We start from the raw sequence: 72,089 nt of genomic DNA on the forward strand, positions 1-72,089 counted from the left end.
GAAGAATATACATTGGTGAAATGTTCTGTAGATGCTTTTATTCCGCATACGAAATATCTAGACTTCAGTATTTAAGGAAAGAAAACATAGCAGGGAAAACATTGTGCAATTGATGTTCTGTGGGTATAATAACTTGTACGACACATTGGTGTTTTATAGTCAAGCGGGCAGAGAACGCATAGTAACTTAGCTAACCTAATAAGTCTGTTAGAGATGGTGAGTGTTACTTTCTACCGACTCCCAGATGTAACTGGGTGAAAGAACTGCAGTGAGTACAAGACTATTACAGTCTTACCTCGTCATCCATCCATTTACACGCAATATTGAAGTTTACTACTTTATGATACATTGGGCTTTATGTTAGTGGTAAAATTTGGTCGATATATTCAGTGTTTATTGGTGAAAAATTGCAAAATTGAGAGAAAAGTTTTTTAAAAATAGAATTTTTCAGAATTTAAATGCATCTGCTTGTAAAACAGACGGTTATACCACCCAAAATAGTTACTAGTTCACATTTCCCATATGTCTACTTTAGATTGGCATCTTTTTTGAACATTCTTTTATTTTTCTTGGACGTTACAAGGCATAGAACATAAACGGAAATGTCTCCTATTTTTACGAAAATTTCAAAAGCCTTTTTTTAGGTATCTCTTCAGTTCTGATGTGGCTTTGAGGGGCCTATGTATTAGAAACCCTGATAAAACACCCCATTTTAAAAACTAGACCCCTCAAAGTATTCAAAACAGCATTTAGAAAGTGTTTTAACCCTTCAGGCATTTCACAGGAATTAAAGCAAAGTGGAGGTGAAATTTGCAAATTTCATTTTTCTTGCTGAATTTCAATTTTATTCAATTTTTTTTTCTGTAACACAGAAGGTTTTACCAGAGAAACACTACTAAATATGTATTGTCCAGATTATTCAGTTTTTAGAAATGTCCCACATGTGGCTGTACTGCAGTCGTGGAATAAAACACAAGCCCTAGAAGCAAAGAAGCACCTAGTGCATTTTGAGGCCTCTTTTTTATTAGAATATATTTTAGGCAGCATGCCAGGTTTGAAAAGGTGTTGAGGTGCCAAAACAGTAGGAATCCCCCAATAGTGACCCCATTTTGGAAACTACACCCCTCAAGGAATTCATTTATGGTTGTTGTTACCATTTTGACCGCACAATTTTTTCACAGCACCTATTTGAATTGGGCTGTGAAATAAAAATAAAAAAATCATTTTTTCCAATAAGATGTCAATTGTGATCAAAATGTCTTATTTTCACAGGGAACAAAATACCCAATTTTGTTGCCCAATTTCTCCTGAGTGCGGCAATACCCCATTTGTGGTGATAAATTGTCGTTTGGGCCCATGGGAGGCCTCAGAAGGGAAGGAGCGCTGTGTGTTCTTTGGAGTACAGATTTTGCTGGTTTGGTTTTCGGGTGCCATGTCGCATTTGCAGAGCCCCAGAGGTATCAAAGCAATGAAAACCCACCAGAAGTGACCCCATTTTGGAAACTACACCCCTCAAGGAATTCATTTATGGGTGTTGTAACCATTTTGACCCCATAGTTTTTTCACAGAACCTATTTGAATTGGGCTGGGAATTAAAACAAAATAAATTTTTTCCAATAATATGTCGTTTTGGCTGAAAATTTCTTATTTTCACAAGAAACAAAATACCTCATTCTGTTGCGCAATTTGTTCTGAGTGCCACAATACCCCATTTGTGATGATAAACTGTGGTTTGGGCCCATGGGAGGGCTCAGAAGGAAAGGACCACCATTTGGCCTACTGGGGATTTTCTGGTGCAAAGTCCTGTATGCAGAAGCCCCTGAGGTACCAGTACAGTTGAAACCCACAAGAAGTGACCCTGTTTTAAAAACTACACCCCTTAAGGCATTCATCTAGAGGTGTAGTGAGCATTTTGACCGGACACGTACACACCATAAACTGTAATGTGGGTTCTCCTGGGTATGGCAATACCCTCAATGTGGCTGTTATCAGCTGCCTGTGCACGCAGCAGGGCCCAGAGGGGAAACATCAGGGTAAGTAAAATTGGGGTAAATTATAAACCAAGGGATGTAAGATAAATTTTAAAACACTTTCATACAGGGCTCTGGTTTTTCGGGACACGTGTCACATTGATATATTGTGTCCTCCCTTATCCCCCTCTTATAGCAGACTTTGCACCTCTTTTGACTTTTTCCCCTCTTGACAGTTTGGGGAACTTCTCCTGGAAAGTGTTGCCGTGGTGTGATGCGTGTGGCCTCGCATCCAGAAATACTGGGTGCCCCCCCCTTCTTGGTCCCTAAAGATTAGGTTCTTGATAATCACCTCTTGAAATTCCTGGAAAGTTCCCCTCTGGCCTGCACATTGACGTAGCACGTACACATTGTACAAAGCCATCGGTATGTTGTGCACGGCCAACTTCTTAAACCAAACCGCATGGCGCTGTAGGGCTTCAGGATTTGATCTGACAAGTCCACCCCTCCCATGTACCTATTGTAGTCCAGGATGCAGTCTGGTTTGGGGGTCTCTGTACTGGTACCTCGTACTGGTACATGGGTACTGGTGCGGCCATCTATTGTTGTCAATACAAGGACATCTCTATTGTCCTTGTACTTGACACACAATATGTTGCTGCTAGATTGTGCCCTGCTCTCACTCCTTCTTGTTTGCTCAAGCAGAGTCTTAGGGAGGCCTCTCAGGTTTCTTCTAGCAGCGCTGCATGCCGCAGGACTTCTGGAAGCGAGGCAGTTGAAGAGTGGGACGCTGGTATAAAAATTATCCAGGTAGAGGTGGTGACCCTGGTCCAGCAGTGGGTGCACCAAATCCCACCAATGTTTTGCATTAACTCACAGTAAGGTGGGGCATTCTGGGGACTGAATACTGGTGTCCTTCCCTTCATATATCTTGTGGTGCCAAAACAGTGGAAACCCCCCAAAAGTGACCCCATTTTGGAAACTAGACCCCTTGATGAATTCATTGTAGTTTTTATGGGGTGCATGCGGCTTTTTGATCAGTTTTTATTCTATTTTTAAGTGGTGCGGTGACTAAAAAACAGCAATTCTACTATTGTTTTTTTTTATAGCGTTCACCGTGCGCTATAAATGACCTATTCACTTTATTCTGCGGGGCGATACGATTATGGCGATACCATATGTTTATAGTTTTTTTTATGTCTTATGGTGTTTGCACAATAAAATAAGTTTTGTAAAAAATCATTTACTTTTTGTGTTACCTTATTCTAAGAGCCATAACTTTTTTATGTTTCCATCAATAAAGCCGTGCGAGGACTTTTTTTTAGCGTAACGAACTGTAGTTTCGATCAGTAGGTGAAGTGACCAAACAATTGTGATTGTGGTACGGTTTATTATTATTTTCTTTTACGGTGTTCACCGTGCGGGATAAATAACGAAATAATTTTGTAGTTCAGGCCGTTACGGACGCGGTGATACCAATTATGTATAGTTTATTTGTTTGTTTATATATTTTTTTAATAATAAAGGACTGATAAGGGAAAAGGGGGGATTTTTACTTTTATTACTTTTAAATCTTTTATTTTCTTATTTTTACACATCTTTTTTGAACTTTTTGTTAACTTTATTACTTTGTCCCATTAGGGGACGTGAGGGCAGGAGGCCCTGATCGCTATTCTAATACACTGCACTACATGCGTAGTGCAGTGTATCAGAGCTGTCAGCTACTCACTGACAGCAAGGACCCAACTAGGCTTCCGTCTATGGCATAGCCGGACGCCATTGTTTGGTGTCCGGTTGCCATAGTCACCATCGCCGGCCGCTATCGTGTAGCAGTCCGGCGATGGCAGCTTAACCCTTAAAAAACCGTGATCGCTATTGAACACAGCTTTTCAGAGGTTAATCAGCGGGGACACAGCGATCGGTCCCCGCTGTAGGAGCTGCGGCAGCTGCTGTACGAGACAGCTGTCACAGCTCCTGTATGTGTCGGGAGGACGGCCGAAATGGCCGTTACTCCCGAGACGTACTATTAGGTCATGGAGCGCGAACGCTATGGTTACCATGGCCTAATAATACGTCCAGGAGCGGGAAGGGGTTAACTTTGGTCATTTACCATTTATACATAATATTGTCACTGGAATGTATACGATTTGAATAGCCTATTCAATTTGTGTATTTTTTATGATTTTGGACTGTTTCTTCTTTATTTTTGTTGTTTTTACTATATACAAAAGCCAATAAAAATGTTTAAAAAAAAATACAGGCCGGTGTTTTTACTTTCCAAATCTTTGAGAGGGGTTACCTTAACCAGACTGATTTTAGTGCCAACTATTGAAATGACTGAGTAAAGCAGAAAGTTACTAATGCAGTGAGCGCTATTTATAGAAGATTACATTCACTATATATCCCAATTTTGCATTTGAATGAAAGTACGGGTCATTTCTCATCTTCGTCATCCACATCATGGGTAATGGAAGTGTACACATCACTAACTGACACCATTTTCTTTTTATAGTGTTCCTTTATAATATAATACCTTTGAAACGTTGCCATCTCAATGTAGACCTTACTAAACTCCTGCAGAACTGTAATTATATTAATTTTACATAAGAATATTTTGCTCACTACTTATAGCTCTTGTCTGTACAAATTTAAATATGGTAATGAAAGATCTTTCTGTATAGCTATTAGTTTTTATGATTACAGTATCCTTGTCTGTGTGTTTTGCTAACGCTGCTCCAGATTCCTCCCAATGTAAAAGCATTCCGACAGGTTATTTGATCTATTAAATTACACTTTAGTGTGCATTATCATATGTCTCTGGTAGTAAAATTAGAGTGAGTTCCACTAGGGACAGATAGTTATGTAATTCAGAAATGTATCTGTTCCTTTTGGAGTTTTAATACAACCAGGGCACCAACTGTATGCAGTGTGTATGTACTCCTTATGTCTGACTGTAAATAAAGAGGCTGAACGAAAGTTGATATAGGGTTAGCACTTGATCTAATCACACTCTGTATGATACTTTTTTTATTATTATTGTGCTGAGCAAATTTTAAATGGCATGCTGCTGCTAATGGTTTGGTCCTATACTCCCTTCAGAATAAAATTCAAACTTATTACTCTTACCCACAAAGCTCTCCACAGTGCTGCACCTCCTTACATCTCCTCCCTCATCTCTGTCTACCACCCTACTCGGGCTCTCCGTTCTACTAACAACCTTACATTAAAATCCTCCATAATCTGAACCTCCCACTCCCGTCTCCAAGATTTTTCTCGTTCTGCACCAGTCCTCTGGAATGTGCTACCCCAGACAATCAGATTAATTCCCAATATCCACAGTTTTAAACGTACCCTGAAAACACATCTATTTAGACAGGCCTATAACATTCCCTAATCTGACTCCTTTCCATGGCCCTCCTTTTAGATTAGTCATCAGAATAAGATTCCCTCACACTCCTTCTCTTCATGTCAGTCATACACGGAGACTGGCAGGTGACCGGCTCATGCAGCTTTATGTGTACCACCCCATGTGTATAAAAATGGCCGGACTATTGTACAGAACAAACACACTTACACTTTGTGTCTCCTTTATTTCCTCATAGATTGTAAGCTCTTGCGAGCAGGGTCCTCACTTCTCATGTTTGAATTGTAAATTAACTTTGTCACTATTTAATGTCTGATGTTGTTTGTTTCATGTTCCCTCTAAATTGTAAAGTGCTGCGTAATATGTGTGCGCTATATAAATAGATTATTATTATACTCCATTCTATAAACACACCTGCTACATAAACTTTTATGTCAGTAGCAACATGTTTGCAGCTATAAGTGCAGAACTGCCAAAGTGACTAAGTGTATTTAATACTACATAGACAAGAGAACAGTTTTTCTCATACCATAAGGCCCTGTTAACATAACTTTGATGTGATGAACAGTTAGCGTGTTAGCCAGGAAAGCCCCCCAGCATACACGCTAAATGTCCATAGTGTTACATTAGCCCAAAAGATGACGGATGATATGTTGCAGCCTCCTTATCCCGGCGTATACGCTAAACATTTGGCCAAACACATGATGTAAATGGGGCCGAAGTTTGTCATTTTTTGCTTTTGTTTGTATAATGTCTGTCATGATGTAAACATCATTTTATTGTTGTACTTTGTTTAAATCCAAAATCAGCAGTGTAGAGGTATACGTTTAAATTTCTAAAGTACAAATATTCTGCCTGTATAAACGTTTAAAATAAGTATTTATTGACAAAATGTATTATTAAAAATGGTAATGCACAGAGTGCCAAAAAATCCAGGTACAGGCGTTGGCAACCAGATCAGAGACGCACAATGAAGCCTGTGTGATATAGACAGTCCGCATGCACCCATTCAAAAGTGCCTGAGATTTCAGATGCTATTTGTCACATTGCCTAACTCCATGTGCTGGCAAATATTAGTTTAGTCTGATTGCCACAGATTAACAGGCACACTTCCCAACGCGTTTCTGCACCACATAGGGGAGCGTCCTCAGGGCCACATCCAGACAGAAATGTATAGGAAAATCACTGCCACGAATAGCCTTCTCAGATGGGATAGCTGTCATCCTAGACCTCTGAATATGGGCATACCAAAGGGCCAATATATTAGAGCCAGGCGTAATTGCACCACGCTGTCAGACTTTAAAGTGTCAGCCAATAATCTGAGAAAGAGGTTTGAACATAAGGGATACCCAAGTGGTGTTTTGAAATCAGCGTACCAACACGCCATGGCAGCAGATAGGGAGTCTTTATTAAATCCGAAGACACGCCTAGAGGAGGACAATGTCATGAGAATAATAGGTACCTATGATGCTGCACATTATGAGGTTAGAAAAATACTTCCCTCATATTGGGACATCCTCAAAGCGGATCCTGATGTAGGCAGTCTGGTTGGGGACTGGCCTCAGATCACTTTTCGTAGAGGCCGTAATCTTAAGGATCGACTGGTGCACAGTCATTTGGAGGTTGTTGGTGCCACTACATAGCTATCCACCAACGTCACTGGGTCGCACCAGTGTGGGAGATGTAAAGCATGTACTTCTGTTCTAAAAAGCAAAACCTTCAAGAGTACGGTCACAGGAGCTTTGTTTCATAATAGGTCATTCATCAACTGCCTCACCAAGGGGGTGGTGTACTTTATTACGTGCCAATGCGGGATGCAGTATGTTGGAAAAACGAAAAGAGAGTTTAGACGTAGAATTCGGAACCATATATGTGACATCAATAATAGAGCTGATACCTCCGTCTCTAGGCATGTGTGGGATTGTCATCTGGGGGATTCCTCCGTTATTAAATTCCAAGGGATGGAACATGTCAAATTGCCTGTCAGGGGAGGGGATTGGGATAGGCGTATTTTGCAGGAGGAGGCCCAGTGGATTTTCAGGATGCAAACCATCAAACCACTGGGCCTTAATGAGTCTCTATCCTATCTTCCCTTCTTGTAATGTTCCATGCTACCTAGTCTATCCCTCTCATTTTGCCTCGTCTGACATCCATGTATACTCAGGAATGGCCCTAACTGGCTTACTGCCTCATTGCGGCAGAGCCTTCCGTTCCATTCTTACACTTTCGATGTGCTGCATTTTTTACAACGGGCCATCGGTACTGTACTCTTTAACTGTGGCCTGGTCAACTTTGGATTCTTACTCCCTGTTTCTCCTTTCATACACACAGCGTCTGTTCTGATGTTGTTATCGGCTTTGTATGTTCGGCCGCCTTTAGCTCCCCCCCTGTTACTAGGGATGCTCTATGCATCCATCCCATTGGCTGCGTGGTTACTACGGAGCCGCCTGTCTGGGTGGGCGTCAGTTAAGACGTTGTACTCTCCCATTGGGTCGGGTCGGCATAACGCAATGCATGCGAGGTGGGGCCTGGGCTGTTAAAGCTTCTGAGTTTTCCCGGCGCGCGCCAGACCGCTATCAGTGTCTCGTGCTCGCCGTTACACTAAATGAATAGCTGAATATCGGTTGACCGGCACTTTATTAACACTAATCAGGCAACTCGTACCCCTGAGGACGCTCCCCTATGTGGTGCAGAAACGCGTTGGGAAGTGTGCCTGTTAATCTGTGGCAATCAGACTAAACTAATATTTGCCAGCACATGGAGTTAGGCAATGTGACAAATAGCATCTGACATCTCAGGCACTTTTGAATGGGTGCATGCTGACTGTCTATATCACACAGTCTTCATTGTGCGTCTCTGATCTGGTTGCCAATGCCTGTACCTGGATCTTTTGGCACACTCTGCCCTACCATTTTTAATAATTAATTTTGTCAATAAATACTTATTTTAAACGTTTATACAGGCAGAATATTTGTACTTTGTTAAAATGTTCCAAATATTCTATTCATATTCCATTTGAAAAAGACTAAACCTCATATTACTGTTCTCATCTGCCCAGCCCCACACCATCACATTAAGGTCACCTTTACAAGTATTTTAATAATGCAAATTTGAAATATTCATACTGACTCTTTCAGAGGAAAGCAGAACGGTGCCTTCCAAGAATCACTGATAGTGATCATGGAGATGAAACAATCATTCTACCCATTACTGTGAGAAGTGATTGCTTTTACCTGGACATTAAATATTCAACTGTTAGATGTCATTTAACTTTTAATACATTGCTTATCCAATATCTGCTGTAAGTTGAATACCAATAGTCATACACAATCTAATTATGTATGTTGCTTTATTTATTTCTAGACTCTTTAATTCACTTATGCCGTATGCAGATTGTTTTGCCGCTATATAAGCAACACCTAATAATGTCACTATCATAAAAAAATCATATAAGTTTCATTTTATTTATATAAGTTTTATTTTATTTAACTCCTTAGCACACCAGTACGTCCTGAATTGCAGTACTTTAAGGCGCCGAGATGTACGGGTGCGTCCTGTCAAAGGACAAGGTGACAGAACTGTGCCATCAGCTGTTTATGACAGTTGATCGGCACAGTAAGACGGCAGGGGGCCAATCATAGTTGTCCCCTGCCGGCGATTGCTGTGAGTGGTCAGTCACAGCAGACTGACCAATCACAGCTCCTTGACAATGCAATTGTACACTACCGTTCAAAAGCTTGGGGTCACCCAGACAATTTTGTGTTTCCATGAAAACTCACACTTATATTTATGAAATGAATTGCAAAATGACTAGAAAATATAGTCTAGACATTGACAAGATTAGAAATAATGATTTTTATTTGAAATAATAATTTTCTCCTTCAAACTTTGCTTTCGTCAAAGAATGCTCCATTTGCAGCAATTACAGCATTGCAGACCTTTGGCATTCTAGCTGTTAATTTGCTGAGGTAATCGGGAGAAATTTCACCCCATGCTTCCAGAAGCCCCTCCCACAAGTTGGATTGGCTTGATGGGCACTTCTTGCGTACCATACGGTCAAGCTGCTCCCACAACAGCTCTATGGGGTTGAGGTCTAGTGACTGTGCTGGCCACTCCATTACAGATAGAATACCAGCTGCCTGCTTCTTCCCTAAATAGTTCTTGCATAATTTGGAGGTGTGCTTTGGGTCATTTTCCTGTTGTAGGATGAAATTGGCTCCAATCAAGCGTTGTCCACAGGGTATGGCATGGCATTGCAAAATCGAGTGATAGCTTTCCTTATTCAAAATCCCTTTTACCTTGTACAAATCTCCCACTTTACCAGCACCAAAGCAACCCCAGACCATCACATTACCTCCACCATGCTTGACAGATGGCGTCAGGCACTCTTGCAGCATCTTTTCAGTTGCTCTGCGTCTCACAAATGTTCTTCTGTGTGATCCAAACACCTCAAACTTTGATTTGTCTGTCCATAACACTTTTTTCCAATCTTCCTCTGTCCAATGTCTGTGTGCTTTTGCCCATATTAAGTATGAAATTCGTTTACTTTCACTAGGGAAAGTGCTGTCCCTTCTCTCTATCCTGCACTGATAGGGAGAAGGGAAGCACTTTTCCCGCAGTCCGCAGCAGCTAGTCCGCATCAATTTACTGCACATTTTGTGCAGATCCGCAGCAGAATCTGCAACGCAGATTCTGTGCGGCATTGATGCGGACAGTTGCGGAGGAAATCCGCCACGTGTGGTCATGCCCTAATAAGTCTATTATAGAAATAAAACTGAAAACATTAAAAAAGTACACATATGTGGTATCACCGCTTCAGTAACGACCCGAACTATAAAAACATGACACTATTTTACCCGCATGGTGAACACCGTAAAAAAATAAAATAAAAAACTATTCCAGAATCGCTGTTTTTTTTGGACACTACCCCTCCCAAAAAAGGATAAACTGATTTAAAAGTTTCATGTACCCCAAAATTATACCACTAAAAACTACAACCCGTCCCGCAAAAACAAGCCTTTCCACAGCTTTTTTGAAAGAAAAATAAAGAAGTTATGGCTCTCAGAATATGGTGACTCAGAATATAAATTTATTAAACAAAAGTAATTGTATTGTGCAGACGCTGCAAAACATAAAAAAAACCATAGAAATATGGTATCGCCGTAATCGTATCGACCTGCAGAATAAAGTAAAATTGTCATATATAGTCCACGGTGAACGCCATAAAAAACGTTATCAGATTTACTTGTCTTTCATCACCTTGCTTGTCAAAAAGTGATAAAAAAAAAAAATGTGCCCCAAAATGGTACGAATGAAAACTATAGCTTTTCCGCAACAGATAATCCCACAGCTCCGGTGGAGAAAAAATAAAAAAGTTCTGACTCTCAGAATATGGTGATGCAAAATGTGCAGTGTTCCAAAAGCGTATAAGATTTGGCACCAGTTATCAGTTCGACACTGGCCACATATTTATGAATTGTTATTTATTTACCCTGTTATTATACCCTTTTGTTATGCCCTGATGTTTTCCGCACTGCTTACATATTCCCCCACATTAAAAAACTGAAATTCCAGTAAAACCCCACACAGAACTACCACCAAGATAAATCTGCGCTCCAAAAGCCAAATGGCGCTCCCTCCCTCCCTTCTGAACCCAAAAATCTGCCCAAACCACAGTTTATATCAACATACATGGCATCACCAAAACCCGGGAGAACCTGCTTAACAGTTTGAGGTATTTGTCTTCAGTGGCACGAACTGGGCACAACATATTGTGCACTAAAATGGCATATCCGTGAAAAATTGTAATTTTCACTTTGCATCATCCACTGAGCGTTAATTTGTAATAAAAAACCTGTGTTGTCAAAATGCTCACTGCACGCCTTATAAAAATGCTTTGAGGGGTGCAGTTTCTAAACTGGGGGTCAATACTTGGGGTTTGTTTTACTATTTGACCCAAGAGCCCTGGCATTGTGGGCCAATGCTGCAAAATTTACCAAAATAGGCCTCAAATGCGCATTTCATCTTTCACCCCTAAGCCTTCTCATATGTTAAGGCAAATGGTAAATGCCTTGAGGGGTGGTGTTTACAAAATGGGGTCACTTCTCAGGGTGTTCTACTGTACTCAGGGGCTCTGCAAATGCGACATTTCACCCAAAAACCAATCAAGCAAAATCTGCATGCCAAGTAGCACTCCTGACATTTTGAGCCCTGGGGTGTGTCCAAACAGCAGTTTATGACCATGTATGGGCAAAGCCGTACTCGGGAGAAATTGCTTTACAAGTTTTGGGGTGCTTTTTCTCCTTTATTCCTTGTAAAAATTTGAAAATAAAATTGTGGATAAAATATAGATTTTTGTTTTCACTGCCTAATTCCAATAAATAAAGCAAAAAAACTGTGGGGTCAAAATGCTCACTATACCGCTAGATAAATTCCTTAGGGGTGTAGTTTCCCAAATGGGGTCACTTTCGTATGCGAACAAAAAAGAAATAGCAGCAAATAAAGCTGCAGTTATGCTCACCCAGTAATTTTTCCTGGGATCTGTAGTTCTTCAAATGAAGTGCAGTCAGAGAGGGGGGCTTGCAGGCAGGCAAGGATCCAATGAAATGAAGAAATGTAGAAAAAAATTCTCAGCACATCCACATTAGAAAAAATATAAAAAGAGCTTTATTTCAACATAAAGTTAAAAGTCCATAGGACACAGTTAGAACGTGTTACCTCTAACGTGTTTCGAATGGTTTTCACTGTTTCAGCCCCTCAGGGATTTGCAAATGTGACATGGTCCTGCAAACCATTCCAGCAAAATTTGAGCTCCAAAAGTCAAATGGTGATCCTTCCTTCCTAAGCCCTGCCCAGTCTCCAAACAGCAGTTTATTACCACATATGCGGTATTTGCTTTATAAATGTTGGAGTGCTCTTTCTCCTTTTATATATTCTGAAAATGAAAATATCTGAGCTAAAACTAAATTTAAATTTAAATTCTCAATTTCACGGCCTAATTGCAATAAATTCTGCAAAAAACCTGTGGGTCAAAATGCTAACTATACCCCTAGAAAAATTCCACAAGGGGTGTAGTTTCCAAAATCGTGTCACTTTTGGGGGATTTGCACTGTTTTGTAATCGGGAGAAATTGCTTCACAAATGTTGAGGTGCTTTTTCTTCTTTGTTCCTTGTAAAAATTTTAAAATTTCTAATTTTTTTCAGAAAAAAAATTTATTTTCATTTTTACAGACTAATTCCAATAAGTTTAGCAAAACATCTTTGCAGTCAAAATGCTAGCTATATCCCTAGATACAGTTCTTGAGGGGTATATTTTCCAACATGGGGTCACTTTTATGGGGTTCCACTGTTTTGGCATCAGATGACCTCTTCAAACCTGACATGGTGCCTAAAATGTATTCTAAAAAAAAAAAGAGGCCCCAAAATCCACTGGGTGCCACATATGGGATATTTCTAAAAACTGAAGAATCTGGGCAATACATATTGAGTTTCTCTGGTCAAACCTTCTGTATTACAGAGAAAAATTTATTACTAATGAATTTCACTTCTACTTTGCTTTAATTCCTGTGAAACACCTAAGGGGTTAAGAAACTTTCTGAATGCTGATTTGACTAGTTTGAGGGGTGTAGTTTTTAAAATCGGGTGATTTATGGGGGTCTATCTAGTACATAAGGCCCTCAAAGCCACTTCCGCACTGAACTGGTCTCTGAAAAAATAGCCTTTTGACATTTTCTTGAAAATGTGAGAAATTGCTCCTAAAGTTATAAGCCTTGTAACCGCCTAGAAAAATAAGAGTACTTTTAAAAAAATGATGCCAACATAAAGTAGACATATGGTAAATGTTAACTAGTAACTATTTTGTGTGGTATTACTATCTTTCTTACAAGCAAATACAATTCAATTTAAAAAAATGCACATTTTTGCAAATTTTCGCAGAATTTTGGTGTTTTTCACATATAAACACTGAATATATCGACCACATTTTATCACTAACATAAAGTACAATGTGTCATGAGAAATTCTCTGAATCGCTTGGATACATAAAACCATTCCAAAGTTATTACTGCATAAAGTGACACATCTCAGATTTGAAAACATTGGCTGTGTCCAGGGAATGTGTTGCCAGAAAAACATGTTTTTTTTTTAAAAATTAAACATTTAGTGTGTGGGTGATTAAACATTGTTCAAATTTTTTTATTTTTTTTCGCGAGTCAGGAAATATTATAAATTTTTTCTAATTTATAATACTACCCATTTTTGGTCACTAGATGGAGCTAGTTCCCAAAATTGCAGCATTGCAACATTGGGTTAAAAGCCCTCGCTCTAGTGAGCTCTCAGCATCCCCCCTCCTTTATCCTGGCTAGTGCCGGGATAAACGAGGGGTTTGAAAGGTTTAACCTCCTACACTGTGTGTCGCCATTTTTTGAGGTAACCCACAGTGTAGTAGGTTTACATACAGTAGTAAACACACACAAACACTAACATACATTGAAATCTCTTACCTGCTCCTGCCGCCGCGGCTCCCTCCGGCCCGTCCGCTCCGTTTGCTGCCGCTGTTCCATGTGCACAAGTCCGGAAGCCGCGACCGGAAGTAGTAATATTACTGTCCGGCCGCGACTTCCGGTCCACAGGAAAATGGCGCCGGACGGCGCCAATTTCGAATAGGACTGTGTGGGAGCGGCGCATGCGCAGTTCCCACACAGACGCCGTACACGGCAGTCAATGGGACGGGAGCCGTTCGCAGTCCCTATGGGACTGTGGCTGCCGTATTCCATGTCTGTGTGTGTCGTTAATCGACACACACAGAAATGGAACAAAAAATGGCAGCCCCCATAGGGAAGAAAAAGTGTAAAAATAAGAAACAGTAAAACACAAACACACAAATGAATATAAACGTTTTTATTAAAGCACTAACATCTTTAACATATAAAAAAATTATTTGTGATGACACTGTTCCTTTAAGGGGTTAATATTGTCTTGTAAATAGATTCACTACTTAGTAACTATCAGAGATTGCTTCTATGTTTGCACAGATTTGTTAAATACATTTCTGAAGGACATGGTTGCCATATGGGTGGGGAGGCTTGAGGGGATGGGTGTAAACTGAACCGATTAACCCCTTTGCGCTTGGTGACGTACTATTCTGTCATGGTAACCACATCGTTCGCGCTCCATGACTGAATAGTACGTCACGGGAGGAACGGCCATTTCGGCCGTCTTCCCGACACATACAGGAGCTGTGACAGCCGCTGTCTCGCACAGCGGTTGCCGCAGCTCCTATAGCGGGGACCGATCGCTGAGTCCCTGCTGATTAACCCCTTAGAAGCTGTGTTCAATAGCGAGTGTGGCTTCTTAAGGGTTAAACCACCATCGATGGCCCGCTACGTAATAACGGGTAGCGATGGTTGCTATGGCAACCGGACGCCTAATATTGGCGTCCGGCTATGCCATCTATGGAAGCCTAGTGGGTCCTGACAAAGTCAGGATCCACTATGCTTGCTGTCAGCGAGTAGCTGACAGCTGTAATACACTGCACTATGCACGTAGTGCAGTGTATTAGAATTGCGATCAGGGCCTCCTGCCCTCAAGTCCCCTAGTGGGACAAAGTAACAAAGTAAAAAAAATTGCGTAAAATTAAGAAAATAAAAGTTTTAAAAGTAAAAATCCCCCTTTTTCCCTTATCAGCCCTTTATTATTAATAAAATAAATAAACAAACTATACATAATTGGTATCACCGCGTCCGTAACGGCCTGAACTACAAAATAATTTTGTTATTTACCCCGTGTGGTGAACGCCATAAAAGAAAATAATACACCATACCAGAATCACAATTGTTTGGTCACTTCACCTCCCAAAAAATGGAATAAAAAGAGATCAAAGAGTCGCATGTACCTTAAAATCATATTGATCGAACCTACAGTTCGTTACGCAACAAACAAGTCCTCACGTGACTTTCTTGATGGAAAAATAAAAAGTTATGGCAACACAAAAAGTAAATGATTTTTTACAAAAAGTATTATATTGTGCAAACGCCATAAAACATAAAAAACCTATAAACATCTGGTATCGCCGTAATCGTATCGCCCCGCAGAATAAATTGAATGTAATTTATAGCGCCCGGTGAACGCTGTAAAAAAAAAAATAGAATAAAAAATAATAGTAGAATTGCTGTTTTTTAGTCACCACGCCTCTTAAAAATAGAATAAAAACAGATCAAAAAGTTGCATGCACCCCATGAAAACTACAATGAATTTCTCAAGGGGTCTAGTTTCCAAAATAGGGTCACTTTTGGGCGGTTTCCACTGTTTTGGCACCACAAGACCTCTTCAAACTGGACATGGTGCCTAATAATAAGGAGGCCCCAAAATCCACTACGTGCTACCACACTAGGGCCACATGTGGGATATTTCTCAAAACGGAAGAATCTGGGCAATAAGTATTGAGTTGTGTTTTTTCTGTTTTACAGAAAAAAAAGGAATAAAAAGGATTTTCTGACAAAAAAAAGAAATATGTAAATTTCACCTCTACTATGCTTTAAATTCCTGTGAAACACCTAAAGGGTTCATAAACTTTCTAAATGCTGTTGTGAATAATTTGAGGGGTCTAGTTTCTAAAATGGGGTGTTTGATAGGGGTTTCTGATATATAGGCCCCTCAAAGCAACTTCAGATCTGAACTGGAACCTAAAAAAAAATAAAAAAATGAGGCAATACTTTGCTTCTTACATTATACTGATAATGAGCAGTGCACACACATCGTACCAAGCCAACACTTTCCAGGAGAAAGAAGGGAAAAAGTCAAGAGGTGCAAAGTCTGCTATAAGAGGGGGATAAGGAAGGACACAATATATCAATGTGACACGTGTCCCAAAGAAATCAGGGCTCTGTATGAAAGTGTTTTAAAATTTATCATACATCCCTTGATTTTTAATCTACCCCAGTTGTACTTACCCTGATGCACTCCGCACAGCTTATCCCACTCATCCTTCCCTTCTGAGCCCTGCTGTGTGCCCAGGCAGCTGATAACAGCCACATGTAGGGTATTGCCATACCCGGGAGAACCCACATTACAGTTTATGGGGTGTATGTCTCTGGTGGCACATGCTGGGCACAATATATTGGACACTGAATTGACATATGTATAGAAAATTGCAAATCTGGCTCTGCACCATCTGCGGCACATTATCTTTTACACAATACCTGTGGGGTCAAAATGCTCACTACACCTCTAGATGAATGCCTTAAGGGGTGTAGTTTTTAAAACCGGGTCAATTCTCAGGGGTTTCAACTGTACTGGTACCTCAGGGGCTTCTGCATACATGACTTAGCACCAGAAAATCCCCAGTAGGCCAAATGGTGGTCCTTTCCTTCTGAGACCTCCCATGTGCCCAAACGGCAGTTCATAACAACAAATGGGGTATTGCCCATACTCAGCACAAATTGGGCAAGAAAATGGGGTATTTTAATCCTTGTAAAAATAAGAAATTTTGATCAAAAATGACATCTTATTGGGAAAATGTTTTATTTTTTTAATTCACAGCCCAATACAAATAAATTCTGTGAGAAAAACGGTGGGTCAAAATGGTAACAACAACCATAAATAAATTCCTTGAGGGGTGTAGTTTCCAAAATGGGGTCACTTTTGGGGGATTCCTACTGTTTTGGCACCTCAACACCTCTTCAAACCTGGCATGCTGCCTAAAATATATTCTAATAAAAGAGAGGCCTCAAAATGCACTAGGTGCTTCTTTGCTTCTGGGGCTTGTGTTTTAGTCCACGAGCACACTAGAGCCACATGTGGGACATTTCTAAAAACTGCAGAATCTGGACAATACAAATTTAGTAGTGTTTCTCTGGTAATACCTTCAATGTTACAGAAAAAAAATGGAATAAAATTGAAATTCAGCAAGAAAAATTAAATTTGCAAATTTCACCTCCACTTTGCTTTAATTCCTGTGAAATGCCTAAAGGGTTAAAAAAAACTTTCTAAATGCTGTTTTGAATACTTTAAAGGGTTTAGTTTTTAAAACGGAGTGTTTTATGGGGGTTTCTAATACATATTCTCCTCAAAGCCACTTCAGAACTGGACAGGTACCTTACAAAAAAGGCTTTTGACATTTTCTTATAAATATGAGAAATTGCTTTTTATGTTCTAAGCCTTGTAACGTCCAAGAAAAGTAAAAGAATGTTCAAAAAAGGATGCTAAAGTAGACATATAGATGTGAAGTAGTAACTATTTTGGGTGGTATAACCATCTGTTTTACAAGCAGATGCATTTAAATTCAGAAAAATGCTATTTTGCCATTTTTCACAAATAAACACTGGATATATCGACCAAATTTTACCACTAACATTTTATCACAAGAAAACTATCTCAGAATCGCTTGGATAGGTTTAAGCATTCCGAAGTTATTACCACATAAAGTGAAATATGTCAGATTGCAAAAATGTTCTCTAAGCCTTAAGGCCAAAACAAGGCTGCACCCTTAACCTCTTCACGCGCTGCGCCGCAACTGTACGTCCTGCAGAGTGCTTGCTTCCTGCACTAGTATGTACAGTTGCGGAGTGGTTCCCGGCGCACACTGTCCTGACGGACAGTGTCTGGGAACCGGGAGGTCAGCTGTCACTCCAGGACTCTCCAGTCTTGCCGGTCAGCGGACCATCGCCGCTGATTTCGGCAATTAACCCCATAAATGTGGCGACAGATTGTGGTCGCCACATTTATGGAGTTTGAAGCACATTGGCAGCCCCCACAAAGTGATTGTAGGGGCTGCCGATGCCTGTCGTGGCAATCGGAGGCCAGACAATGACCTCCGGGTTGCCATGTACGTAAGCCTCGGAGGAGCAGCCTCAGGCCAGTTCTCCGAGGCTTCCTGTGAGTGTGACTGTCACGTCACAATGACAGAATACGTTACACTACGTAGGTAGTGTAATGTGTTCTAGCAGCAATCAAAGCTGCAAGTCTAATTGTCCCCTAGTGGGACAAGTAAAAAAAGTAATAAAAATGTCTGAAAAAAAGTGTAAAAATAAAAGTTATACGTTATATAAACAAACACTGCTTTTTTTTTTCCCTATAATAAGACTTTCATTATAGGAAAAAAAAGAACACGTTAAAAAAGTACACATATTTGGTATGGCCGCATTCGTAACGACCCAAACTATAAAACTATAATGATATTTTTCCCTCACGATGAACACCCCAAAAAAAATCAATAAAAAACTACACCAGAATCGCTATTTTTTTGGACACCAACCTTTCCAAAATAGAGAATAAAAAGTGATCAAAAGTCGCATTTACCTGAAAATAGTACCGATAGAAACTACAACCCGTCCCGCAAAAAACAATCCTTTACCCAGCTGCTTTGACTAAAAAATAAAAAAAGTTATGGCTCTCAGAATATGGTGACACAGAAAATAAATAATTGTATTAATAAAATGATTTTATAGCGCAAACGCTGCAAAACATCAAAAAACCTATATACATATGGTATCGCCGTAATCGTACCAACCCGAAAAATAAAGTAAAACTGTAATTTTATAGCACACGGTGAACGCCGCAAAAAAAGAAACTAAAAAACATTGTCAGAATAGCTTGTTTTTGGTCACCCTGCTTGCAAAAAATGGAATAAAAAGTGATCAAAAAAATTGCATGTTGTCCAAAATGGTACCAATGAAAAGCACAGATTGTCCTGCAACAAATAAGCCCTCGCACAGCTCCAGTGGTGAAAAACTAAAAAAGTTCTGGCTCTCAGTATATGGCGACGCAAAATGTGCAGAGTGTCCAAAAAGTGGATAAGATCGGGCGCCATTTATTAGTGCGACACCGGCCACATATCTATGAATTATTTATTTACTGCATTATTATACCCTCTTATTATGCCCTGATGTACTCCGCACAGCTTACAAATACCCTGATGTAGTCCACACAGATTACATATGCCCCCACATTATAAACTGAAATACCAGCAATACCCCAAAAATAACTATTACCAAGCAAAATCTGCACTCCAAAAGCAAAATGGCGTCCCTCCCTTCTGAGCCCTGCAGCGTGCCCAAACACCAGTTTGCGCCCACATATATGGTGTCGCTATACACGAGAGAAACTGCTTAACGTTTTATGAGGTATTTGTCTTCAGTGGCACAAACTGGGCACAACATATTATGCAATAAAATGGCATACCAGTGGAAAATTGCAATATTCACACCATCCGCTGTGCACTATGAATTAATAGCATGTCATGTTGCGGGAGTGATGTATGGAGCAGGCTCATGTGCTGAGCCCGCTCCATACGCTGCGGGTGTCAGCTGTGTATTACAGCTGACACCCAGGACTAACGGACAGGAACAGTGATCGTGCTGTTACAGAAGCCTGTAAAAATAACAATATACTGCAATACATTCGTATTGCAGTAAATTGTACCAGCAATCCAATGATCGCTGGTTCAAGTCTCCTAAGGGGACTAATAAAATGTGTAGAAGAATTAAAGTTGTTAGTAGTGAGAGAGAAAAAAAGTTTAACCCCTTAAGGATGCAGCCTAGTTTGGGCCTTAAGGCTCAGAGCCCATTTTTGAAATCTGACATATTTCACTTTATGTGGTAATAACGTCTGAATGCTTAAACCTATCCAACCAATTCTGAGATTGTTTTCTCATGAGACATTGGGCTTTATGTTAGTGGTGAAATTTGGATGATATATTCAGTATTTATTTGTGAAAAATTGCAAAATTGAGAGAAAAATTTGAAAAAATAGCATTTTTCTGAATTTTAAATGCATCTGCTTGTAAAACAGATGGTTATACCACCCAAAATACTTACTAGTTCACATTTCCCATATGTTTACTTTAGATCGGCATCGGTTTTTGAGCATTATTTTCTTTTTCTTGGGCGTTACAAGGCTTAGAACATAAACTGCAATTTCTCATATTTTTAAGAAAATGTCAAAAGCCTTTTTTTTAAGGTACCTGTCCAGTTCTGAAGTGGCTTTGAGGGGAATATGTATTAGAAACCCCCATAAAACACCCCATTTTAAAAACTAGACCCCCTCAAAGTATTCAAAACAGCATTTAGAAAGTTTTTTCAACCCTTTAGGCATTTCACAGGAATTAAAGCAAAGTGGAGGTGAAATTTGCAAATTTCATTTTTTCTGTAACACAGAAGGTTTTACCAGAGAAACACTACTAAATATGTATTGTCCAGATTCTGCAGTTTTTAAAAATGTCCCATATGTGGCTCTAGTGCGCTTGTGGACTAAAACACAAGCCACAGAAGCAAAAAGCACCTAGTACATTGTTGGGCTTCTTTTTTATTAGAATATATTGTAGGCAGCATGCCAGGTTTGAAGAGGTGTTGAGGTGCCAAAACAGTAGGAATACCCCAAAAGTGACCCCATTTTAGAAACTGCACCCCTCATGGAATACATTTATGGTTATCGTTACCATTTTAACCCCATAGTTTTTTCACAGCGCGTATTTGAATTGGGCTGTGAAATGAAAAAAATTACAGTTTTTCCAATAAGATGTCATTTTTTATAAAAATGTCTTATTTTCACAGGAAACAAAATGCCCCATTTTGTTGCCCAATTTGTCCTCAGTGTGGCAATATCCCATTTGTAGTGATAAACTGCTGTTTGGGCCCATGGGAGGGCTCAGAAGGAAAGGAGCTCTGTTTGTTATTTGGAGCCCAGATTTTGCTGGATTGGTTCTCGGGTGCCATGTCGCATTTGCAGAGCCCCAGAGATATCAAAGCAATGGAAACCCACCAGAAGTGATCCCGTTTTGGAAACTACACCCCTCAACGAATTTATTTATGGGTGTTGTGACCATTTAGACCCCACAGTTTTTTCACAGAATTTATTTGAATTGTGTTGTGAGTTAAAAAAAAAATATATATTTTCCAATAAGATGTGATCACTGAAAAAATTACTTTTGGTGTAATCTATAGACCCCCCAATATAACTGAGGAGATGGAAGGTCAGATATATAAACAGATGGAGCGGGCTGCACAGGCGGGTACTGTAGTGATAATGGGAGATTTTAATTTCCGGGATATTAATTGGTGTCATGGTTCGGCTTCAACTGCAAAGGGGAGACATTTCCTCAACCTGTTGCAGGAAAATTTTATGGGCCAGTTTGTGGAAGACCCGACTAGAGGTGAAGCTCTGTTGGATCTGGTCATTTCTAATAATGCAGATCTTGTTGGGAATGTCAATGTTCGTGAAAACCTCGGTAACAGTGATCATAATATAGTTACATTTTACCTATACTGTAAAAAACAAACGCAGGCTGGGAGGGCAAAAACATTTAATTTTAAGAAAGCCAATTTCCCCAGGATGAGGGCTGCAATTCAGGATATAGACTGGGAAGAACAAATGTCAAATAATGGAACAAATGATAAATGGGAGATTTTCAAATCTACTTTGAGTTATTATAGTGCAAAATTTATTCCTACAGGTAATAAGTATAAACGACTCAAATTAAACCCCACATGGCTTACACCTTCTGTGAAAGGGGCAATACATGACAAAAAAAGGGCATTTAAAAAATACAAATCTGAGGGTACAGCTGTAGCCTTTGTAAAATATAAAGAGCTTAATAAAATCTGTAAAAATGTAATAAAATTAGCAAAAATACAAAATGAAAGGCAGGTGGCCAAGGATAGTAAAACAAATCCTAAAAAATTCTTCAAGCATATAAATGCAAAAAAGCCAAGGTCTGAACATGTAGGACCCCTAGATAATGGTAATGGGGAGTTGATCACAGGGGATCAAGAGAAGGCAGAGTTACTAAATGGGTTCTTTAGCTCTGTATATACAACAGAAGAAAGAGCAGCTGATGTAGCCGGTGCCAGTGCTGTTAATATATCAGTTGATATACTGAATTGGATGAATGTAGAGATGGTCCAAGCTAAATTAAATAAAATAAATGTGCACAAGGCTCCGGGACCAGATGGGTTACACCCTAGAATTCTTAAAGAGCTTAGTTCAGTTATTTCTGTCCCCCTTTTCATAATATTCAGAGAATCTCTAGTGACTGGTATAGTGCCAAGGGACTGGCGCAGGGCAAATGTGGTGCCTATTTTCAAAAAGGGCTCTAGGTCTTCCCCGGGTAATTATAGACCAGTAAGCTTAACATCCATCGTGGGGAAAATGTTTGAGGGGCTATTGAGGGACTATATACAGGATTATGTGACAATAAATAGCATTATAAGTGACAGCCAGCACGGTTTTACTAAGGACAGAAGTTGTCAAACTAACCTAATCTGTTTTTATGAAGAGGTGAGCAGAAGTCTAGACAGAGGGGCCGCTGTGGATTTAGTGTTTTTAGACTTTGCAAAGGCATTTGACACTGTCCCCCATAGACGCCTAATGGGTAAATTAAGGACTATAGGTTTAGAAAATATAGTTTGTAATTGGATTGAGAATTGGCTCAAGGACCGTATCCAGAGGGTTGTGGTCAATGATTCCTTCTCTGAATGGTCCCCGGTTATAAGTGGTGTACCCCAGGGTTCAGTGCTGGGACCACTATTATTCAACTTATTTATTAATGATATAGAGGAAGGGATTAATAGCACTATTTCTATTTTTGCAGATGACACCAAGCTATGTAATATAGTTCAGACTATGGAAGATGTTCATGAATTACAGGCAGATTTAAACAAACTAAGTGTTTGGGCGTCCACTTGGCAAATGAAGTTTAATGTAGATAAATGTAAAGTTATGCATCTTGGTACCAACAACCTGCATGCATCATATGTCCTAGGGGGCGCTACACTGGCGGATTCACTTGTTGAGAAGGATCTGGGTGTACTTGTAAATCATAAACTCAATAACAGCATGCAGTGTCAATCAGCTGCTTCAAAGGCCAGCAGGATATTGTCGTGTATTAAAAGAGGCATGGACTCGCGGGACAGGGATGTAATAATGCCACTTTACAAAGCATTAGTGAGGCCTCATCTAGAATATGCAGTTCAGTTCTGGGCTCCAGTTCATAGAAAGGATGCCCTGGAGTTGGAAAAAATACAAAGAAGAGCAACGAAGCTAATAAGGGGCATGGAGAATTTAAGTTATGAGGAAAGATTGAAAGAATTAAACCTATTTAGCCTTGAAAAAAGAAGACTAAGGGGGGACATGATTAACTTATATAAATATATTAATGGCACATACAAAAAATATGGTGAAATCCTGTTCCTTGTAAAACCCCCTCAAAAAACAAGGGGGCACTCCCTCCGTCTGGAGAAAAAAAGGTTCAAGCTGCAGAGGCGACAAGGCTTCTTTACAGTGAGAACTGTGAATTTATGGAATAGCCTACCGCAGGAGCTGGTCACAGCAGGGACAGTAGATGGCTTTAAAAAAGGGTTAGATAATTTCCTAGAACAAAAAAATATTAGCTCCTATGTGTAGAAATTTTTCCTTCCCTTTTCCCTTCCCTTGGTTGAACTTGATGGACATGTGTCTTTTTTCAGCCGTACTAACTATGTAACTATGTAACTATGTAACTATGTCGTTTTGACTCAAAATTACTTATTCTCCCAAGGAATAAAATACCCCATTGTGTTGCCCAATTTGTCCTGAGTGCGGCAATACCCCATTTGTGGTGATAAACTGCTGTTTTGGCCCATGGGAGGGCTCAGAAGGAAAGGAGCGCTATGTGTTTGTTGGAGTTCAGATCTTGCAGGATTGGTTTTCGGGTGCAATGTCGCATTTGCAGAGCCACAGAGATATCAAAGTAATGGAAACTCACCAGAAATTACCCCATTTTGGAAACTACACCCCTCAATAAATTCATTTATGGGTGTTGTGACCATTTAGACCCCACAGCTTTTTCACATAATTTATTTGAATTGGGCTGTGAATTAAAAAAGGTTTTATTTTTTTCCAATAAGTTGTATGTTTGACTCAAAATTTCTTATTTTCCCAAGGAATAAAATACCCATTATGTTGCCCATTTTGTTCTGAGTGCGGCAATACCCTATTTGTGGTGATTAACTGCCGTTTGGGCCCATGGGAGGGCTCAGAAGGAAAGGACCACCATTTGGCCTACTGAGGATTTTCTTTTGCTAAGTCATGTATGCAGAAGCCCCTGAGGTACCAGTACAGTTGAAACCCCCGAGAAGTGACCCCGTTTTAAAAACTACACTGCTTAAGTCATTCATCTAGAGGTGTAGTGAGCATTTTGACCCCACAGGTACTGTGTAAAAGATAAAGTGCAGCAAATGGTGCAGAGTGAGATTTGCATTTTATATATATATATATATATATATATATATATATATATATATATATGCCATGTCAGTGTCCGATATATTGTGCCGAGCATGTGCCACCGGAGATATACACCCTATAAGCTGTAATATGGGTTCTCCCGGGTACGGCAATACCCTACATGTGGCTGTTATTAGCTGCCTGGGCAAACGGCAGGGCTCAGAAGCAAAGGACCACCATTTGGCCTACTGGAGCTTGTCTGGTGCCTTGTCATGTATGCAGAAGCCCCTGAGGTACCAGTACAGTTGAAACTCCCGAGAAGTGACCCTGTTTTAAAATCTACACCCCAAAGGGCATTCCTCTAGAGGTGTAGTGAGCATTTTGACCCCACAGGTACTGTGTAAAAGATATTGTGCAGTAGGTGGTGCAGAGTGAGATTTGCAATTTTCTATAGATATATGCCAATTCAGTGTTCGATATATTTTGCCCAGTGTGCGCCACCGGAGACATACACCCCATAAACTGTAATGTGGGTTCTCCTGGGTACGGCAATACCCTACATGTGTCTGTTAACAGCTGCCTGGGCACACAGCAGGGCCCAGAGGGGAAAGATGAGGGGGATAAGCTGTGTGGAGTGCATCAGGGTAAGTAAAACTGGGGTAAAGTAAAAATAAAGGGATGGATGATAAATTTTAAAACACTTTCATACAGAGCCCTGGTTTTTCAGGACACGTGTCACATTGATATATTGTGTCCTTCCTTATCCCCCTCTTTGAGCAGACTCTGCACCTCTTTTGATTCTTTCCCTTCTTGCCAGTTTGGGGAACTGGTACGGTGCGTGTGGCCTCGCTTCCAGAGGTACTGGGTGCCCCCCCTTCTTGGTCCCTAAAGATTAGGTTCTTGATAACCACCTCTTGAAATTCCAGGAAAGTTCCTGTCTGGCCTGCACATCGACTTAGCACGTACGCATTGTACAATGCCATCGGTATGATGTGCACGGCCAGCTTCTTATGCCACACCGCATGGCGCTGTAGGGCTTCAGGACTTGATCTGACAAGTCCACCCCTCCCATATACCTATTGTACTCCAGGATGCAGTCTGGTTTGGGGTCTCTGTACTGGTACCTCGTACAGGTACATGGGTACTGGTGTGGCATCGCTGTTGTCTTGTACGTGACACACAATATGTTGCTGCTAGATTGTGCCCTGCTATCACCCCTTCTTGTGTGCCTAAGCAGAGACTTAGGGAGGCCTCTCAGATTTCTTCTAGCAGTGCCGCATGCTGCAGTACTTCTGGAAGCGAGGCACCTGAAGAGTGGGACGCTGCTATAAAAATTATCCAGGTAGAGGTGGTATCCCAGGTCCAGGAGTGGGTGCACCAAATCCCACACAATTTTTGCATTAATTCCCAGTAAGGGGGGGGGGGGCATTCTGGGGGCTGAATACTGGTGTCCTTCCCTTCATATATCCTAAATTTGTAGGTATACCCTGAGGCACTCTCGCACAGTTTATACAGCTTCACGCCTGTGAAGCTGTATAAACCTACTAGGCTTCCGTCGATGGCGTAGCCAGAGTCTATTTTTAGTACTCTGGTTGCCATAGTAGCCATCGCCGGCCGCTATCGTGTAGCGGGCCGTCGATTGTGGCATAACCCCTAAGAAGCCGCGATCGGTATTGAACGCGGCTTCTAAGGGGTTAATCGATGGGGACCGCCGCGATCGGTCCCTGCACACTGAGCTGTGATAGCCTGCTGTCCACTTTGTAATTTGTTGTCCAAAATGACAACATGCCTTCACGGTCATGTGACCTGGTTTCCTATAAACATTGTATTACCACGCTTGTTTCAAAACAGAGATGATTTGTTACCAGTCTGTGCATTAGTGGAAATTATATATGTATCAAAGAAACGAAAAAGCAATTAAGCAGCTTTGCAAATTGTCTTCATTAAAAATGTATTACCTTTTTGTGTCTACAAAAGGCTCATATGCAGACCTATGCATCTCCACGGTAATAGACATGGTAACGAGCCTTGTGTAGTCTGATCCTGTAGTCATACACCCTTTTATTTGTCCTTTACTACATACCACCATACATTTAAGCAATTAGCAAGAAGTAGTGGACAGATAGTAGGGAGTATGACTCAGGATTAGACTACGCAATGTCTGTTTTCTGTTACGATGAGGATGCATATGTTTGCATAGGTGTTGTAGACACAAAATTGTAAGACATTTTTAATAAAGACGATTTGCAAAGTTGCTTGTCCCACAAAAATCATTTATCAGCTATCCACAGGATAGGTGAAATGGGTGTAATCGAATGGGGTCCGACCGGTGGGCCCCCTCAGCGATCATGGGAACGAGGGTGCGGTGTACCCTGTTTGAATGGCGCAGAGGAGACTATAATAGTATCACTAGATATAATTGTATACGTTCCGTTAGATTGTGAATTTACTGCCTGGATAGAAATATTAAAATAAATTTTAATGATAAATTGTTAAAAATGGGCTCACATAGCCAAATTACAACAGGCTCAGCAGGGTGGTCAGCAGCAGAGACAGGTCTATTGCAGTGATAGGTAAAGTTCACCCTTAGACCAGCCTCCCCTGTTATTTTATAATCGCTGAACCCAGCCTGCTGAAATTATTTTGCGCTAATCCAACGCGTTTCTGCACCCGCTTCAGCCCTCCCATTCTGGTGACGTGCCCGCGGCCCACCGCCAATCCTGGTACGACACGTCACTCATGACCTGTCAGGATTGCGGCTCGCCCCCCTTCCTCGGCAGCCAATCAGAAATGGTTAGGACACACTGCGTACTAGGGAGTAACCTTGGAGATCCGAAAAGCGGATATATCAACAATATGGGGATATAGTACTATGCATTAGAAACAAACCACAGACAAGGCATCACTGCGATTAGATAAGATTAGATCGATCAGTTATCACCGGGATTATCACGTACTTGCATCTCTATTATCAAAGACGTGTAAGTGTCCGGTCGTCATGGAAACTTGCAGAGTTCCTTAGATATATATTGAACAAATATAGCTGCTAAGAAGCAATCTATATCGCTAAAGGGTGCTTCATTCATATTCAAAGCAAACGGACAAAAACTGAGGAATTTATCTGACGGGCATTCTCTATTATCAAAGACGTGTAAGCGTCCGGTCGTCATGGAAACTTGCAGAGTTCCTTAGATATATATTGAACAAACATAGCTGCTAAGAAGCAATCTATATCGCTAAAGGGTGCTTCATTCATATTCAAAGCAAACGGACCAAAACTAAGGCATTTATCTGACGGGCATTTCTGAAGTAGACAGTCGGGTCACACTTAAACCAAACCCTCATGAAATCATAGAAAACATGCATAAGAGATTTGTTCATTCAGACCAAGGGGGCTTATGGTTCGCAACCGAAAGATCCATTGTGCCTCTTTTTGTAGGATTATTTTGTTAATATCACCACCTCTAGGTGTGGGTCTGATATGTTCAATACCTTGAAATCCAAGACATGAACTGTCCCCACTGTGACATTCCCATACGTGGCGAGATACCGGAGTATCCTCTTTCCTCCTACAATCCCCAATATGATCCCGGATTCTCCTTCTGAATTCTCTAATGGTTTTACCAATATATTGTCTTTTACAGCCACATGTGATCAGGTATATGATTCCCTTGGTTCTACAGTTGATATAGGTTCTATTATCGAATACCCTTCCTGTAGTCGTGCTTTTAAAACTTCTGCTACACGCAATAGACACACATGCCTTACATGATCCACATCTATAGTTCCCCTTAAGGTTGCTACTTAACCAGGTGGCAGGGGAATCCTGCCCACCCATGTGGCTGTGTACTACATGATCCTTGACATTACGCCCCCGTCTAAATGTGATCAGGGGGGAATCTCCTACCAGATTCCCTATGTCAGGGTCAGCTTTTAGGATTCCCCAGTAACGTTGTAAAATTTATCTCACCTCTGCACTGGCAGAGTCAAAAGTACCAATGACCCTAACGAGATCATCATCTTTTTGCTTTGGCCTGGGGTTCAATAAATCATCCCGATTACACCCCAAAGCATGCTGGTAGGCCTGTTTTAGGATGTGTCTAGGGTATCCTCTATTCATGAACCTATTTTCTAATTCACGTGCTGATGTTTGAAAATCGGACAAAGTTGAGCAATTCCGTTGTGCCCTCAAATACTGCCCCTTTGGAATCCCCCGTTTCAAGTTCATCGGATGGCAACTCTCCCATCTCAATAAACTATTTGTAGCCGTTTTTTTACGGTGCATACTCGTTTGAATATTGCCAGCAGCAGTATTGGATATCGATATATCCAGAAATGTAATTTTGTTAACATTTATCTCTGATGTAAAGAAAAGACCCTTGTCATTCACATTTAGTATTGCCACAAATTCCTCAAATTCACTTTTAGTCCCTTTCCACAGTATTAAAATGTCATCAATGAATCTAATCCACAATATGACATGAGATGTCCACTTCTCCATCATCTCACGGAAGACACATTCCTCTTCCCACCAACCCAGATACAGGTTGGCATATGTGGGTGCACAAGGGCTCCCCATCGCCACTCCTCTGAGTTGGTGGTAGTATTTCTGGTCGAACAGAAAGAAGTTATGCTCAAGAATACATTTTAGCAAGGAGACAATAAATTCATTATGGGCTTTAAATTGTGTTCCTTTTCCTTTTAGGAAGTGTTTAATCGCCAAACATCCCTGATCGTGAGGGATCGAGCTATAAAGTGCCTCAACGTCCAGGGATGCCAGTAGCACATCTTGATCACATCTTATGCCATCCAGCTTTCTAAGAGCATCCATCGTATCCCTAATATAGGACGGGAGAGACACTACAAATGGTCTAAGAATCTTGTCTATATACAAGCTAGCATTCTGCGATAGACTATTGATTCCAGACACGATAGGTCGACCCTTTAGGGGATTGGTCCCCTTGTGAATTTTCGGCAAACTATAAAAAGTCGCAATTTTAGGAAAATCAGTCAACATGAAGGTCATCTCCTTTTTCACTAATAAGGTCCAGAGATCTCGCTGGACCTAGAATCCCCTTTAGATGGTTTTTAAAGATCCCAGTGGGATCCGATTCTAACACCCTGTAGCATTGTTGATCATGCAGAATTACATAGCACATTTTCTTATACATCATCCTGTCCATGACAACAATATTGCCACCTTTGTCAGATGGTTTAATAATAATCGTGTTGTCATTCTCAAGAGAACGTAGGCCTGCCATTTCCTCCCTAGTTGTGTTAAAATCAACTAGCCTAGAGTCCTCCAGCAGACGAAGCTGGTCCTCCACTACCTTGACAAACACGTCAATAGGGGTATTATCGTTTAGGGGTGCAAATTTGGTAGATGGAACCCTTAAATCAGTGAAAGGACCTTTTCCCTCCTCCCTCTGACCTTCCTCCCATAGTCCCTCAAGTAGTCTGAGATCAGGCAGATCTTCTTCCGATATACCCATCTCAAGACATTTGCGTCTATCGTGTCCTAAAGAATTTTTTCCATTTTAATTTCCTGGCAAAGAGATTCACGTCCTTCACCCAGGTGAACAAATCGAATCTGCCTGCTGGGACAAATGATAGACCCCTCCTTAGGATATCAATCTCTTCTTTAGATAAGAGACGTGAGGACAAATTAATCACCTGAGATTCCTCATCATCCCTAAAAGATCTAGAAGCTACATGTCTCTCCTGTCCCTCAGGAGGTATTCTGAGATGGGGTGGTTTTTGGCTAAAAAACCAGCCCCCCGAGTGGGACCCTTGCCTCTCCCTCTTCCTCTTTGATTGGACCGACTGGGATACCGACTATGTTCCATCCCCCCTCTTTGTCTCCTTGGGTGATTCCTCCCATATTAGAGTACTCTTGCTCCGATGATGAAATATCAGTATCAGGTTCATGTGAGATTGTCATTTTAGTGCTATAGTCGAACACCCTCCCCTCTTTAAAGTCAAGAGTGTCGCGCACAAACTGGAAGTGTTTCCTTTCCTTTATGTGTCCTGTGAATTTTTCCACTGCTATTTGTAAAACACTTTCTTTTCTCTCATATTCTAAATTGCCTGAGAACCTCTGTGCAGATGCTATACTGTCTTTTAATTCTTGGTTACTTCTGATCAAACAGTTTCTCTCCTCTTCTAGTAATATATTCATAAATCTCAGGGAAGATTCTATTGACTCCTTTTCCCATTTTTTTAAGGAGTTCAGGTGATCTGATCCTTGCTGCTGGTGTTAAAGAGATTCTCAGGCCCCTCGGAACAATTTGATTTTTTATATATGTCTCCAGAGTCTGAATTTCCCACCATGATCTTATGTGGTCTTGATACATTTTTGTTAACTGACGAAAAGAGGTAGTGATGCTCATATTCTGAATGGAAGGTGCAATCTCATTCTCTGAGAACACCTCCTTTGCATCATGCATCCACTTATCTGTGTTTATATCCCCTGTGAGGAATCCTGCCATCTCCAATATGAGATAAACTTTCTTGAATAATATAATAGTATCACTAGATATAATTGTATTCGTTCCGTTAGATTGTGAATTTACTGCCTGGATAAAACGATTAAAATGAATTTTAATGATAAATTGTTAAAAATGGGCTCACATAGCCAAATTACAACAGGCTCAGCAGGGTGGTCAGCAGCAGAGACAGGTCTATTGCAGTGATAGGTAAAGTTCACCCTTAGACCAGCCTCCCCTGTTATTTTATAATCGCTGAACCCAGCCTGCTGAAAATATTTTGCGCTAACCCACGCTAATCCAACGCGTTTCTGCACCCACTGGTATCTGTGGGGCATCATCAGGGATTAATTGTTTGTTAGATTGTATTGTTTCTGCCGGCTCGCACAGTTCTGTGCTCAGTAAACCTCCCGGCCCGTGCACGATTAGGATAATAAGATCGCACACGAGCCGCAGAGGTGCCGGTCTTTTAACAGGCTTCAGCCCTCCCATTCTGGTGACGTGCCCGCGGCCCACCGTCAATCCTGGTACGACACGTCACTCATGACCTGTCAGGATTGCGGCTCACCCCCCTTCCTCGGCAGCCAATCAGAAATGGTTAGGACGCACTGCGTCCCTAGTAACCTTGGAGATCCGAAAAGCGGATATATCAACAATATGGGGATATGGTACTATGCATTAGAAACAAACCACAGACAAGGCATCACTGCGATTAGATAAGAGTAGATCGATCAGTTATCAACGGGATTATCACGTACTTGCATCTCTATTATCAAAGACGTGTAAGCGTCCGGTCGTCATGGAAACTTGCAGAGTTCCTTAGATATATATTGAACAAATATAGCTGCTAAGAAGCAATCTATATCGCTAAAGGGTGCTTCATTCATATTCAAAGCAAACGGACCAAAACTGAGGAATTTATCTGACGGGCATTCTCTATTATCAAAGACGTTTAAGCGTCAGAGGGGACTATTTGCAAAAGTTGCTTAAAGTTGTCCCATGAAAATCAGTTATCCCCTATCTACAGGATAGGTAAAAAAAAAAAAGTGTGATTGATGCGGGTTCGACCACACCCAGAGATCACGAGAACTAGAGTCCCAAGTTCCATGTTTGAATGGAACAGTGGACACGCATGCTCGCTCACGCTCCATTTATTCCTCATTGGACTGACGGAAAAAGAGGAGTACTCTCTCTCAATCCCGTAAAGAATGAATGGAGCGGTAGTGCGCACAAATGTCCATCACTCCATTCAAATGAGACATTGATAGGTGATAAATAATTTTTTTAATCTTGGATGCATTGGAGAAAAGAAAAACAATTGTTGTGAAGGTGCACATAGCCTTTAACCAAGATAAAAGTCTTCTCCCAACTGGACCTTTCTTAACCGTTTCAGGATCTAGCTAATTTTGGCCGTCAGGACCAGCCCCAGTTTTTTTCAAATCTGACGTGTCATTTTATGTGGTAATAACTCTGGAATGCTTTTGCCTATCCAAGCAATTCTCAGATTTTCTCGTGACATATTGTACTTTGTTAGTTGAAAAATGTGGTAAATAAATTCATTGCTAATTTGTGAAAAACACCAACATTTTTAAAAAATTTGGAAAAATTATGATTTCTCTCATTTTAAATATATCTGCTTGTAACACGGATAGTAATACCACACAAAATAATTACTATTTCACATATTCCATATGTCTACTTTATATTTGCATTGTTTTTTGAACATTCTTTTATTTTTCTAGGACTTTACAAGGCTAACTTTAACAGCAATTTCTCACATTTTAAAGAAAATTTCAAAAGGCTATTTTTTAAGGACCAGTTCAGTTCTGAAGTGGCTTTGATGGCCTTATGTACTAGATATACCCCATGAATCACCCCATTTTCAAAAATTGCGCCCCTCAAAGTATTAAAAACAGCATTCAGAAAGTTTCTTAATCCTTTAGGCGTTTCACGGGAATTAAAGCAAATTAAAGGGGAAATTTACAAAAATTTTTTGCCGAAATTCATTTGTAATACATATTTTTCTGTAAGGGTATGTTCACACAAACTCAAAAACGTCTGTAAATACGGAGCTGTTTTCAGGGGAAAACAGCTTCTGATCTTCAGACGTTTTTTGAGCAACTCGCGTTTTTCGCTGCATTTTTGCAGTGTTTTTTACTGCCGTTTTTGGAGCTGTTTTCAATAGAGTCTATGAAAAACGTCCCAAGAAGTTACCTGCACTTCTTTTTTGCGGCCGCTTGAAAAAACAACCCGTCAGAACAGAACGCCGTATTTCTCATTGCAATCAATGGGCAGATGTTTGGAGGCGTTCTGCTTCCAATTATGCGGCCGTTTTTCGGCCGTGTGGACATACCCTAACACAGAAGGTTTTACCAGAGAAATGCAACTCAATATTTATTGCACACATTCTGCCTTTTTTAGAAATCTCACACATGTGGTTCTAGTGTGGTAATGAACTGAGTAAAGGAGCACCTAGAGGATTTTGGGGCCTCCTTTTGTTAGAATATATTTTTAGGCACCATGTCAGGTTTCAAGAGGTCTTGTGGTGCCAAAACAGTGGAAACTCTCCAAAAGTGACACTGTTTTGGATACTACACGCCTCAAGGAATTTATCTAGGGTCGTAGTTAGCATCTTGACCTCACAGATATTTTGCTATATTTATTGGAGTTTGTCTGTGAAAATGAACATCTTTTTTTTCTGAAAAAAGATAAAAAATATTTACATTTTTACAAGGAATAAAGAATAAAAAGCACCACAAAACTTGTAAAGTTATTTCTCCAGATTACGGCAATACCCCATATGTGGTAATAAACTCCTATTTGGACCCACGGCAGAGCTGAGACGGGAAGGAGCGTCATTTTGATTTTGGAGCGCAGATTTTGCTGGATTGGTTTTCAGTGCCATGCCGCGTTTGCAACGCCCTGGAGGGACCAAAACAGTGGAAACCCCACAAAACAGTGGAGACCCGGAGGCCATTGACTGGCCTCTGGTTGCCATACCAACCATCGGCATCGTTGTATGGCCTCCGGTTTTGCCATGACGTCCGACGGCAGCACCCGCAATCGGTCCCAGGGAAAGTTTGTTGTTTCAACAAATCTTCCAGTTTGTTATAGCAACAAACTTCCCCATTTTGGAAACTACACCCTTCAAAGAGTTTTTATAGAGGTATAGTAAGCATTTTGACCCCACAGTTTTTTTGCTGAGTTTAGTGGAATTAGACCGTGAAAATAAAAATCTAAATAAAAATCTTTTTTTTTTCGGATAAAACATAGAAATGTATAATTTTTACAATGAATAGAGGAGAAAAAGAACCCCAAAATTTGTAAAGCAATTTCTCCTGATTACGGCAATATGCCATATGTGGTAATAAATTGTTGTTTGAACTTTTACGGATGCAGCGATACCAATATTTTTTTACAATACTTTAGAGGAAAAATGGGAAAGGTTTGTTTTTTTGGAAATTAAATATTTTTTTTCGCTATTATAGCTAAATATTATAAATATTATAGCTTTATTAACTTCTTTTTTTTTTTGCACATTTTATTAGTCCCCCTAGGGGACTTGAAACAGTGATCATTAGATCACTGGTACAATACACTCCAATACAAATGTATTGCAGTATAATGTCATTTTTACAGGCTCCTCTAACAGCGCGATTGCTGTTCCTGTCCGTTAGTCACGGGTGTCAGCTGTAATACACAGCTGACACCTGCAGCATATGGAACAGGCTCAGCGCATGAATCCGCTCTATATATAAACCCCCGCACCACGACGTGCTATTAAGTTGTGTGCGAAGGGGTTAATGTGCAGCTGATGGTGGGAAGTCAAAATAAACATTTTCCACTGATATGTCATTTTAATGCACAATATGTTGTGCCCAGTTTGTGTCACTGAAGACAAATACCTTATACAATGTTGAGCATTTCCGGGTATAAAATATCATATATGTGCACGTAAGCTGGTGTTTGGGCACGCTGTAGGGCGAGGGAGCGCCATTTGGCTTTTGGAGCACAGATTTTGCTTGGTAATAGTTCTGTTTGTGGTTTTGCTGGTATTTCAGTTTATAATGTGGGGGCATATGTAAGCTGGGCAGAGTACATCAGGGCATAATAAGAGGGTATAATAATGTGGTAAATAAATAATAATTCATAGATATGTGGCCAGTGTCGCACTGATAAATGGTGCCCAATCTTATCCGCTTTTGGAACGCTCTGCACAAATTCTGTCGCTATATTCTGGGAGCCAGAAGTTTTTTATTTTTCCTCCACCGGAGCTGTGTGTGGGCTAATTTGTTGCATTACAATCTGTAGTTTTCATTGGTACAATTTTAGGGTACATGCGATTATTTTTTTTATAGTGTTCACCGTGTGCTATAAATTACATTTTACTTTATTCTGCGGGTCGATACGATTGTGGTGATACCATATGTATATAGGTTTTTTTTATATGTTTTGTGGCGTTTGTGCAATAAAATCCATTTTCTATAAAATAATTTTTTGTGTCACCATATTCTGAGAGCCATAACTTTTTTATTGTTCCGTCAAAACAGCTGTGAAAGGACTTGTTTTTTTGTGGAACGGGCTGTAGTTTTTAGTGGTACTATTTTGGGGTACATACGACTTTTAGATCACTTTTTATTCTATTTTTTGGGAGGGGTGGTGACCAAAAAAAAAGTGATTCTGGCATTGATTTTTAATAAGTTTTTTTTCTGCAGAGTTCTCCGTGCAGGAAAAATATTATTATATTTTTATAGCTTGGGTCGTTACGAACGCGGTGATACCAAATATGTGTACTTTTTTAACATTTTCATTTTTTTTCCTATAATAAAAGTTTTCTTATAAGAAAAAAAGGCATTTTTTGTAACTTATACACTTTTATAAAACATTTTATTTCCTATTTTTTTACTTGAAGACCTGCAGCACTGTTAGCTGCTATAATACATTACAGTACCTAGGTAGTGTAATGTATTATAAACTGTCAGTGCGACGCTGGGAGTCACACTGACAGGAAGCTTATGAGGACCAGCCTCCGGCTGGTCCTCAAAAGCTTCCGTGCATTGCAGACCCGGAGGCCATTGACTGGCCTCTGGTTGCCATACCAACAATCGGCATCGTTGTATGGCCTCCGGTTTTGCCATGACGACCGACGGCAGCACCCGCAATCGGTCCCCGGGAAAATTTGTTGTAGCAACAAATTTTTCAGTTTGTTATAGCAACAAACTTCCAAGTTTGTTGCTACAACAAACTTTCCCTGCGATCACATGATCGGGACCTAAACCAAACCGGTCCCGATCATGTCTCGGGGACCAGAGACAAGGGTTAACAGCGCGATCCGGGTGTCAGCGCTACTCTGAGACACCCAATCGCACTTTTAAGACCCACCGTGAATTAGTGTTGGTGCTGCACAGAGCCCAGCAAGAACCGACGTGAATTTATAGTGGGCAGTCGGGAAGCAGTTAAAAGTAAGAAGCTCTCGTGACCACTACAGGTCTTCCTGCCGAAATCCTTGGAGAAAATGTAAGATTGTTGGAGGAAGTTGCGGGCGTCCACTCTTATGAATAGACAGACATGTGTCATATCCATGGCTGCGGGCCGTCAGGTTCACTCACCTCCTGACGGCCACAGCCGCTGGCCCCAGTCTCCTTCTCAGGAGACGCCAGCACTCACTTCCACTCACCTTGGCCGTGTTCCGTAGGATGTGCGCGCACGCTCGTGCCCGCACGCTCGTGCCCGCTCTTAAAGGGGCAGCGTGCACCCTGGACTTTAATGCTAAATTAGCTCATGAGCACCCTGGACTATGAAAGGGGCCCAGCCCCTTCCTGCAGTGCCTGAGCGTTGTTTGTCGTATCCTAGTTTGTCTAAGCAAATGGTCTCCCAGTGTATCCCGTATCCTGTATTCCGTGCTATCCTGGTCAAGTGCTGTGCTGAGCTGTAGTCGTGCTGTGCTGTATGCCACGCCTGTCCTGCTACTCTACGCCTGACGTCTACCCGCTGCCTAGTCCCAGCCGAGCCTGCCTTGCTACTGTCAGAGCAGCCACAGGTACCCTATACGAACAATAGACTTTGACCTGCACTCTGTTGGCCAGCTGCCATGTCGCCAAGGTGGTACGGCCCAGTGGGTCCACGAACCCTACGTGACAAAATGTAATATATGGTCTGCCTTAGAGTAGACAGCTCTCTTCCCTGGATTATAGAGGAGTGTCCTGTCTGACATACATATATCCTAGTGCATGAATAGAGATTTTCCAGTTGGGACAACTCCTTTAAGTTAAATTGCATAAATTCTAATGTAGATCATATTCTTGTCATTTCAAAACTGTACACGCATATATGTACCTACCGTTAGCATAATGGCTCCTATATGTTTCCTTTGTATTTCTGCATATTACTTAACTTTCAATGCATACGGTATTCTGAATACATGTATTATTGTGAAGTCAATATATGAAAATGTCAGTAGTATTATTATTCTGCTGGGAATCTGCTAATAGTCTTAATTCCTTGCATTAAAGAATCTGTATTAATTCAGCAAAGAAAGCATGAACTTTTTAGGCAATTGATTATTATCATGGACAACTTGAAACAAAATTAATGCACTTCTACCAGCTCATTTATGGTTAGCGCATCATATTTGTTCATGAGCTGAACTGAAGCCATCTCAGCTCCAGTATATTAAAAATGCTCCCTCAGTGTTTTGGCTCTACGCAATATCTGTTGTAGAGAATGTACTCATATTGAATTTTTCAACTACAAAAATCAAAATGTCTTACTTTAATTCACAGTGATATAGCACTGTGTATGTAGATCAGGAAAGCATAAATGAGTAGAAAATAACTTCTACATTTAAAAGGGAGACTACTATACAGTCATATTATATGTTTAAGGTAGGGAAATAGAAGTGGAATTTTAGATGTTTTTTTTAGCCTCTAGATCAATAGATGTTCTCTTTTACTGACCGCAAGCAGAGATGTACCCAGTAGATTGAGTCCTGTCAGATTTGACCACATATCATACATGTATTACACAGAATATTGCTAATGATTAGATGATGATGATGATAATTTGAGCATATGAAAGATGCAATTCAAATATTCAACTAGTCCGGAAATAGTTTCCGCCTACAATGTGATTTGGTGCAAGTTAGTCAAACATCATACCTCACGACTGTCCCGGATCCAGCGAGACAGTTACAGATTTTACACACTGTCCTGGGAGCTTTGCTCATGTTCCACTGGTTGCAGCCCTGTCACGGCACTTCGTCCGGCTTGCATGGTGGCAGGGGGGTGGTGCTACTTATAACTTCCCTATTGCTGGTATAACCTGGAAAACTTATATATACAGTGAAGGAAATAAGTATTTGATCCCTTGCTGATTTTGTAAGTTTGCCCACTGTCAAAGTCATGAACAGTCTAGAATTTTTAGGCTAGGTTGATTTTACCAGTGAGAGATAGATTATATAAAAAAAAATAAAAAATTACATTGTCAAAATTATATATATTTATCTGCATTGTGCACAGAGAAATAAGTATTTGATCCCTTTGGCAAACAAGACTTAATACTTGGTGGCAAAACCCTTGTTGGCAAGCACAGCAGTCAGACGTTTTTAGTAGTTGATGATGAGGTTTGCACACATGTTAGATGGAATTTTGGCCCACTCCTCTTTGCAGATCATCTGTAAATCATTAAGATTTCGAGGCTGTCGCTTGGCAACTCGGATGTTCAGCTCCCTCCATAAGTTTTCGATGGGATTATGGTCTGGAGACTGGCTAGGCCACTCCATGACCTTAATGTGCTTCTTTTTGAGCCACTCCTTTGTTGCCTTGGCTGTATGTTTCGGGTCATTGTCTTGCTGGAAGACCCAGCCAAGATCCATTTTTAATGTCCTGGTGGAGGGAAGGAGGTTGTCACTCAGGATTTGACGGTTCATGGCTCCATCCATTCTCCCATTGATGCGGTGAAGTAGTCCTGTGCCCTTAGCAGAGAAACACCCCCAAAACATAATGTTTCCACCTCCATGCTTGACAGTGGGGACGGTGTTCTTTGGGTCATAGGCAGCATTTCTCTTCCTCCGAACACGGCAAGTTGAGTTAATGCCAAAGAGCTCAATTTTAGTCTCATCTGACCACAGCACCTTCTCCCAATCACTCTCAGAATCATCCAGATGTTCATTTGCAAACTTCAGACAGGCCTGTACATGTGCCTTCTTGAGCAGGGGGACCTTGCGGGCACTGCAGGATTTTAATCCATTACGGCGTAATGTGTTACCAATGGTTTTCTTTGTGACTGTGGTCCCAGCTGCCTTGAGATCATTAACAAGTTCCCCCCGTGTAGTTTTCGGCTGAGCTCTCACCTTCCTCAGGATCAAGGATACCCCACGAGGTGAGATTTTGCATGGAGCCCCAGATCGATGTCGATTGACAGTAACTTTGTATGTCTTCCATTTTCTTACTATGGCACCAACAGTTGTCTCCTTCTCACCCAGCGTCTTACTTATGGTTTTGTAGCCCATTCCAGCCTTGTGCAGGTCTATGATCTTGTCCCTGACATCCTTAGAAAGCTCTTTGGTCTTGCCCATGTTGTAGAGGTTAGATTCAGACTGATTAATTGAGTCTGTGGACAGGAGTCTTTTATACAGGTGACCATGTAAGACAGCTGTCTTTAATGCAGGCATCAAGTTGATTTGGAGCGTGTAACTGGTCTGGAGGAGGCTGAACTCTTAATGGTTGGTAGGGGATCAAATACTTATTTCTCTGTGCACAATGCAAATAAATATATATAATTTTGACAATGTGATTTTTTTTTTTTTTTATATAATCTATCTCTCACTGGTAAAATTAACCTAGCCTAAAAATTCTAGACTGTTCATGTCTTTGACAGTGGGCAAACTTAAAAATCAGCAAGGGATCAAATACTTATTTCCTCCACTGTATATAATTATATATGCATAGCTTATATAAGTTATACATTTTCATGTTTCCTAGTAATCTTGACATCTGGTATTTATTTATAAAAGTATAGCTAGTATAAGTTCTACATCTTCTTGTATATAATGATTTTGGACATTTGTTGGTATGACCTGGGCATCTTCTGGTAGACAATGATATATGTACCGCTGGTATAAGTTGTCTTGTATATTCTGTAGGGGCATCATGACTGAGGGAGTCGCTAAGAGGGCAACCTTACTGTGTTAGGCATTATGGGGGCATCCTTACTGTGTGGAGGGCACTAATGGGGGGATTTCTACTGTGAGGTGGCACTAAGGGAGCATCATCACTATTACTGTATGCCACACGAAAAGGGCACCATGAAAGTGTGTTACCGTGTTTCCCCGAAAGTAAGACAGTGTCTTACTTTCTTTTTATCCCCAAAAGCCCCACTATGTCTTACTTTCGGGGTATGTCTTATATTGGGAAAAAATTGTCGAATTTTTTGCACTTTACTTTATTATTTATTATTTTTTTATTACTATGGTCTGTCCCTCAAAGGTCAAAAAAGACCTTTGGGGAACTTTATATATATTTTTTTCTTTCTTTTACACCATCTTTTCCCCTGTAACTGGAGCTGCACAGCAGCCCCAGTTACAGGGGAAATCAGCCCTCTCATAGTGACGATTGTCACTAATAGGGCTGTGCTGGGTCTTGTTAGACCCAGCAGCAGTCTGTCACTAACGGGACCCGGCGATCATGTGACCTGTCACATGATCACCGGGAGGAATAGAGACAGCGCAGCTGCTGCTGTCTCTATTCCTATACACAGCGTTCATTGAACGCTGTGTAACAAGACATCGGAGAAGACAGAAGCAGCTAAAGCTGCTTCTATCCTCTCCTCAGGGTCCCCGGCAGTCACTGACAGCCGGAGACCCGACATTCAGCTGCCCTATCGCGCGGGCAGCAAGTTAAAACCCGAGCCGTAAAAAGTCTATGGCTCGGGTTTTAAGGAGGAGGCGGCATTGACAAGTGCTGGGGACGGCGCGGTGACGTATGGAGAGGGGGGCGGCGCGGAAGTGGGCAGGAGGCGGCAATACCCCCGTGTTTCCCCGAAAGTAAGACATATGTCTTACTTTCGGGGTACGGCTTATATTAGCCGACCCCCCTGAAACCCCCGATACGTCTTACAATCGGGGGTGTCTTACTATCGGGGAAACACGGTAGTACAAGGGAGAGCTGTTACTCTGTGGGAGGCACGAAAGTTCACCCTTACTGTGTGTGGCACAAAAGAGGGCACTATCACTTTGGGGGGGGGGGAAGAGGGCACTTTTACTACTATGACTGTATGATAGCACTATTACTTTGGGTCACAAAATGGTGGGTATTAATACTTTGTGGGGCTTATAGGGGGCACTAATACTGTGTTGGGTGTTATGGGTACTATAACAGTGTAAGGCACAAGCTGTTTGCAACTATTTTTGGGGCACTATATGTGTGTCACTATATTTGCAGCAGTAGGACACTGTTAAAGGGGGCTTCAGGATGGTAAATTTGTGTGAAGGGGGCGGGATTAACCGAGCCAAAACATCTCGGCAGTAAACAGAGCGGAGTAGTGGCCAGGAAAAGTCATCATGGGCTTGGTCAAATGTAGAGAAAATTAAGTGTGAACGACTCCACTCAGAAAAGACGTCACCTGTGAGTCATTGGAGTTACTTGTATTGTGCTGCATCTTTATACTCTACAGTGTGCCAGTGTAGAACTGATATGTTGCCACTGTTTAATGATATTGGTTGCATTAGAATTTGCGGTAGTTATATGTGGGCTTAGGTGGAGATAGTTGATCCTTGTATAGTGCGGATTTATAATTGTTTATATATTTGGATTTAGATTTATCACCCTGAACCTCATGTAATAATTATCATATAATAATGCATATTATTACTATGACATAATATTTAGAGTGACTAATATAAATATTACACAGAATATAGGTTCCTTAGTACAAAGATATTCCCTTTTAGAAGCAATGCTGAAAATATCTTTGTACGTATTCAGTCCTGTAAAACATGTCCCAATTATTTTCTGACAGTAAAAAAACTATATGCCTTTGATCCTAAAAATTAGGAGTCCACAGCTCTGTTTCAATGGTTCATCTCATTCAGTTTAACCCTGCACAGTGAGACTAGACCTGGTGGGATTGGGCGTGCATTAACAGGAATTGGATGTTAGAGACATCTTAACTGGTGTGAAAGATTGATAGATTTTCCTAAATACCTTTTGGCTTAGTGATTCACTAGTGTTCTATTTGTATGCAGTAGGTGTTAGGATAAGATCACAAGCAGGAGAATTTTCGTACCACAAATATTGCAGCAAAAGTGTTACATGCAGATTTTGCCATAGATTGCAACGATTGCATGACCCTATAGTTACATGTTCAAAGTTTAGTAATATGCAGATTAAAGGCTATGTAAACCTTTGAATTATTTTTTTGAACCCCTTCCCGACATCTGCCGTGTATATATACACTGTTGGGCAGGAGTTCCCGCAAACCGCAGTACTATTACATTGCGGACTCAGGAGCTGAGTAATTTATAATGTGTTGTGAACGCTGTATAACAATAAAACTGCCAGAATTGCTATTTTTTGGTCACCTTGCCTCCCAAAAAAAAGGCTAAAAAGTGATCAAAAAGTCGCATGTACCCCAATATGGTACCAATAATAACTACAGCTCGTCCCGCAATAAACAGCCCTCATACCACTACGTCTATGAAAAAATAAAATAAGTTAAGGCTCCAATAAGTCAGGAAAGAAAAATATGCAATTGTTCAGGCCCGAGGGGAACATTTCTTCTGTTTCAAGAGGCGATTTATCAAGGCCATAAAATTAAGGAACCAGGTAGGGAAGGACTCAAACTTATCTGCTGGAAGCGAGGGTGCCCGTATTATACCAGGACAACACTTTCCCAACAAAATTCCCCAAACTGCAAAGGTGCAGAGTGTGGACCAAAAGTGGGTAGGAAAGGACACCATTTATCTGTGTGACACTGGCCTGTGCATGAAGGATTGCTTCACAGTGTAACACACATCTGTGGATTGGATGGATTTTATTGTTTACCCCATTATTATACCACCTGACTTTGCCCCTGATGTACTCTGTCCAGCTTACATATGCCCCCACATTATAAGCTAAAATACCAGTAATACTTCAAACAAAAGTACTACCAAGCAAAATCCATGCTCAAAAAGCCAAATGGCGCTACCTCCTTTCTGAACCCTACAGTGTGCCCAAATAGCCGTTTACTTCCACATATATGGCACCGCCAAATAAGGGAGACCCCTTTTAGCAATTTTTGGTGTGTGTGTTTCCAGTGGCACAAGCTGGGCACGACATATTTGCCACTGAAATGGCATATCTTGGGGAAAAAAAATATTTTTACTTTGCACCATTCGCAGCGCAATAATTTATGGAAAAGACATGTGGGGTGAAAATGCTCACTGCACCCCTTAATAAATGCCTTGAGGGGTGTAGTTTCCAAAATGGGGTCATTTTTAAGGGGTTTCTTTTATTGTTTTACATCAGAGCCTCTGCAATTGTAAGTTGCCAAATTAGGCCTCAATTTTGCATGGTACCCTTTCACTTCTGAGCATTGTCGATCAGACAAAAGATTAGGGTCACATGTAAGGTGTTTCTAAAACCGGGAAACACAGCATAATAAATTAGAGAGCTGTGTTTTCTTGGTGGCAAGAGCTGGGCACCACATATTGGCATATTTATGGTAAAATTCTCATTTTCACACTGCAACATCGAGTGCACACTAATTTCTGGAAAACTCCTGCTGGTTTAACATGCTCACTACACCCCTAGGTAAATACCTTGAGGGTGTCGTTTTCAAAATGTGGTCTCTTTTGGGGGGTTTCCACAGCTTTGGTCCCACAAGGGCTTTGCAAATGCGACATAACCCCCAGAAACCAATCCAGCAAAATCTGCACTCCAAAAGCCAAATGGCACTCCTTCTCTTCTGAGCCCTACTGTGGGTATTGCCATACTTGGGAGAAATTGCTTTAAAAATGTTGGGCATCTGTTTCTCCTTTCTTTTGTTTAGAAAATTCTAAATTTTGAGCTAAACTGCGTCTTATTGGTCAAAACGCTAGCTACACCCCTTGATTAAGTCCTCAAGGTGTGTAGTTTCCCAAATGGAGTCACTTTTGGGAAGTTTCCACTGTTTTGGTCTCACAGGGGCTTTGCAAAAGCGACATGGTGCCAAGAAACCAATCCAGCAAAGTCTGCGCTCCAAAAGCCAAATAGCGCTCCTTCCCTTCTATGGCTTGCCTTGTGCCCGAACAACAGTGTATGACCACATATGGGGTATTTACATACTCTGGAGAAGTTGCTTTACAAATGTTGGGGGGCTTTTTCTCCTTTATTCCTTGTGGAAATGATGTTGGTTTTTTTTAGCTAAAACAACAGCTTATTGGAAAAATGTATTTTCACGTCCAAATTCTAATAAAATCTATGAAAAACCTGTTCGTTCAAAATGCTCAATACACCCCTAGATGAATTTATTGTGGGGTGTAGTTTCCAAAATAAGGTATTTTTTTGGGCGTTTCCTTTGTTTTGGCATCACAAGACCTCTTCAAACCTGACATGGTGTCTAAAATATAATGTAATAAAAAGAAGGCTTCAAAATCCACTAGGTGTGGCTTTGTGCCTGAGGCCTGTGCTTCAGTCTATTAGCACATTAGGGCCACATGTGGGGTATTTCTAAAAACTGCAGAATCTGGGCAATAAATACTGACTTTTTGAGGTACAGCTGCTCTGTATTCTGTATACAGTGCAGCTGTATAGTTTGCTATGACCTGAATCAGTCAGTCCCCCGGACCGGTCGGGTTCAGTGTCGGCTGGATTTTCAAGTCCCCTAGTGGGACTAAAATAAAAATAAAAAAAAGTTAAAAAAGAATGTAAAAAAAAAGTTTATTTCAAGTTCAAATTTCATCCCTGTTTACCATACTAAGTATTTTATTATAGAAAAAATGAAAACATAAGAGAATATTTACATATTTGGTATAATCGCCCTGTCCGTAATGACCCAATTTATAAAGCTCTCGTTATTTATTCTACACAATTAACACCATAAAAAATAATAATGGCAGAATCGCTATATTTTTTTGTCACGTTGCCTCCCTAAAAATGTAATGAAAAGGTTTTTAAAAAGTTGTATGTACCCCAAAATAGTATCAATAAAAACTACAGCACGTCCCGCAAAAAACAAGCCCTCACAGCTTTCTTAATGGGAAATTAAAAAAGTTCTGACTCTTAGAATATGGCAACATAAAAAATAATTATTTTTTTTTTTCAAAAAAGTGATTTTATTGTGCAAACCCTGTTAAAGATAAGAAAAACAGACCCTTCTTTTAACTTCATATAGTCAGACACACAAGGTACCTATGTGTTTGCTTTCTGTTGATGCCGAAAAGGCCTTTGATAGGGTGCATTGGGTATCTCTCCGTAGTCTCTTGACTCAGGTTGGACTTGGCTCTAACATGTTGAATAAGATTATGGCACTTTATCATAGGCCTACAGCTCGAGTTAGAGTTAATGGTCTTTTGTCTGATTCCCTGCCTGTCACTAATGGTACAAGACAGGGGTGCCCCCTCTCGCCTCTGCTGTATGTTCTGGTCATGGAGCACCTGGCTGTGGCACTGCGAAGTAACCCCTACATTAACCCCTTAACGCTCAGTCACGTACTATTCCGTCATGGAAACCGCCCTGTTTGCGCTCCATAACGGAATAGTACGTCACGGGAATAACAGCCATTTTGTCCGTCCTCCCGACACATACAGGAGCTGTGAGAGCTGCTGTCTCGTACAGCAGCTGCCGCAACTCCTACAGCGGGGATCGATCACTGTGTCCCCGCTGATTAACCCCTTAAAAGCCGTGTTCTATAGAGATCACGGCTTTTTAGGGGTTAAGCTGCCATCGCCGGCCTGCTACACGATAGCGGCCGGCGATGGTGACTATGGCAACCGGACACCAAACAATGGCGTCCGGCTATGCCATCGACGGAAGCCTAGTGGGTCCTGACAAAGTCAGGACCCACTAAGCTTGCTGTCAGTGAGTAGCTGACAGTTCTAATACACTGCACTACGCATGTAGTGCAGTGTATTAGAATAGCGATCAGGGCCTCCTGCCCTCAAGTCCCCTAGTGGGACAAAGTAATAAAGTAAAAAAAGATGTGTAAAAATAAGAAAATAAAAGTAAAAATCCCCCTTTTTCCTTATCAGTCCTTTATTATTAATAAAAATAGATAAATAAACAAATAAACTATACATAATTGGTATTGCCGCATCCGTAACTGCCTGAACTACAAAATTATTTAATTATGTATCCCGCACGGTAAACGCCGTAAAAGAAAATAATAATAAACCGTACCACAATCACAATTGTTTGGTCACTTCACCTCCCAAAAAATGGAATAAAAAGAGATCAAAAAGTCGCATGTACCTAAAATGGTAATGATTTCGTTACGCAAAAAATAAGTCCTCGCACGGCTTTATTGATGGGAAAAATAAAAAAGTTATGGCTCTTAGAATAAGCCATAAGACATAAAAAAAACTATAAACATCTGGTATCGCCGTAATCGTATCGCCCCGCAGAATAAAGTGAATGTCATTTACAGCGCACGGTGAACGCTGTAAAAAAATAGAATAAAAAAACAATAGTAGAATTGCTGCTTTTTAGACACCTAAAAATAGAATAAAAACTGATCAAAAAGCCGCATGCACCCCAAGAAAACTTCAATGAATTCCTCAAGGGGTCTACTTTCCAAAATGGGGTCACTTTTGGGGGGTTTCCACTGTTTTGGCACCACAAGACATGGTGCCTAATAAAAAAGAGGCCTCAAAATCCACTAGGTGGTCATTTGCTTCGGAGGCCGGTGCTTCAGTCCATTACCGCACTAGGACCACATGTGGGATATTTCTCAAAACTGCAGAATCTGGGCAATAAATATTGAGTTGTGTTTCTCTGGTAAAACCTTTTGTGTTATAGAAAAAATGGTATAAAAAGGATTTTCTGACAAAAATGAATATGTAAATTTCACCTCTACTTTGCTCTAAATTCCTGTAAAACACCTAAAGAGTTCATAAACTTTCTAAATGCTGTTGTAAATACTTTGATGGGTCTAGTTTCTAAAATGGGGTGTTTCATAGGGGTTTCTAATATATAGGCCCCTCAAAGCAACTTCTGAACTGGAACCTAAAAAACAAACAAAAACGAGGCAATACTTCGCTTTTCCTAATGAGCATTGCCTACTCCAAGATGCCCCAGTTTTGACCATTTGTATAAACGGAGACCCCTATTAGACTGTTTCAGTGCCCGGTTTTCCCAAGTATACACCACCGAGAAGTGTATTTCTATTGATGAGTCATTGGTAAATTTTAAAGGGAGGCTTCAATTCTGCCAGTACCTGCCGGGTAGGAGGGCAAGGTATGGTGTGAAGATGTATAAGCTGTGCGAGAGTGCATCAGGGTATACCTACAAATGTAGGATATATGATGGGAAGGACACCAGTGCTCAGCCCCCAGAATGCCCCCCTTACTGGGAGTTAATGCAAAAATTGTGTGGGATTTGGTGCACCCACTGCTGGACCAGGGTTACCAACTCTACCTGTATAATTTTTATACCAGCGTCCCACTCTTCAACTGCCTCGCTTCCAAAAGTCATGCGGCACTGCTAGAAGAAATCTGAGAGGCCTCCCTAAGACTCTGCTTGGGCAAACAAGAAGGGATGAGAGCAGGGCACAATCTAGCAGCAACACATTGTGTGTCAAGTACAAGGACAAGAGAGATGACCTTGTATTGACAACAATACATGGCCACACCAGTACCCATGTACCTGTATGAGGTACCAGTACAGAGACCGCCAAACCAGACTGCATCCTGGACTAAAATAGGTACATGGGAGGGGTGGACTTGTTAGATCAAGTCCTGAATCCTTACAGCGCCATGCGGTGTGGTATAAGAAGCTGACCGTGCACATCATACAGATGGCATTGTACAACGCGTACGTGTTACGTCGATGTGCAGGCCAGACGGGAACTTTCCTGGAATTTCAAGAGGTGGTTATCAAGAAACTAATTTTTAGGGACCAAGAAGTCCCCCTTCTTGGTCCCTAAAAATTAGTTTCTTGATAACCACTTCTTGAAATTCCAGGAAAGTTCACGTCTGGCCTGTACATCGACATAGCACATACGCGATGTACCAGTACTTCTGGAAGCGAGGCCACACGCATCGTACCAGGGCAACACTTTCCAGGACAAATTCCCCGTACTGGCAAGAAAGGAAAAAGTCAAAAGAGGTACAAAGTCTGCTATAAGAGGGGGATAAGGAGGGACACAATATACCAATGTGACACATGTCCTGAAAAACTAAGGCTCCATATGAAAGAGTGCTTCAAAATGTATCATACATCCCTTGATTTCTAATCTACCCCAGTTTTACTTACCCTGATGCCCTCCGCACAGCTTATCCCCCTCATCTTTCCCTTCTGAGCCCTGCCGTGTGCCCAGGCAGCTGATAACAGCCACATGTAGGGTATTACCATACCCGTGAGAATACACTTTACAGTTTATGGGGTGTATGTCTCCAGTAAAAATGCTCACTACACCTCTAGATGAATGCTTTAAGGGGTGTAGTTTTTAAAACAGAGTCACTTCTTTGGGGTTTCAACTGTACTAGTACCTCAGGGGCTTCTGCATACATGACTTCGCACCAGAAAATCCCCATTAGGCCGAATGGTGGTCATTTCCTTCTGAGCCCTCCCATGGGCCCAAACGTCAGTTTATTAACAAAAATTGGGCATTTCCGCACTCAGGACAAATTGGGCAACAAAATGGGGTATTGTATTTCTTGTTAAATAAGAAATTTTCAGCCAAAACTACATATTATTGGAAAAAATTAATTTTGTTTGAATTCCCAGCCCAATTCAAATAAGTTATTTGAAAAAACGATGGCGTCAAAATGGTCACAACACCGATAAATGAATTCCTTGAGGGGTGTAGTTTCCAAAATGGGGTCACTTCTGGTGGGTTTCCATTGCTTTGATTCCTCTGGGGCTCTGCAAATGCGACATGGCACCCGAAAACCAATCCGGCAAAATCTTCACTCCATAGAACACACAGCGCTCCTTCCCTTCTGAGGCCTCCCATGGGCTCAAACGGCAGTTTATCACCACAAATGGGGTATTGCTGCACTCAGGACAAATTGGGCAACAAAATGGAGTATTTTATTTCTTGTAAAAATAAGAAATTTTCAGCTAAAACTACATATTATTGGAAAAAAATATATTTTTTTAAATTCCCAGCCCAATTCAAATAAGTTCTGTGAAGAAACCATGGGGTCTAAATGGTCACATTACCCATCAACTAATTCCTTGAGGGGTGTAGTTTCCAAAATGGGGTCACTTATGGTGGGTTTCCATTACTTTGATACCTCTGGGGCTCTGCAAATGCGACATGGCACCCGAAAACCAATCCAGCAAAATCTGCACTCCAAAGAACACACAGCGCTCCTTCCCTTCTGAGGCCACCCATGGGCCCAAACGGCAGTTTATCGCCACAAATGGGGTATTGCTGCATTCAAGACAAATTGGGCAACAAAATGGGGTATTTTGTTCCCTGTGAAAATAAGGAATTTTTGTCAAAAATGACATCTTATTGGAAAAAATATCATTTTTTTTATTTCACAGCCCAATTCAAATATGTGCTGTGTAAAAACTGTGGGGTCAAAATGGTAACAACAACCATAAATTAATTCCTTGAGGGGTGAAATGGGGTCACTTTTGTGGGATTCCTACTGTTTTGGCACCTCAACACCTCTTCAAACCTGGCATTCTGCCTAAAATATATTCTAATAAAAAAGAGGCCTCAAAATGTACTAGGTCCTTCTTTCTTCTGGGGCTTATGTTTTAGTCCACGAGCACACTAGAGACACATGTGGGACATTTCTAAAAACTGCAGAATCTGTTACAGAAAAAAATTGAATACAATTGAAATTCAGCAAGAAAAATTAAATTTGCAAATTTCACCTCTACTTTGCTTTAATTTCTGTGAAATGCCTGAAGGGTTAAATAAACTTTCTAAATGCTGTTTTGAATACTTTGAGGGGTCTAGTTTTCAAAAAGGGGTGTTTTATGGGGGTTTCTAATACATAGGCCCCTCAAAGCCACTTCGGAACTGAACAGGTACCTTGAAAAAAAGGCTTTTGACATTTTCTTAAAAATATGAGAAATTGCTGTTTATGTTCTAAGCCTTGTAACGTCCAAGAAAAATAAAAGAATGTTCAAAAAACGATGCCAATCTAAAGTAGACATATGAGAAATGTGAACTAGTAACTATTTTGGGTGGTATAACCGTCTATTTTACAAGCAGATGCCTTTAAATTCTGAAAATCGCTATTTTTTTATACATTTTCTCTAAATTTTGCAATTTTTCACCAATAAACACTAAATACACTACCGTTCAAAAGTTTGGGGTCACCCAGGCAATTTTGTGTTTTCCATGAAAACTCACACTTATATTTATCAAATGAGTTGCAAAATAACTAGAAAATATAGTCAAGACATTGACAAGGTTAGAAATAATGATTTTTATTTCAAATAATAATTTTGTCCTTCAAACTTTGCTTTCGTCAAAGAATTCTCCATTTGCAGCAATTACAGCTTTGCAGACCTTTTGGCATTCTAGCTGTTAATTTGCTGAGGTAATCGGGAGAAATTTCACCCCATGCTTCCAGAAGCCCCTCCAACAAGTTGGATTGGCTTGATGTGCACTTCTTGCGTTCCATACGGTCAAGCTGCTCCCACAACAGCTCTATGGGCTTGAGATCTGGTGTTGCGCTGGCCACTCCATTACAGATAGAATACCAGCTGCCTGCTTCTTCCCTAAATAGTACTTGTATAATTTGGAGGTGTGCTTTGGGTCATTGTCCTGTTGTAGGATGAAATTGGCTCCAATCAAGCGCTGTCCACAGGGCATGGCGTTGGAAAATTGAGTGATAGCCTTCCTTATTCAAAATCCCTTTTACCTTGTACAAATCTCCCACTTTACCAACACCAAAGCAACCCCAGACCATCACATTACCTCCACCATGCTTGACAGATGGCGTCAGGCACTCTTCCAGCATCTTTTCAGTTGTTCTGCGTCTCACAAATGTTCTTCTGTGTGATCCAAACACCTCAAACTTCGATTTTTCTGTCCATAACACTTTTTTCCAATCTTCCTCTGTCCAATGTCTGTGTGCTTTTGCCCAAATTAATCTTTTCCTTTTATTAGCCAGTCTCAGATATGGCTTTTTCTTTGCCACTCTGCCCTGAAGGCCAGCATCCCGGAATCGTCTCTTCACTGTAGACGTTGACACTGGCGTTTTGCGAGTACTATTTAATGAAGCTGCCAGTTGAGGACCTGTGAGGCGTCTATTTCTCAAACTAGAGACTCTAATGTACTTGTCTTGTTGCTCAGTTGTGCAGCGAGGCCTCCCACTTCTCTTTCTACTCTGATTATAGCCTGTTTGTACTGTCCTCTGAAGGGAGTAGTACACACCGTTGTAGGAAATCTTCAGTTTCTTGGCAATTTCTCGCATGGAATAGCCTTCATTTCTAAGAACAAGAATAGACTGTCGAGTTTCACATGAAAGCTCTATTTTTCTAGCCATTTTGAGAGTTTAATCGAACCCACAAATGTAATGCTCCAGATTCTCAACTAGCTCAAAGGAAGGTCAGTTTTATAGCTCCTCTAAACAGCAAAACTGTTTACAATGGTGCTAACATAATTGCACAAGGGTTTTCAAGTGTTTTCTAATCATCCATTAGCCTTCTAACACAGTTATCAAACACAATGTACCATTAGAACACTGGAGTGATGGTTGCTGGAAATGGGCCTCTATACACCGATGTAGATATTGCATTAAAAACCAGACGTTTGCAGCTAGAATAGTCATTTAGCAAATTAACAATGTATAGAGTGTATTTCTGATTAATTTAATGTTATCTTCATTGACAAAAACTGTGCTTTTCTTGCAAAAATAAGGAAATTTCTAAGTGACCCTAAACTTTTGAACGGTAGTGTATATCGTCCAAATTTTACCACTAACATAAAGCCCAATGTGTCACGAGAAAACAGTCTCAGAATCGCTTGGATAGGTTTAAGCATTCCGACGTTATTACTACATAAAGTGAAATATGTCAGATTTGAAAAATGGGCTCTGAGCCTTAAGGCCAAAACAAGGTTGCGTCCTTAAGGGGTTAATGGAATTTGTATCGATGCCCAACATCCTAAGTTAGCACTCCATGCTGATAATCTTCTCCTATAAATTACAGATCCTATGATTTCCTTGCCGTCCTTGAACGGGGGAGTTTGAGCAATTTGGACCCTTAAGTAATTTTAAAGTCAATTACTCTAAATCTGAGGCCTGGAATATCTCTCTGGATGCTCCTCTTCCTGCTCATCTCGCTCAGGTCTTCCCGTTCAAGTGGCAGCCCACCTCCTTGAAATACTTGGGAATACATATTCCCATTCATTCGTCTGATTTGTTTAAATTGAACTACACACCTGTCCTACAGCGCACTTTGCGGGATTTAGAGGCGTATGGGGGTGGGCGCATGTCGTGGTTTGGTTGCATTAATGCTATTAAAATGGAAATACTGCTGAAATTCTTGTACGTATTTCAAACGGTCCCTATTACGGTACCCGGTGTCTTCTTTCAGACGTTACATCGGGCCTTAACCAAATTTGTGTGGGTCTCGTATTCGGTTCTCTGTCCTTAGTCGTCGTAAACTCGAGGGTGGTGCGGGTTTACTGGATTTTCAAATGTTATCACCAAGCTTCACTCCTCATGAGACTAGTGGACTGGTTCCGCTCACATGCCGGTAAGCAATGGGTGCGCATTGAGAAAAGTATGTCCTCTCATGCATTGTCGTCTTTGCCTTGGCTGCCTAGTTCACAATGACCAACGTCTTCTCTGCCTTTTCTCACACGTCAGTTTCTTGTCGTTTGGGAACGGGTCATTGGTGCTTCAGACCTCGCTAACCGTCCAGGTCCCTTCACTCATCTTTTTGATAACCCTTCCTTCCCTCTGGCCGTGGGTGTAGACACGTTCCTCTGCTGGGGGAGACAGGATGGTGGGTATTTGGCTCAGGCCCTTACTCTTGATGGTGAAATTCTGTCGCTTGCTGCTGTTTTGGAGGCCTGCCCGGGAGACACTAAATTTGGTGGTCATACTTTCAATTCCTGTCATATCTGTCTTCCATGGGAACCTGTCTTGCTTTGCTACAGGATAAGACTCCTTCGGAATTTTAACTGTCCTTGTCTTCTGCTCCTTCTCATATAATATCCTATCTACATCGGATCCTCCGGCCTAGTTATTCTTGCTCTCAGTTGGCGTTCACCACGGCATGGGATGGGGAGATGGGCATTCAACACTCTGAGGAGTATTGACAGACATCTTTCCTCTTGGCTCACAAATTACTGACTTCCTGTTTTGCACAGGAAAAAAATTATAAAATGCTTACAAGATGGTACCGTTGCCCTTCCTTTCTACATAGGATATTTCCTGATGTGTCCGCAGATTTTTGGAGGTGTGGGGGTGCTCCTGGAACTATGTTACACATTTGGTGGGACTGCCCTAATCTCCGTCCCTTCTGGGAAAAGATTTTTGTTCTTGGGAACAAGCTATTTGATACTTTTGTTCCTGCTTCTCCTTCTATTGGATTGTTTTCCATGGTTCCTGGGTCGCTCCCACACCTCAAAAGGGACGTCTTTAGGCAGTTTTTGACTGCAGCTAGGACTGCGATACCTCGTCATTGGAAGTCGGCTAATATGCCTTCATTACGGGAAAGGGTAACTGAGAAGAACTGTTCAGTGCAGACCCGAAGTGTTTGTTCGTATTTGGTCAGTATGGTCACTGTTCCGGAATGGCTCTGATTTTTCCTTTTTGGTTGGATGGCCTCTTTTTAATGCATATACTACTGCTTCTCTGCTACTTTCATTTCTGTATGTGTCTCCCTTTTGTTGTCTGGTCTTTGTAACTCTACTTGTTTGGACTCTAGCAATTAATATTACATAGGTATAAAGCTTCTTGGGACTGGTTTCCCTGAATATTGCACTATGTTGCGGTTATAGCGATGATCCTTTTCCTTTGCTGTTATTATTTTTGATGTCCAGAAGGTTACCTCCTACATTGTTTCTTCATGTTCTTTACAAAAATGTATTGTAGAGTCTTGATTTTCATTGCACTGCATGCAATATTTTGTATATTTTTGTTATTCTAATAAAAATTGTTGATAAAGAAAATAAAAAGATAAAAACTATATACATTTGGTATTGCCGTAATCGTATCGACCCACAGATTAAAGTTAATGTTATTCTTAGTGCACGTTGAACAATGTAAAAAAAATGCAAAGTGATTAAAATTTGCATGTACCCCAAAGGTACGAATAAAAACTACAGATTGTCCCACAAAAATGAGCCCTCACACGACTAAAAAAAAAAAGACTCTCCGATAATGATGACACAAAACGTGCTGTTTGTTCTAAAAGGTTTAAGATTGGACACTATTTACCAGTGCAACACTGGCCAAACATCCGTGGATTATTCGTTTTTTTTACTACATTATTATACCCTCTTATTATTCCCTGATGTACTCCGCATAGCTTACATATGCCCCCACATTATAAACTGAAATACCAATAAAACCCCAAACAGAACTTCTACCAAGGAAAATCTGTGCTCCGAAAGCCAAACGACACTCCCTTCCTTCTAAACCCTACAGCGTGCCCAAATATCACTTTACTTCCACATATATGGCATCGCTTTAACCAGGTTAAACACACTTAACAGTTTATGAGGTATTTGTCTTTTGTGGCACAATCTGGGCACAACATATTGCGCACTAAAATGGCATGTCAGTGGAAAATTTCAATTTTCACCTTGCACCATCCGCTGTACATTAATTTATAGTATAAACTCCTGTGGGGTCAAAATGCTCAATACACCCTTTGATAACTGCCTTGAGGGGTGTAGTTTCCAAAATGGGGTCACTTATTTGGTGTTTGTTTTACCATTTGACCACAGACCTGCAATGTTGGGCCAATGCTGTGAATTCCTTAAAATAGACCTCAAATGCACATGGTGCTCTTTTACGCCTGAACCCTGTTGTATTTATAGGCAAATAATAAATGCCTTGAGGGGTGTAGTTTCCAAAAGGAGGTCACTTCTCTGGGTTTTCACTGGTTCTTCAGGGAGCTCTGCAAATGTGACATGGCACCTGATCACCAATCCAGCTAAATTTGCACTCCAGAAGCCAAATGGCGCTCCCACCCATTTTGAACCTTGCCATGTGCCCAAACAGTCGTTTAGGGTAACATATGAGGTATTTCCAAACTCTGTACAAATAGAATAATGTTTGTAGAATAAAGATTATAGATTAAAAGTAAAAAAGTATATATTTTATTGGGGGAAAAAATGCATTTTGTACTGGTAGAATTTGAGAACATTTCTATATTCTGCTTGTATAATCTCCGGTTCCTGTGAACCAAAAAAATTACATAACGCTAGAGAAACATTCACCACAGTCTAATTATGTAGACAGAAAAAGAATTTAGAACATTAGGAAGTAAATACATTTTAACAATGTAAAACAGTTGATTGAAATTACTTAATCACTCCACTTCAAGGGTATGTGCACATACAGCGTAAACACTGCCAAATTTTCATTCAGATTTTCCGTGTGTAAATTCTGCAGCCTGTTACAGTAGCAACACCTCCCTTCTCTTCCAGTTGTTTTGTGTCCAGGCGTTCTCCCACTATGACGTTTCATCACATGTTACAACTTTAGCTAATCGCATAAACACCCTGTGTGGTCACGTGTGATGAAATGTCATCATGGGAGTCCGCCCAGACATTTGAAAGAACAGGTATGCGTTGCTATGGCAAAAGAGGTGAGTATAGGCCTTTTTTTCTGGCGGACGTTTTGCACAGTAGACAATTGTCCGAATATATGCACTGAATTAAAGCACTATGTTTGTTGTGATCATTCGAATATTCCTTCATGTTGTTGGTGTGCAGTCAGTTTCAGCAGAGTCCCCACTGTTGCTTTGATACATACGATGCATGTTTGCACGTTACTATTTACATAGAAGCTGCAACCATTTTTTCTGGTTAGACCCATTGGGCTTAAAGTACATCAAATATACTCATTGTATTGCTATGTCTTGTTATTTGTATGTCCTCTGTAACTGACAGACATTTTTATTCATGCTCAGCATGATTCATCTTTTAATGTTGTTATATTCAATAAAATGTATATATGTTACTCTAAAATTACAATGTGTTAATTGACCCTACAGTTTATAGGTTTTCTTCATGTTCTTGGTCATAAAAGCTGCGGACTCTTACACAGTGTATACGCTCTGTGTAAACATGTCATATACTAGCCTACACATGGTCATTTTAGGATTTTTATTGTTTTATTTTAACCTATGGAATTTGCTGCCTAAATCCCAGCAAATTCTGAAATGCCATTTGTTGCAGAATTTTATTTCCCTATTGAACTAGATGGAGAAATTCTGCAACAAAATGAATTTGCAGCGTAAATGAACTTGCAGCGGATTTATAATCAATTTATACACATTTTCTGTGCGTAAATTTTCCGCAGCGCGTGGATGAGATTTGTTCAAATCTCATCCACTTTGTTGCTACTATAATAGACTGGTCAGAAAATTAGTTACATGAGAAATTGAGAAAAAAACATCTTGTAATGGTAGGGAAGACGTAATCCTCTGTAAACATCAAGTAGATTTCAGAGTTAAGAACAGCATATGCAGATGCCAACGAGAAAGTCCTTATGCTCTTCTGTTTTTTGTTTACTTTCAGCAAGTGAAACCTGCAATGATTTTCACCCTATGTTCTTCACACATGATCGATCTTTTGAGGAATTCTTTTGTATCTGCATCCAGCTGCTGAACAAGACTTGGAAAGAAATGCGGGCAACTTCTGAAGACTTTAACAAGGTAAGAAAGGAAGAAAGACTACTATTTTGATCAAGGAGCATATATTTATTTTTATTCCATCTTTCTCCCAAAAGTGAATAGAACATTAACGATCCTGCCTTTTGTTGTCTATACAATTTTTATTTTGTTACAAATCTGAATTTCCTGATATATATGTATTCAGTTTCAAAGCTGATATATATATGTATATGTAGCACACAAGAAAATGGTGACAACACACTGCGAAAACTAATGCCACCTAATCCACTAAATATAAATAAATATGCATTACTAATGAATTTACTTATATGAATATGTATGTATATATATATATATATATATTGTAGCAGTGCAGCTACTGGACAGTGCAGAAACTCAGCCTTTAAGCAACCAGGGAGCATGTACAGCAGAGAGGGTTTTCTCTGCTATTGCTTGGGTGTAAAGCCTGGAATAGGGCCTGGTTTGCTGGAGTGTGAAGGAGAAGGGCGGGCTTCCACTCCATACAGACAGTCCATGTCTTGTACTGTCTGATGAGCCTAGTTAGGCTTCACCTGAGACGTCTCTTCAATTGAGGTGTGTAGAGTTCACACAGGGCTCTCAGTCTGGGGTAGACAGGCATGCTAGCCTGTGAGAGTCACCACCATGTGAGGTAAAACTGAAGGTTTTGAGGTGCTGGGCACAAGGCTCAGTGTCTCGTAGTGAGGGACACTGAATGTGTTAGCCCATCAAACCAATCCAACTTGTGGGAGGGGCTTCTGGAAGCATGGGGTGAAATTTCTCCCGATTACCTCAGCAAATGGAGCATTCTTTGACGAAAGCAAAGTTTGAAGGAGAAAATTATTATTTCAAATAAAAATCATTATTTCTAACCTTGTCAATGTCTTGACTATTTTCTAGTCATTTTGCAACTCATTTGATAAATATAAGTGTGAGTTTTCATGGAAAACACAAAATTGTCTGGGTGACCCCAAACTTTTGAACAGTAGTGTGTGTGTGTATATATATATATATAATATAAAAAAAATCCAATGCACTCTGTGTTAGTGAAAAAAATGGTGGTTTATTAAGCCAGCACAAGCTGCAACGTTTCCGTCCTGCTATAGGACCTTTATCCAGCATAGTGATGCAAGCAATGTGTGAGCCATATATAGTGAGTGTCTCATTAGCATAATGAGTAAACATTAAGACGGTATATGTAACAAAACAATACTGATATGCATTCAAATTCGACACTTTAAAAAATGCAGTGATCGATTACCAGTAATGAAAACAGTGAATACAAAAACTTTATTAAAACATGCAGAATCAGCATAATTGTCATGAAATTGAAAATGCAATCATATGTGTGTGGGTGGAGAACATCAGACCACTCACCAATACGGGCTGGTATATGTAAATTCGTGAAAGGAGATGCAGGTCCGTTCCACATGTTGAATCCAAAGTTACTTATCGTCCTCAACCTTCTACTGAGCATGCTCGCGTATGGAAGACGGAGGACTGTAGTTGCGTAGCCAGTTAGTGAGTTAAACACCGCAGGCAACACAGGAAGGAGGAATGACATGTGCCAACCAGCATCTAAATCTGCTAGACCACTGTAATCCAGGAATGATATTTAAATTATGATGGCCTAATATCTGTGAAAATCAGAGCACTGTACAGCATGTGCACCAGTGCACCATTTATAATATTGGTAGTCCCCTTGGGGTAAGCAACGGAACTTGTATAATGTATCAAGTCTGTACAATAAAAACAATTAGAAGGTCAAAACATTTTTGTATATACATCTGATTGTGCACTACTGGACTAGCAGGATTAGTCGGGCAGATATGGATATGTATCATTATATCACGGTACATGCAGAGCTGGTGAGTGGTCACGATGTTCCAATAGTTATCTGAAAAACATCAATAATTTATATAAGTAAAACATTATTCAACAAGATTGTCCCAATTAATCTGAAACAAAAAAAGTTGTTGTATAACATGTATCACATACTGCATGCTATTACATGCATGCGTGTATAGAAACATTCAGTAAAGGAGGACACTGCAAGGACACCCAACCCAAGGGCCATGTTATAATTAATTCAATCTCGCCACATTAAACTCGATGTTAAGGCCCCTAGGATGTAAGGAACCCAATAAGTGTATCAATTTAAGTTCACATTTATGTAAAAGTCATTGTCTGTCACCCCCCACCCCCTGTAAGGAATGGGAATATGTTCAAGGATCATAAATTTAAAATCCTTCTCAGAGTGCCCTAAATCACAGAAGTGTTTTGCCGCTGGCAAGTCTCGTCTCATTTTGCGAATGGAGTGCCTATGGTTGTTAAAACGGGTCTTGAAGTCACCAGTGGTTTCACCCACATAAAGCAGTAAATAAGGACACCAGAGAACATATATTACCCACCCAGTATCACAGGTAAGAAATTGTTTGATTTTATGTTGTTTGTGGGTAACAAGATGCACAAAAATATTACCCTTGCACATAAACCGACAAATAACACAGTGTAGGCAAGGGAAATTGCCCATTTTTCTAGCTCTGAGGAATGTTTATTGGTCTGTCACACATGTATCTGTAACTACGTTGTTAACCAGTTTGTCTCATTTATTCTGTGGACGTCTGTATGACATAAGAGGTTTGTTCTTGAATGGCCCAATATGTTTGTAGCTATTTTGTATGATGCCCCAATGTTTAACAATTTTCGATACCTTTCCACTCAAATCGTTATATGTAGTAACAAATGGGACACGTTCATGTTGTTCGGAAGATTTTGTTTCAGTGAAGATACTAACGTTGGGAGAAGATGCAATCTTGCCCCTACACGTACGTAAGAATTTTCTGGAATAGCCCCTTTGTGAAAAATTAACCACCATCTGATCTAATGTTTGATCTAGTTTGGCTCTATCATCAACAATGCGTGTAGCTCTATGCATTTGGCTGTGTGGAAGAGACCGTACCATTCTTTTAGGATGGCAACTGTCAAATCTAAGCAATGTATTGCGATCAGTCTGTTTCTTATAGAGACTGGTTTGGAATGCATTGTCTGCAATATCCACCAAGATATCCAAAAATTGAATAGTGGTGTTGGAATATGTGATAGTGAACTGAATATCTGAGTCTATGTGACTCAAAAAAGAATGAAAATCATGTAACGATTTGGCTGTGTCCGTCCAGATGAGGAAGATGTTGTCTAAGTATCGCCACCATCTCAAGACATGAGTGAAATGGTGGGACACATAGATCGACATCTCCTCCATCATGTCCACAAAAATGTTAGTGTTTGTAGGCGCCATGTTGGAGCCCATGGCCGTACTTTTCTCCTGCAAATAAAATTTGTTATCAAAAGAAAAATAATTTGAAGAATCAGATCCAATAGAAAGGTACACAATTCACAACATGATTCACTGTATGTAGATGTAACAAGTCTACGCCTAACCGATTCTATGAATAGAGGTATAGAGTGACACCACATCAAAGGAGACTAAAAATGCTCCCTGAGGTGGTGTCACTTGTTTTAATTTAGTGATGAAGTCAGAGGTTTCCCTAATGTATGATCTAGTGTTAATGGCAAAATCACGAAGTGTCCTATCAACAAAGATGGCTATCTTGTTAAATAGAGAGCCCCTGCCCAAAACAATTGGACGCCCTGGGGGCTTGATCAAACTTTTGTGTATCTTGGGCAATAAGTATAGATAAGGTGTTTTAGGAAGTTCCATAATAAGGAACTTTTATATAAGTCCATTATCATAAGCTTGATCCACTAGAGCTGTAATCCTCCTCCTGAAGTCAATCTTTGGGTCAGAGGACAATTCCCTGTATACAATAGTATCATGTAGCTGTTTGAATGCTTCCGCCATATAAGTGGTAGTATCCATAACCACGACCGCACCACCCTTGTCAGCGGGCTTAATGGTAAGGTCGTGGTTATGGACTAATTCATTAATAGCCAACATTTCATCCGTGGTAAGATTAGGATGTAATAAATCTTTATCATGACAATTTAAATGTAAAGCCTCAATATCTTTTTTTAATCAATGTCACAAAGGTTTCAATTAGATGTTCCATGCCTGGTGGCTGGAAATTGCTCTTATTGCATAATCCAAACATGTCGAAGCTGAAATCGCTGTTGACAATTTTAGGATTAGCTGCCATGTCACAAGTGTCAAACTAAACCTTCAATTTAATGTTCCTAAAGAACTGAAACAAATCCAGCTCCAGCTCAAACCAGTCCATATGTTGGCTAGGGCAAAACGACAGTCGTTTAGATAAAACCTGTAACTGTATAGATGTTAAAGTAGTGGAAGAGATATTTACCACAGTTTCTGCGGATGAGTCAATTTGTTGTGTGCATTCCTCATTCCATGTGCTCTTGAGTTCCTCTGATATCGGGTTCTTACATGGTATGGTCCTTTTTATGCCATAAGCGAATGGGTGTCGCCTAAAAAACTTTCTGTGGTGGGCATCTGTTCCTGATGATGTGTCGGCTCATTGGAAAATTGATCCGCTTCACGTCTCTTGCTATCTTTTTTCATGGGACCACTGTAGTCGTGTATTCAGCCATGCATAGACACGTCCGGTCTTATAGTCTAGCTGGTCTCGGTACCACTTTTTCTTTTTTGTTTCCTCCATGTCAACTCTCAGCCGATCGACAGAGATACGCAGTTTTTCCATGTGGATATTGAAATCTTCAACAGAGATCAATTTTTTCAGGGAATCTTCCAATTCCTGTGTTTTATTTTTTAATGTGGATAAGTCTCTTTGCAGGAAATCCATATTGAGTAAGATTACTTCTAATGCATATTTACTGGATAGCTGTTCAAATTTGGACTGAAACTCGTCATTATGAATATACATCGACGGTCTAGACTGCGATCTCATGCCTCGTGGGATCATGCAATTTTTATAATATTGTCTCAGAGTTAAAAGATGCAATTCAACATTCACAAGACGTTTGGATTCCATTTCCAAATTACGTTTGACATCCGACACTGAAGGTACACTTAGAAAAGACACAGCACCCTTTACACCGTTAAGTATCCTAGCAATGTCCTCCTCGGTGGACGTAAAGGTGTTGGCTGATTAAATGCCATCAGAAGTAGTAGAATATTCCATATTGGAAAGTAGTTGCAAGCTAGCTGGATCAACCAATACACAAAAAGAAAATCGGCAGCACTCAAAATGTAATTCCAAGATGGTCTAAGGTGCAAGCAGGTTGTAATGAATCGGGGTAAGGAGACGGACAGATGAGCCCTAATCTACCCGCAACTCAGTCCCTGCCTACTTGCACGGCCCGTCCTAAGTGACGGCGTATAACTGAGCGACGGTCCCTACGCTCAGTAAGTGCAAGACAGACAACACAAGACAAGGGCACACAGAAGCAAAGGGGGAAGTAGGGGCAGTTGCCCACGGCAACACTGTGAGCAACATGCAGAGGTGAACGAGCCGAATCAAACCAGGAGAGTACGTAGTAGCAAAATCAGAGCAGGAGAATAGTCAGGCAAGCCAGGGTCAATAAGTTACAGCAGTCAATCAGGTAAATAGCAGGAATCGCAGAGCCAGGAAACCAGACAATCACAGGCAAGGACCATGCTGCAAGTGAGGGTATAAATAGACCAAGGGCGGGAGCTAGAACCATCAGACCAGGCTGTGATAGGTTCTCCCTTAACTCAGCCTGCAAGCCTGAATGGTAACAGATCGCGTCACTCTTGCAGACCTTGGAGCTGATGAAAGCTGATTAACCCCTGGTGTCGACACAGAACCTGTGTCTGGCAAACCCTTTACAGTACCCCCCCCTTTTATGAGGGGCCACTGGACCCTTCCTAGGTGGGCCTGGCTTGTTGGGGAACCGAAGATGGAACTTCCTGAGCAATATACCGGCGTGAACATCCCGGGCGGGTACCCAAGTCCTCTCCTCAGGCCCGTAACCTCTCCAATGCACCAGGTACTGGAGGGAGCTTTGGACCATCCTGCTGTCCACAATCTTGGCTACCTCGAATTCTACCCCATCCGGAGTGAGAACAGGGACCGGAGGTTTCCTCGATGTAGCCAAGAACGGGGAGCAGCTTTTCAAGAGGGAGGCATGAAGTCTTCTAAAATATGCGCCTTAAAGTTCTGTCCAAGAAATTTGCTCCCCGGTATATAGGGCCGTACAAAATCATTGAGGTCCTCAACCCCGTCTCCTTCCGGCTGGAGTTACCCCCGCCTTTTCAGATACACAACGTGTTTCATACCACACAGGTTTTCGCAAAATATATTGGAATTAGTCTGTAAAAATGAAAATCTACTTTTTTTTCAGAAAAAACAGACATTTTTAATTTTTACAAGGAATAAAGGAAAAAAAAGAACCACAACATTTGTAAAGCAATTTCTCCTGATTACGGCAATACCCCATATGTGGTAATAAACTGCTGATCGGACCAATGGCAGGGCTCAGAAGGGAAGGAGCGCCATTTGAATTTTGGAGCATGGATTTTGCTGGATTGGTTTTCGGTGCAGTGTCGCGTGTGCAATGTTTCACTGGAGGGACCAAAACCGTGGAAACCCCCCAAAAGTGACCCCATTTTGGAAAAACACTCAAGGAATTTTTCCAGGGGTATAGTGAGCATTTAGACCCCACTGGTCTTTTGCAGAATTTATTAGAATTAGGCCACGAAAATGAATATCAAAATTTTTTCCACTAAAATGTTGCATTTTCTCATTTTCACAAGGGATAAAGGAGAAAAAAAACAACCATTTTTTTATAAAGCAATTTCTCCCCAGTATAGAAATACCCCCACATGTGGTCATAAATTTTTTTCATTAGAAATGAATTAACACTTTCAGGACCATTTTTTGCTTTCTTATTTTCGTTTTTCACTCCCTGCCTTCCAAGAGCCATAACCTTTTGTATTTTTCCATCAATAGAGTGGTGTGAGGGCTTATTTCTTGCGGGAGGAGCTGTAGCTTCTATTGACACTATTTAAAGTACCATAAAATGTACTGGGAAACGGAAAAAAAAATTATTTGCAGGCTGAAATTGGAAAAAAATCTGATTCCATTTTCTGGGGGTTTTGTTTTTACAGCTTTCGCAGTGCGATAAAAATGAAAACATTACTTTATTCTGCGGCTGATAACTGCGGTGATAACAAATTGATATAGTTTTTTTATATTTTACTACTTTTACAAAGAAAAATCTATTGGTAAAAATAAGAATTGTTTTGTTTCACCACATTCTGAGAGCTGTAACTTTTTTATTTTTAGGTTAATTGAGCGGAGGGACATCTTATTTTGTGCAGGACGAGCTGTAGTTTTTATTGGTACCATTTTTTTGGTACATAAAAAGTGATTAAAAAGTTGTATTAATTTTTTTTGGAGAGCTAAGGTGACAAAAATAAAAAACTGATTTTGGTAGTTTATTTTGTTTTTTTAAGGTGTTCACCGTGGGAATTAAATAAAGGTATATTGTAATAGTTCTGACTTTTACAGACGTAGCGATACCAATTTTGTTCATTTTTTTTTTACATTACTTTAGATGAAAATTTTGAAAAGGGTCTTTTTTTAACTTTAAAAAAACAATTCTCGCTACTAATAACTTTTAATTCTTCTACACATTTTATTAGTCCCCTTAGGGGACTTGATCCAGCGATCATTGGATAGCTGCTACAATACACTGCAATACTAATATATTGCAGTATATTGTTATTTTTACAGACTGCTGTAACCGCGCGATCGCTGTACCGGTCCGTTAGTCCTGGGTGCCAGCTGTAATACACAGCTGACACCCGCAGCGTATTGAGCGGGCTCAGCACGTGAGCCGGCTCCATACGTCAACCCCCGCACCATGACGTGCTATTAAGTCATAGTGCGCAAAAGGGGTTAATGCATAGCGGATGGTTCAAAGTGAATATTGCAATTTTCCGCTGAAATGCCATTTTAGTGCATAATATGCTGTGCCCAATTTGTGCCAGTGAAGACAAATACCTCATAAAACATTAAGAGGGTTCCCCCGGTATGTCAATTCTATATATGTGGGCGCAAACTGCTGTTTATGCACGCTGCACGGCTCCGAAAGTAGGGAGTGCCATTTTGCTTTTGGAGCGTAGATTTTGCTTGGTAGTAGTTCTGTTTGGGGTATTGCTGGTATTTCAGTTTATAATGTGGGGGCATATGTAAGCTGGGCAGAGTACATCAGGGCATAATAAGAGGGTATAATAATGGGGTAAATAAATAATAATTAACCCCTTCAGGACTGAGCCTGTTTTGGCCTTCAGGACGAAGCCGATTTTTCAAATCTGACATGTGTCCCTTTATGTGGTGATAACTCCGGAATGCTTTTGCCTATCCAAGTGATTCTGAGATTGTTTTCTCGTGACATATTGTACTTTATGTTACGCAAAAAATTTGGTCGATAAATTCAATATTTATTTGTAAAAAACACCAAAATTTGAAGAAAATTTGCAAAAATTTGCATTTTTCTAAATTTAAATGTATCTGCTTGTAAAACAGATAGTAATACCACACAAAATAGTCACTAGTTAACATCCCCCATATGTCTACTTTAGTTTGGCATCGTTTTTTGAACATTCTTTTATTTTTCTAGGACGTTACAAGACTTAGAACTTTAGCAGCGATTTCTCATATTTTCAAGAAAATTTCAAAAGCCGATTTTTACAGGGGCCAGTTCAGTTCTGAAGTGGCTTTGAGGGTCTTATTTATTAGAAAGTCCCCATAAATCACCCCATTTTGAAAACTGCACCCCTCAAAGTATTCAAAACAGCATTCAGAAAGTGTTTTAACCCTTTAGGCGTTTCACAGGAATTAAAGCAAAGTAGAGGTGAAAGTTACAAATGTCATTTTTTTTTTACAAAATTCATTTGTAATAAAAAAAATTCTATACCACAGAAGTTTTTACCCGAGAAATGGAACTTATTATTTATTGCCCAGATTCTGCAGTTTTTAGAAATATCCCACATGTAGCCCTAGTGCGCTAATTTACTGAAATACAGGCCTCAGAAGCAAAGAAGCACCTAGTGGATTTTGTGGCCTCCTTTTTTTTAGCATATATTTTAGGTACCATGTCAGGTTTGAAGAGGTCTTGTGGGGCCAAAACAATAAAAAAAACCAAAAGTGACCTCATTTTGGAAACTACACCCCTCAAGGAATTTATCTATGGGTATAGTTAGCATTTTGAACCCACAGTTTTTTTGCAAAATGTATTTGAATTAGTATGTGAAGATGAAAATCTACTTTTTTCTTAAAAAAACGTAGAATTTTTTTATTTTTTCAAGGAATAAAAGAGAAAAAACACCCCAACATATGTAAGGCAATTTCTCCCGATTACAGCAATACCCCATATGTGGTAATAAACTGCAGTTTGGACCCACAGCAGGACTCAGAAGGAAAGGAGCACCATTTGGATTTTGAAATTCTGATTTTGCTGGAATAGTTTTCAGTGCCGTGTCGCGTTTGAAATGCACTGGAGGGAACAAAATAGTGGAAACCCCCGGAAAGTGACCCCATTTTGGAAACTACACTCATCAAGGAATTTTTCTAGGGGTAAAGTTAGCATTTTGATGCCACAGTTGTTTTGCTGAATTCATTGGAATTATTCTGTAATGGTAAAAATCTACTTTTTTTCTGAAAAAAGGTAGCCATTTTTAATTTTTACAAGGAATAAAGGAGAAAAAGCACCCCAACATTTGTAAAACAATTTCTCCCGATTACGGAAATATGCCATATGTGGTAATAAACTGCTGTTTGGACCCACAGCAAGGCTCAGAAGGGAAGGAGCGCTATTTGTCTTTTGGAGATCAAATTTAGCTGAAATGGTTTTTGGGTGCCATGTTGCATTTGCAAAGCCCCTGAGAGGCCAAACAGTGGAACCCCCCAAAAGTGGAAATTACACCACTTAAAGAATCTATCTAGGGATATAGTGGGCATTTAGACCCCACAAGTCTTTTGCAGGATTTATTAGAATTAGGCCGTGAAAATGAATATCAACATTTCTTCCACTAAAATGTTGTATTTTTTCAATTTTACAAAGGATAAAGGAGAAAATGCTGCCCAACATTTGTAAAGCAATTTCTCCCGAGTACGGCAATACCCCACATGTGGTCATAAATGGCTTTTCATTAGAAAGTAATTTACCCTTTCTGGACTGATCCATTTTTTTCTTTTCCTTTTTAGTTTTTTCCTCCCCGCGTTCCAAGAGCCACAACTTTTTTATTTTTCAGTCAATAGAGCGGTGTGAGGGCTTATTTATTGAGGGACGAGCGGTCGTTTTTATTGGTACCATTTTTTGGTACATACAACTTTTTGAGCACTTTTTATTACATTTTTAGGTAGAGCCAAGGTGACCAAAAAACAGTGATTTTGCCGTTTTAAATGCTTTATTTTTCACGTGAGACGCTCCATGCATCACCCCCCCCACACTACGACATGCTATGTTGTGGTGCGCGCAGGGGTTAATGTGCAACGGATGGTGCAGAGTAAAAATTACAATTTTCCACTCATATGCCATTTTAGTGCACTACATGTTATGCCCAGTTTGTGCCACTGAAGACGAATACCTCATAAAATATTAAGCGGGTTCTCCTGGGTATGGCGATGCCATATCTATGGGCGTAAACTGGTGTTTAGGCACGCTGCAGCGCTCAGAAGGGAGGGAGCAGCATTTGGCTTTTGGGGCGCAGATGTAGCTTGGTAGTAGTTCTGTTTGGGGTTTTACTGGTGTCTCAATATATAATGTGGGGGCATATGTTATCTGTGCGGAGTACATCAGGGTACATGTTATCTGTGCGGGGTACATCAGGGTATAATAAGAGGGTATAATAATGCAGTAAATAAATAATAATCGGCAGATATGGGGCCGGTGTCGCACTGATAAAAGGCGCCCGATCTTATCTGCTTTTGGAACACTCTGCACATTTTGCATCGCCATATTCTGAGAGCCAGAACGGTTTTATTTTTTTTCCACCGGAGCTGGGTGAGGGTTTATTCTTTGCGGGACAATCTGTAGTTTTCATTGGTACCATTTTGGGGTACTAGAAATTTTTTTGATCACGTTTTATTCAATTTTTTGGCAAGCAAGGTGACCAAAAACCATCAATTCTGAAACTGTTTTTTATGGCGTTCACCCTGGGCTATAAATTACCATTATATTTTATACTGCGGGTCGATACGATTACGGCGATACCATACGTATATAACTTTTTGATGTTTTGCAGCGTTTGTGCAATAAAATCACTTATTTATAAAATAAATTCTTTTTTGTGTCACCATATTCTGAGAGCGATAACTTTTTTATTTTTCAGTCAAAAATGCGGTGTAAGGGCTTGTTTTTTACGGGACGGGTTGTAGTTTGTATTGGTACCATTTTGGCGTACATGCGACTTTTTGATCACTTTTTATTGTAGATTTTGGGAGGGGTGGTAACCAAAAAATTGTGATTCGGGCACTGTTTTTCGTTTATTTTTTTCGCGGTGTTCACCGTGCGGGAAAAATAATATTACAGTTTTATAGTCGGGGTCGTTACGAACGCGGTGATACCAAATATGTGTACTTTTTTTATCGTGTTAATTTTTTTCCTATAATAAAAGACTTATTATAGGAAAAAAAGCATTCTTTGTTTATGTCACTTCTAACTTTTATTTTTACACTTTTTCAAAACATTTTTATTATCTTTTTTTTACTTTTTTTACTTGTCCCACTAGGGGACACTTAGACTGGCAGCTCTGATCGCTGCTGGAACACATTACACTACACACGTAGTGTAATGTGTTCTAACTGTCATTGTGACGTAACTGTCACACTGACAGGAAGCAGAGGAGGAACGGCCGGAGGCTGATCCTCCGAGGCTTCCGTACATGGCAACCCGGAGGTCATTGTCTGGCCTCTGGTTGCCGTGAGAAGGATCGCCAGCCCCCGCAAATACATGTGGGGGGCTGCCGATCCGCTGTAAACCTCTTCAATGTGGGGATCGCAATCGACCACCGCATCGAAGGGGTTAATTGCCGATTTCAGCGGCGACAGGCCGCTGATCGGCAACAGGGAGAGCAGGGCTGACACCCTGCACAGTTAACCGCCGCTGCGGTGTAGCGCCGCGCGGCGGTTAACTGTCAAAGCACTGACGTTAGTGAACGTCAAGGTGCGCGAAGTTACTGCACACATTGACGTTCATTAACGTCAAGGTGCGGGAAGGGGTTAATAGATATGTGGCCGGTGTCGCACTGATAAATGGCGCCCAATCTTATCCGCTTTTGTAACACTGCACATTTTGCATCGCCATATTCTGGGAGCCAGAACTTTTTTATTTTTTCACCACCGGAGCTATGTGAGGGCTTATTTGTTGCGGGACAATCTGTACTTTTCATTGGTACCATTTTGGGGTACATGCGATTTTTTTGATCACTTTCTATTCCATTTTTTTTCAATGCTGACCAAAAACCAGGAATTCTGACAATGTTTTTTCGTTTATTTTTTTGTGGCGATCAACGTACTCTATAAATTACATTGTTACTTTATTCTGCGGGTCGGTACGATTATGGCGATACCATATGTATATAGGTTTTTTTATGTTTTGCCGCATTTGCACAATAAAATCTCTTATTTATAACAAAAAATATGTTCTGTGTCACCATATTCTGAGAGCCATAACTTTTTTTACTTTTTAGTCAAAAAAACGGTGTAAGGACTTGTTTTTTGCGGGACGGATTGTAGTTTTTATTGGTACTATTTTTGGGTACGTGCGACTTTTTGATCACTTTTTATTCTGTATTTTGGGAGGGGTGGTGACCAAAAAATAGCGATTCTGGCATCGTCTTTAATTGATTTTTTTTGGGGAGTTCGTGGTGCGGGAAAAAATAACATTCTAGTTTTATAGTTTGGGTCGTCACGAACGTGGTGATACCAAATATGTGTACTTTTTTAACGTGTTCATTTTTTTCGGGAAGTAATACCCAACCATGGCGTTCATTTTCGTCATAGGTCGGGAATGGGTTAAGTCCCTCTTACCTTATGTCTCCCGCTCGTCCCCGAACTCACAGTGTAGGACAGAGAATGTGCAGAGCAAAGTTGTAAGAATAAAGGCTTCTTACCTTATGCTGCAGCGATGGTCTGCACGTTCCTGGCTAGTCACTGCAGGGCGTTCGGAGAGTCAGGGGAGCACCAACGTGTAGCTGCCGGTCCCTTTTCGGCCACCAATTTCTGTGTTCGCAACGGTACCACTACGCCTTGATTTCTATAGGTTCCAAATTAGAAGAAGGTATATACGAGCTGGAGAATCGATGACGCTGAGACCAAGCTCTCAAAAGGAAAGATTCTCATTTATTATCATATAGAACATATGTTTATAGGACACATAGGGCAAACAGCATGACTCATAGGGGGTAGTCTGCAAAGGGAAAAACCCTCCCTCTGACCTTGATAAATACAGAAGAGAGTGGATTCCCTTGTATTCGGCATGTGATCACTGAATGTTACTTGCATGAACTGTTTTACTGCCAAGAAGAAATTACTAAGTAATCTGCAGATTATTAAAAGGCAAAAATGAATATCATACTATGCAGTGTATACTGACACAAAATACAAAACATGGCATTTTTAATTTATTCCTTCACAAGACACGCAGGACCCGCTCTCCTCTGAGCCGACAGTTCAGCTGAACTGACAAAATTGGCTGAGAACTAACGATACAGTTTCTTTGTATACTGGAAAAAGAAGCAGCAGTTGACTGCAGGACCACTTTTCCCATGGGTACCATACCAATCACGAGGTCTGCCTCTGTGGCAGGTATGTCACTGGTCCACAACAATTTATAAGATTCTACCTGTAAGATTGTAGTTGTTGTTACAAAACGAAAAGAGGCATTAGGTATCTGGCCCCAATGTGAAGCATTATAATCAAGTATTTTATAGAGCTCAAAATTCCCTGCAGAGATACATCAATAAAAAATAGTATTCAGTCTCCCTGCAGCCACCACTAGAGGGAGCTGTAAAGGCTGCGGTTGGCAGCCGTCCCTCATCTTCAGACGGCTGGGACTGCAGACTCCTGGCTTCTTGCCAGCGTCTCCCTCCTCGGAGACGCCAGCTCGTGCAGCCGCCCTGCTCTGGTCTGTTTCCTAAGGTGTACTAAAAGTTCCATAACCAATCCCCCAAATCATCCTGGACTATAAAAAGGGCTCCACCCTTCCACTCCTTGCCTGAGCATTGTTGTATTCCCATGTTCGTCTTGGAAATGATCCCTTAGTTGTTATCCTGCTCCCAGTGTCCCGGTATCCTACTACCTGTATCCCATAACTGTGCTTGTTCCTGAGTTACATCTAGTGTTAGAGTTGTGATCTCATTGCCACAATCAGTGTCCTCCTCCACATCTGGTTTCATCTACCACGTCAAGCTCCATCCTTGCCAAAGTCTCTGCTACATCTCGTATCTGTCTGGACTGTTACAGGAACTCCTGTGCTAAAGACTTTGTATAGACTATTGTGTGGCCAGCAGCCACTCCGCTTCAGTGGTTGGCCTAGTGGGTCCACAAACCCCAGGATTGTTGCATACTGCTTGTTATTGAGTATAAGTTATAAATAGTAAGTTGCATCGAGTGGCTGTTGCATGCAGTCAAAATTTTATATATTTACTCAGTCTATGCAGGAGAGTTAAATAGAGATTCAGGTGTCCTCCACCATTCCTTTCTGTCATATTCCCGCCTTTTCCCCCCACTATACACATCATGTCCAGCTTCTTTGGCGTATAGCTTTCTTCTAAGTGAAACAAATGTACAGGAATAGGTTCTTTATCAACTCATAGGGGCCCTAGTTCTGGTGAGAGGAGGTCCTCACATCTACACAAATCATGTCAGTTGGAGCTTTTAATGTACTACTTAAGTACTTTATAAGCAGTTCCCCTTAACCCCTTAAGGACGCAGCCTAGTTTTGGCCTTAAGGCTCAGAGCCCATTTTTCAAATCTGACATATTTCACTTTATGTGGTAATAACGTCGGAATGCTTAAACCTACCCAAGCGATTCTGAGATTGTTTTCTCGTGACACATTGGGCTTCATGTTCGTGGTAAAATTTGGTCGATATATTCAGTGTTTATTGGTGAAAAATTGCAAAATTTAGAGAAAATTTTGAA

The sequence above is a fragment of the Rhinoderma darwinii genome, chromosome 5 (genome assembly GCF_050947455.1).
Source record: "Rhinoderma darwinii isolate aRhiDar2 chromosome 5, aRhiDar2.hap1, whole genome shotgun sequence".
In the NCBI taxonomy this organism is placed as follows: Eukaryota; Metazoa; Chordata; class Amphibia; order Anura; family Rhinodermatidae; genus Rhinoderma; species Rhinoderma darwinii.